The 72,089-nt window shown below is 33.7% G+C and overlaps 3 protein-coding genes across 6 annotated transcripts; 2 read left to right on the forward strand and 1 right to left on the reverse strand.

The window, feature by feature from the left end:
- The first annotated feature begins 23,261 nt into the window (after window positions 1–23,261).
- Window positions 23,262–25,100, forward strand: LOC120076583 (transcription factor MYB36-like). Of its 2 annotated transcripts, none has more exons than XM_039030455.2 (3): window positions 23,262–23,667; window positions 23,815–23,944; window positions 24,586–25,100. In XM_039030455.2, the coding sequence occupies exons 1-3, from the start codon at window positions 23,562–23,564 to the stop codon at window positions 24,950–24,952; spliced, it is 603 nt and encodes a 200-aa protein (XP_038886383.1). In that variant the 5' UTR covers window positions 23,262–23,561; the 3' UTR covers window positions 24,953–25,100. The 2 variants fall into 2 exon arrangements, with proteins under 2 accessions (XP_038886383.1, XP_038886382.1); XM_039030454.2 differs by having other exon boundaries at window positions 23,264–23,697.
- A 3,343-nt stretch (window positions 25,101–28,443) lies between these two features.
- LOC120076775 (ENTH/VHS family protein) lies at window positions 28,444–39,433 on the forward strand. 2 transcript variants are annotated; one of them, XM_039030682.2, is made up of 12 exons: window positions 28,444–28,904; window positions 29,069–29,125; window positions 29,290–29,341; window positions 30,047–30,126; window positions 30,226–30,304; window positions 30,405–30,488; window positions 30,584–30,729; window positions 31,489–31,722; window positions 32,226–32,404; window positions 33,557–33,738; window positions 37,428–38,025; window positions 38,793–39,433. In XM_039030682.2, the coding sequence occupies exons 2-12, from the start codon at window positions 29,085–29,087 to the stop codon at window positions 39,002–39,004; spliced, it is 1,887 nt and encodes a 628-aa protein (XP_038886610.1). In that variant the 5' UTR covers window positions 28,444–28,904; window positions 29,069–29,084; the 3' UTR covers window positions 39,005–39,433. The 2 variants fall into 2 exon arrangements, with proteins under 2 accessions (XP_038886610.1, XP_038886608.1); XM_039030680.2 differs by having other exon boundaries at window positions 28,595–28,904; window positions 33,554–33,738.
- Window positions 39,434–40,266: 833 nt separating this feature from the next.
- LOC120076776 (3'-5' exonuclease domain-containing protein / K homology domain-containing protein / KH domain-containing protein) lies at window positions 40,267–45,624 on the reverse strand. Of its 2 annotated transcripts, none has more exons than XM_039030683.2 (10): window positions 45,464–45,624; window positions 44,610–44,785; window positions 44,076–44,207; window positions 43,935–43,985; window positions 43,317–43,413; window positions 42,259–42,305; window positions 41,669–41,885; window positions 41,030–41,159; window positions 40,884–40,926; window positions 40,267–40,563 (listed from the first exon to the last, which is right to left on the reverse strand). In XM_039030683.2, the coding sequence occupies exons 1-10, from the start codon at window positions 45,516–45,518 to the stop codon at window positions 40,489–40,491; spliced, it is 1,023 nt and encodes a 340-aa protein (XP_038886611.1). In that variant the 5' UTR covers window positions 45,519–45,624; the 3' UTR covers window positions 40,267–40,488. The 2 variants fall into 2 exon arrangements, with proteins under 2 accessions (XP_038886611.1, XP_038886612.1); XM_039030684.2 differs by lacking the exon at window positions 45,464–45,624 and adding an exon at window positions 45,130–45,400.
- Window positions 45,625–72,089: the final 26,465 nt, after the last annotated feature.

The raw sequence follows: 72,089 nt of genomic DNA on the forward strand, positions 1-72,089 counted from the left end.
AAAAGACACGGTTGTGGAAGAAGTCGAAGAAGGGGAAGAGAAGCTCGAGCTAAAGAATGTAGAAGTCATGGAGAGAGCTGAACTTGCGTTGAAATCGATAATCGGGTTTTCTGCAAAAGAAACCATGAAGTTGAAGGGTGAGATAAGGGGAAAGGAGGTGCTGGTGCTAATTGACTTGGGAGCAACACACAGTTTCATTCATCAGGATATTGTGAGGGAACTTGAGCTTCCTTTAAAACACTAGACAAAGTTTGGTGTGGTGATAGGCAATGGAACAAAAATTGAAGGGAAGAGTGTCTAAACTACAAGAGCTAGTGGTGAGGGCGGATTTTTTGGCTATGAAGCTGAGGCAGATGAATGGTGTATTGGGGATGCCTTGGTTATGTATTGTACCATGGGTTACATGTGTATCAATTGGCCTTCTTTAACCATGACATTCTGGTCAGGGGACTCACACATAATCTTACGAGGGGATCCCTCTCTCACGAAGGAAGAAGTATCATTCAAGGCTCTCAGCAAATAGTAGGAGGAAGATGATTTGGACCTCTTAGTGGAATTTCAACATCTGAAAATAGAGAAAGACGGGATGGAAAAGTAAGGGGGAGAGGTTGGGGCACCACCTAAATTACCAGTAATGATCTCAACACTCTTAGAACAGAACGAAGACATGTTTGAAATGCCAGCTACGTTACCTCCCAAAAGGGTAGTAGACCACCGAATTACCATCAAGGAAGGTTAGAATCCCATAAACGTTCAACCATACAAGTATGGCCACACGCAAAAAGAAGAGATCGAAAATCTTTTGAGTGAAATGATGCAGGCCTGATTCATACGCCCTAGTAGAAGCCCTTATTCCAACCCGATGTTATTAGACAAGAAGAAGGGCGAGGGATGGCACTTTTGTGTCGATTACAGAAAATTAAATCAGGTAATCATTGTAGATAAGTTCCCGAACCTGTTATTGAAGAACTTCTTGATGAACTACATGGGGCTGCGGTATTATCCAAACTCGACCTCAAGTGAGGATATCACCAAATCAGAATGAGGGAGAGTGACATTGAAAAGATGACTTTTGGCACGCACGAGGGGCATTATGAATTCCTGGTAATACCATTTGATCTCACCAACGCACCTGCTACCTTCCAATCACTTATGAATAAGGTTTTTCGTCCTTTCCTTTGTCGATTCATTCTTGTATTTTTTGACGACATACTTGTGTACAACCATGATATTTCCACCCATGAAATGCACTTGGGAGTAGTATTCAACATCCTGAGAGACAACAAGCTGTATGGGAACCAAAAGAAATGTGTTTTCTGTCAAGAAAAGATACAATACTTGGGGCATTAGATTTCCCAACAAGGAGTAAAGGTGGATGGAGAGAAGATCCAAGCCATGTTAAACTGGCCACAACCAACAAATGTGACTGAATTGCGTGTTTTCTTGAACTCACTGGATACTATAGGAGGTTTATGAAGGGGTATAGTGGAATGATAGATTCACTCATGAAATTACTACAGAAGAATGGGTTCAATTGGGATGAAGAGGCAACCAGAGCTTTTGAAGAATTAAAACGAAAAATGATGTCCTACCTGTGTTAGCTTTGTCGGACTTCTCTAAACCTTTCGTTAATGAAATCAACGCATCAAGAATCGACTTAGGGGCCATGTTATCACAAAATGATAAACCCATTGCATATTTAAGACAAAAATTATCCCTCCGAGCACAGGCCAAGCCGATTTATGAAAGGGAACTGATGGCAGTGGTGTTTGGTCATTCAAAAGTGGAGGCATTACCTCTTGGGAGGAAAATTTATAGTCATATTTGACCAAAAAAGCCCTGAAGTTATTGATCGAGTAGCATGAAGTGCAACCTTAGTTTCGAAGATGGCTGACCAAGCTCCTTAGGTATGACTTTGAAATTCTCTACCAACCCGAGCTGCAGACGCCCTATCTCATGTACCTTCAACAGTAGAAATTCACGTTTTGTCAGCCCCGGCAGTGGTAGACATGGACCTAATTATCAAGGAAGTTGAAAGCGATGAGGAACTTCAACAGATCATTGCCAAGTTAAGGGAGGATCCAGAAGCAAAACCCAATTACCAGTGGAAGAATAATAGATTGATGTACAAAGGGAGGTTGATCATTCCTCGCAAGTCAGCCTTGATACCAGCTTTATTACACACTTTTTAAGATTCTTTGTTGAGGGGCCATTCTGGATTTTTGAGAATGTATAAAAAAATGAATGGAGAGCTTTATTGGCCACGAATGAAGGCTGATATACAAAGGTATGTGGAAGGATGTGAAATTTTTCAATGGAACAAATCAGAGTCCTTGTCACTGGCTGGGCTGCTTCAACCACTCCCCATTCTAGATCTGATAATTGAAGAATGGACCATGGACTTCATAGAAGGGTTGCCAAGAGTAGGGGGTTATGACACCATATTGGTGATTGTTGATTGTCTAAGTAAATATGGGCATTTCGTTCCTCTTAAACACTCATTCTCAACTAAACAAGTGGCAGAGGCTTTTGTCCAAGAGGTGGTCAAACACCATGGCATACCCAAGTCCATTATGACTGATCGAGACATTATTTTCTTAAGTAATTTCGGAAGAGAGATGTTCACTACCATGGGAACTTAACTAAGAAGAAGTACCGCATTCCATCCTCAAACGATGGTCAAACTAAGAGAGTCAACCGATGCCTTGAGACCTATTTGAGATGCTTTTGCAACGAACAACCAACTCCTTAGAATAAATGGTAGCATGGGAAGAACTTTGGTACAATACAACATTTCATGTCTCAATTTGGACCACACCTTTCCAGGCAGTTTATGGTAGGCCTTCCCCACCCCTAATCTGTTATGGGGATAAAAAAACATTGAACGACACCATGGAACAACAGCTGAAAGAAAGGGATTTGGCATTGATCGCCCTTAAAGAGAACTTGCTAGTAGCTCAAAACCGGATGAAGAAAAACGTTGATTTACACCGAAGAGAGTTGCAATTTGAAGTCGGGGATGAAGTTTTCCTTAAACTTGGGCCCTATCGTCAAAGATTCCTAGCAGAAAAAGAAGTGAGAAGTTATCTCCTATGTTCTATGGACCTTACCAAATAACCGAGAAGATGAGGAGGTAGCCTATTGATTGGACTTGCCACCAGAAGCTTCTATCCACAATGTGTTTCATGTATCTCAATTCAATAAAAAGCTCGGACAAGCACAACGGGTGTAACATTTTCCTCCTATACTATCTAAAGACTTCGAACTACAAGTTAAGCCTGAATTGGTGTTAGGAATGCGTTGGAATGGTGAGTTAGCCATTCAAGAGTGGTTGGTTAAATGGAAGAACATACTAGAGAGTGAGGCTACTTGGGAATCAGCCCCTGCCATGAGACAACAATTCCCAATGTTTCACCTTGAGGACAAGGTGCACTTCGAAAGGGGCAGTATTGTTAAACCCCTAATAATTTACACTTACAAAAGGAGGGGCAAAAAAGGGAATATACAAAAGGAATTTGTTACAAATGGAGCTGGAGGAAAGAAACCGTTTTTAGAGTATTTATTGGGAGATGAATTCGGTTAAGAAAAGGGACCACTCTCAGCAGATAAATAGGGCAATCTGAGGCCAAGGGATGATATGAAAATTCTGTGAAGATAAGTAAGAGCTGAGGAGCTTTTATGAAGAGTATTCCCAGCTCCTCGAATTTCTGTTGGGCCTCACTTCTATTTGTTCTTGTTATGATGTTTGCTGATGATTAATAGTGTTGTTTTTTGTGTAGAAATCCTTCTAAGTAATGAAATATCATTGAGCCAGTGTTCTTCTATGTTCTCTCTGTTTTCTTTTCTTTCTATTTGTTCTTTCTTTGGTGTTAATTCATGAACAGGGAAGGGATCAATCTAAGATCTTAACACTACTAAGGAACAGCTGAATATGGCTAATATAGAGAAGTAGGAGTAGTCAAATCCCATATGTCTGATGATTATTAGGCACTCCATTCCGAAGTCTTTTCGAGGCTCTATCATGGAAAGTGAAAATTCCAATAAGTTCCTTGCTCAAGTTGAGAAATATCTTACTTGAAAAAAAGAGGAAATAAATAGTCTTTTGACTTCTTTAACTTCCATGAGGTATGAGGGCAATGGGAACATAAGAGAGTACATTATGGAAATGTCCAATCTCACAGGTAAATTAAAGACACTTGATATCGAGGTAAATGAAAATTTATCATAAATCTTGTACTTATCTCTCTTCCTGCACAATTCACCCAATTTAAGATAAGATATAATACTCAAAAGGATAAATGCAGTATTAATAAGTTTATCTCACAATGTGTGTAAGAAGAAGATAGAATTAAGAGAAAAAGGACAGAAAATGCTCATATAGCAACTGGCTTATTTGACAAAAAGAAAAGAAAATCTATAGATGTTGTACAAGGGACATCTTAGCATAATAAAAACAAGAAACAAGCTACTGAAGATCCTTGTTTTTCTGCAAAAAGGAAGGACATTGGCGTGTAAAAAAGGTTAAATTTCTTACTTTGGTTTCTTCTGAAGTTAATTTAGCTATTGTACCTACAAATACTTGGTGGGTAGATTTTGGTGCTATTACTCACATAAGTATATCTATGCAGGGTTGCCTGTGGAGCTGGCCACCAAGTGATACTGAAGAATTCAACTATGTGGGCGATGACAAAACAATTCCAAGTGAAGCTATTGGGAACTTTGGATTATGTTGGTTGTTATTTGGATTTGAATGGGGCTTTTGTTGTACCACCATTTAGATGAAATTTAGTTTCTATGTCCAGTTTGGACAAATTTGATTTTTCTTGTGCTTCAGTTTTTTTCAAGATTCCAAGCTTATTAATACCGGTTCTTTAATTGATAATCTATATATGCTCGACTCTTTTGCTTCATTTAATAAGATCATGATATCTAATTCATGTGGTAAAAAGCGTAAATTAAATGAGAATTCCGCTATGTTATGGCACAAGCATTTAGGTCACATTTCTAAATATTCTTGATTCTAACTTTGACGTTTATATGGAATATATTAAGGAAAAACATAAAAACATAAGAAAAATAGGTGCCAACAGATGTGTCTTAGAACATATAATAGACATTTGTGGTCCATTCCCTACGGCTTCTTGGAATGGACAACAATATTTATTATAGTTTATAAACGAATATTCAAGATATGGGTACTTATATTTAATTCATGAGAAGTCTCAATATTTGGACGTTTTCAAGTCTTTCAAAGCTGAAGTTGAACTTCAACTTGGAAAGAAAATTAAGGTTATTAAACTGATCGCGGTGGTGAATACTATGATGGATATGATGGATTAGGTAAGCAACGTCCAGGGTCCTTGGCCAAATACCTAGAGGAATGTGGAATCGTTATGCAAAATACTATGCCGAGCAAACCTAGCATGAATGGTTTAGCAGAAAGGCGAAATAAAATACTTAAGGATATGGTAAGAAGTATGATTAGTCATTCTTCTTTACCAGACTCCCTCTGGGGTGAGCAATAAATACTGCAGCATATATCCTTAATAGGGTACCTAGTAAAGCAATAGTTAAAACCCCATATGAGTTGTGGATAGGAAAGAAGCCTAGTATTAGGCATCTTCACAACCGGGGTTGTCCAGCCAAGGCTAGGTCTTATAGGCCCAACGAAAGAAAATTGGACAAAAAAATTATTAGTTGCTATTTTATTGGGTATTCTAAGCGCTCTCGAGGTTTCAAGCTTTATAATCCCACTTCTAGATCATTCATTGTTTGAGATGGGAAATGCTAAATTTCTTGAGGATGTTGAGTTTAGGGGAATATAACATAAGGAAAGTTGTCTTTGAAGAGGAATTAGTTTTTTCTCCTAATGTGGTTATAAATGATGTTCATACTCCAATTTTTGACTTCACTATTGAACCAATTATAGAACAAGACAATATTGAAGTCCCCGTTGTTGAATTTGAAGTTCAAACTCGACAACTTCAAGAAGTGTCACTAAGAAGATCCATTAGAGAAAGAAGAAGTGTAATTCTATATGATTATACTTTATTTATTTAGGAACACCAGGATGATGTGGGCATAATGGAAGGCGGCCCAATCAACTTTCAACAGGTTCTATAAAGTTCTAATGCTCAAAAGTGGATAAATGCTATGGAAGAGGAAATAAAATCCATGAAAGACAATGATGTTTAGAAACTTATCGAATTGCCATCAGGAGTGAAACCCATGGGTTGTAAATGGATATTTAAAACAAAAAAGGATTTGTATGCCAATATCAAAAGATATAAGGCTCGTCTTGTTGCAAACAGTTTTACTCAAAAAAAGGCATTGATTAGAAAGAGACTTTCTCTTTGGTTTCATTGAAAGACTCTTTTCGGGTAATCATGGTAATGGTAACTCACTTTGATTTAGAGCTACACTAGATGGATGTAAAAACTACTTTTTATCAATGGGAACTTGATGAGATGATTTATATGGTGCAACCAGAAAACTTTGTGTCTGGTAATTCAAAGTCTATGGTATGCAAATTGAAGAAATCCATCTATGGCCTCAAGCAAGTCTCTCGTCAATAGTATCACAAATTTTATGAAATGATTACCTCTTGATTTTAAGGTAAATATAGTGGAAGATTGTGTATATCACAATTTCAATGGGAGTAAATCTATCTTTCTAGTGTTATTTGTCGATGGCATATTTATAGCAAGTAATGATGTAGATTTATTGCATGACACTAAGAGGTTTCTCAAAGCGAATTTTGAGATGAAAGATCTTGGTGATGCTCCTTTATATTAGGAATTGAAATACTGCAAAATCGTTCTCAATGTATTTTGAGATTGTCACAAAAGAACTACATCGAAAAGATTTTGAGTAAATTTGGTATGAAAGATTGTGCACTAGGAGATATCCCGATCGCTAAAGGTGATAAATTTTATTTATGTCAATGCCCCAAGACTGTACTCAAGACTAAGGAGATGCAGAAGATTCCCTATGCATCGACTGTTGGAAGTCTAATGTACGCTCAAGTACGTACGTGTTTAGATATTGCGTTCATAGCAGAAGTGTTAGACATATATTTAAGCAACCTAGAGATGGATCATTGGAAAGCAACCAAACGAGTTATGAGGTATTTATAGAGAACAAAAGTTCATATACTCACTTATCGGAGATATAAAGTTTTGGAGATCATTGGGTATTTTAATTCTGATTATGTTGGATGCCAAGATACTTTATGATCCACTTCAGGTGATATCTTCATGTTGGTTGGATGAGCTGTATCTTGAAGAAGTGTTAAACAAACATTTATGGCTTCTTCTACCATGGTTGTAGAGTTTATAGCATGTTATGAGGCATCAAATCATGGAATATGGTTACAAAATTTTGTCACTAGGCTGTGGATAGTGGTTGGCATAGAAAGACCACAAAAATTATTTCGTGACAATAAATCAGCAGTGATGCATTCCACGACAACAAAAGCAATACGAAGTCAAAACATGTAGACGTGAAGTTTTTGGTTGTTAAAGAAAGAGTTCAAAATGGTCAAATTTCAATAGAACACATAGGAACAAACTCTATGGTCGCAAATCTATTGATTAAAGACTTATCACCTAAAGTTTTTCATGAACATGTTACTCGCATGGGTGTTAGTCACTTTTCTGATTCCATGGTTTAATGGAACTTTGTTATTAAGGATGTTCTTTGACCTTATTTTGTTTATTTTCTATATAGAATAAAGTTGATGGTTTATGTTTTATTATTTGAACTTGTTTATCATACATGCAGTTTAGCAAATGTGATTTAGCCTAAAGTTTTTAAGAATTATCTCACTAAGGAATTTGGACCAATTAGAAACAGGCATAATCTAGATCCCTTTGCATGTACTTTCCATATTATCCATCCATATTTGATCTATGTCATTGAATGTATTGGAATTGGTGATCAAGGAAGGTTTAGTTACAAGGGTAGTGACGAAAGCTGCCTTGATTCCGTGCTAATACAGGAGATGGACTAGATTGAATTAAAGGAAAATTCTATTATTGAAATAATATGTTCATGCGCACTTAAGGTTCAAGTGATTTAATTATATTAGGTATACAGATATGGCCCAACTAGAGATTGTTAGACATATTTAAATAATAGTACGTTTAATTAAAGTATGAGCTATGTATGTGGATTAATAATTTATCTGATTATTTTATTAGATTGGGTTATATTATGTGATCTAATTAATTAAGGCCCTAGATTCCTAATTGAGTATGGACTTAATGGGTAGAAGCTCATTCCTAGTTAATTAGGGTTTAATGGGATCCCTAATTGAATTAGTATATAAAGAGATCTTAGGGCTATGGTCCCCAATATACCAAAACAACAAGCAATCAGTTTTTCTTAAATCCCATCTAGAGAGAGATCCACGGACATTCAAAGTTTTGGTTGAGGAATATCATAGTTATCTATCATCATCTTGAAGTTATCATTAGTTTCTCAATGGAATCCGGTATGTTATTGATTCTTGACAATTTCACATGAATGATCATAGGGTTTATCTATTAAATATAGATATAAAGTAATTATGCTAACAGAAAGAAGAATTGTGGGCTGCACCTAATCATTACTTAAAAGAAAATCTCGTTACGAGGGGAAGGATAGAGAACGTCTCCGTACTCGCCCTGGTTTGCCTTTCTTTTCTTTTTCTTTTTTTTCTTTTTTCTTTTTTTTTTTTTAGTTTTTTCTAGTTATTATTGTTATGTTGTCATTATATAAATATTGTATTTAAATTTCACGTTTTATCGTTTAATAATCAAAATTATGAATATGTTATTATTATTATATAAATATTATATTTAAATTGTGTATAAAAAGTATTATATTTAAAATTTAAATTATATATACTTGAATAATTTTGTTTGGAGGAAATATACAAGAATAATGGTAATTATTTTATTCTATTAGAAAATCTAAGTAATTTTTTTGTAAAAAAATAAATAAATAAAATTGTTCATCTTTAGAAAACATAGATATTTCTAATTGTGCAGAGAATTGGTATCAGATACGATAGGTGATTTGAAGTATCTGATTTTTTCTTTTTTTTTTTTAAATTTTAGATATGCGTATCTGCTTCCAGATACATAAAGGAAATATTGAAGGGGATACGCTTGGTCATTTTTTTTTTTTTCAAATTTCAGCCCAACTCATAACCCAATTTATTTAAAAGTCCACCTAAATCTAGCAATCTAAAACAAAATAGATTAAAATGATAAAACAATAAAGAACAAAAACATAAAAAGCTAAAAAGAAAAAATATTTCTTGAAATGTAACTTAATCATCATTCTTCTCTTCTCTTCTCTATCACTATCTAAATCATGATTCACACCCACTTCATTCTCAACTTCAATTCTTCAATATTCATCTTCTACTTCTTTCCTACCATCTGCTCTAGTTGCTCAACCACCGCTCGAACGTTGTTAGAATTTTTTTTCAAGTTTTCATTTTCTTCTTGAATATACTTTAATCTAACTTAAAATAAGTATTATAACAATTAATTGAGCGCTATCATATATAACGTATCTTCAACGTATCCATCTCTTAGTTTTTTAGAAATTGATATATCATCATATCATATCGTATTCGTATCCGTGTCTATGTTTCTTAGGTTGAATTAATTATATAAAAAAATAATGAAAATTTTTAACTATTTAATTATTATTTTCTTATTTTTAATAGTAGCTATTTATGTTAATTGTTCATATATATATATATATTAAAATTTTTAACTATTTAATACACTTTCACTCAACTAAATCTATTTTTTTAATTAAAAAATAAGTTATAGATCCATATTCTCATATTATTCTATTTTTTCATAGTTTTTGTTGTTTGGATAACTAATAACAAAAAAAGAGGGACCGTAGAACTTTGAGAGAGAAAAAAATAGGATTGTTTTTTAATTTGTGAGTTTATTTTTTTATTCCTAGTTTATTTTTTAATATTTTTTTTATATTTAATGCCAAACATACCATTTTAATGTTAATTATTTTTTAACGGTCGTTGAATTCAATAATATTTATATATTGATGTTAGGATTTTTTTTTTCTATAGTTTAATGTTTTTATTTATCTTATGCTAGATCTTCCATGTCAATGTTTTCTTTTGCATTTAGATGATATTAGATTTTATTAATATTAGAGTTTTTAACGTTTAGGTTTTTCTTAAAAAATAGTTTAGTATTAGAATTGTTTTTCATTACAATATTAGTTATTTGAGTGATTTTTTTTATTGTATTTTAGATAATATTAGAGTTTGTTAGTATTAGAATTTTTAAGGTTTAGGGTTCTTTTGGAAAAAAGTTTAGTATTAAGAGTTTTCTTTGCATTAGATTGTGTTAGTACAAAATTTTCGTAGCAGTTTTATTTACCGTTTTTTAATACAAAAACAAGAATCCTTGTTTTTGTTTTTTTTTTTTTTTTTAATTTCTTTTTAAACAATCGATTTTTTAGTATTATTTTTTAATTTAAAAAATTTAATGCTTTTGTTTGTTTTTAATGAAAAGGTACCAATACAATATTATTGTAATTTGAGTGTTCTTTGCATTTTTGTTTACAGTTTTTTTAATAAAAAAGAAGAATCCTTGTTTTTATTTTTTTTTTAATAATCGATTTTTAATATTATTTTTTAATTTAAAAAGTTTAGTGTTTTTGCTTGTTTTGAATGAAAAGGTACTAATTTGAGTGAATTCTTTATATTTTTTTTATATTATTCGATTTTTTGATAATTAAGTTTGATGTTTATAGTTTTTTAATATAGAAAGTTTAGTATTTTTGTTTGTGATTTAAAATAAAATTATTCATTTGAATGAATTTTTTATATATATCTTATAATATTTGATTTTTTTAATATTTAAGTTTGATGTTGAAAGATTTTTTATTACAAAAAGTTTAGTATTAGAGTTTGTTTAATAGTACAATATATTTATAATTTTAGTTTTCTTTGTATTTTATGTTTATAATTTTTTAATACAAAACCTTTAGTATTTTTTTTTTTTTAAAATAATATTAGATTTTTTAAATTATTTTTTGAATAAAAAAATTAATAAGTGATTTTTATATATATATATATATATATATATATATATTTTTATAATTTTAGTTTTCTTTGTATTTTATGTTTATAATTTTTTTATACAAAACCTTTAGTATTTTTGTTTTTTTAAAATAATATTAGATTTTTTAAATTATTTTTTGAATAAAAAAATTAATAAGTGATTCTTTGATATATATATATATATATATATTGTTTGTTTGTTTGTATTTGTATTTAAGTTTGATAATTGTTTAAATAATTAATAATGTATTGTTTGTATCTTTTTTAAAGAAAATGACAGAAAAATGTTTGGAATTTATGTTATTTACAAATGATCATATGATTAATGGTGTTGATGGAGTTGAATATGACCAACCACCATTTGGAGGTTTTAGCAGAAATATGACAAGTAGAATTGTTTTGAACAATTTATTGAAATGGTAGAGATGTTACTTGGGGTAGATATAAGAGCAAACCAGTTAAAAGTGGTATATGAACATCCTATTCTAACACCATCAGATCATAAACAAGCAATGAACTTGATGTTTTTAATCGCGATGTTACTCCCGAATTTAGTGCATTTATATGTTAATGTGAGTAGGTTAGGGTTTGATATAAACGAATGTACAACCTTTTAGTTAGTTTGAAGAATTTATTCAATATATTGACCCTGATCCTGAATCAGTTCTAAATTCTCTCAAATATCTCCTAAATCAATTATCTTAGTATCTCAATTCTAAATCTCCCAATTATCAAATAAATCCAATTAATTTCAAATTTCTTATGAACTCCAATTAAATCCAAGAAAAATTTAAATCCACAATTAACTTCAAATTAACAAATTATCTTCTCCCAAATATTCAAATTTGGCTCCAATGATCAAATTAACGCCCAAATAATTAAAGATAAATTTAATGATAAATATTTGAAAATTAGGGATGTTACAACAACAACTATATATATATATATATATATATATATAAAGTCAATACATTAAAGAATTATGTTTATCGTGACAGATGTCAATTCCAAATTTGTAAGTTTAATAAATCCATTAAGTGTTGAGATTGGTGTTCTCCCGGTAGTCTTGTAGTTTGTAAACATTTTGTACATATTGTTATTAATAAAATAAATGTTATTTTATTTGCATGTACTCAAATCCAATAAACTAAGATCTGTGGTTATTTCATGTAACTTAAGCATGTATGTGAGACATACAAGTGAATCATGCCTTTAATAACCTAAATGGTTTGTAGTATAAGGATAAAGGAGGGATACTTTATCCTTGTGACACTGCGGATACAACCTGCTTTGTAGATGTTACAAGTGTTGTAAAGTGCTACAAATGGTCTGATCCTGACCATTCATGTGGAGACATGCGAGCGAGGATGTCCTATATAAAGAGTTTGTATAAGACCGAACCATGAGATGATTAATCTGTTTATATAACGCCATTGATAATTGAGACTTACATTTCACTAAAATAACCAAAGGTGACATGACCTTAATCCTGAGTGAGTTTGGAACTCCTGCTTATGAAGGCGGTTCTTTGATTAGTCTGGGTAAGAGTGGCCAGATTGCCAACTCAACAAGCCTACCTTTTTGGGGATTAGTCTGATTGGGGAGCTGGGGACTCAGCTACACAAGACGAAATTTACTCCTTCCCCGAAACAGGGGTAAGTAGATAAATTGCTCCCTTGGGCTGATTCCGAGTCTTGAACATAGTGATCACACTCTCTCTTTGGAAAAGAGGACTCGGTCATAGTATGACTATGACTTATTGTTCATTAGAGAAATCAGTGGTACTTAAGGAGTTAGATGTAACTACAGGGGAAAGCAGTAAATTGGCCCAGCTATACTTACGAGCGATTTGTGAAGGGTTATTACATTGTTGATTGGTCATATGGACATAGAAATATATCTGTAGTGTGAAAAGTGCAGCTGTCGATCTTTAATGAAGTGACCAACAATTAACAAATGGTGGATCTTGTGACTAAAGAGTTTAGTCAGTTGTTCACGTACTATTGAAGCTTTAAGCTACAGGTCCATGAGGTCCCCTTGGTAAATCAATGGATTCAAGTTGAGAATAAGATTTTGGATTGATTTGAAGTATTCAAATTAACAAGAGGAAATTCAATTATATGTGATATAATTGATATGATGTATTAGATACATTAATGGAGAATTAATATAAATATGATTTATATTAAATACCATAAAATAGAAAAAGAACTATGGTTTATATGTTTCATAGGATAAAATATTAAAACTATAGGTTATAAATATACTATGATAAGTTGGTTATCATATTTATTTATAATATATTAATTATACGATAATTAATTCTTTTTCTCTAATAACCAATTTGAGTGGGAGGTTATTGGAAGTTTTATGGTAACCGTGAGATAAAAAGAAAAATTATTTTCTAAAATTGTTGGTTGATTCATTTGGGAAAATCTCACGAAAAAGGCTATAAAGTAAAAAGTTTTTTTACTTAGTGATAACGTTGATAGCATACACGATTGAGCTAGGTATGGATGGATGATGAAAAATCTATTAGAGTACATCAATGGAGTCCCCAAAGGAGCTCGAATGTTGCTGATAAATGCCCTCACTCAAATAACACATCTTATAAATACGCAAACTATTTTGAAAAAAAGAAGAAAAGAAATAAAAGTTTCTTTGAAGTGTCGAGATAAATATATTTTTAATACTAAGTTAGTAAATACTCGACTATGCACATGATAAAGACTTGAAATGTGCTGCAATATCTAATAAACACAAAGTACATTCATATGATTGATATAAAGGTATGTTTTATATGAAAATCTGACGTCTCAACCTCAATGCTAAAAGAGGAAATGTTCGAATACTCACGCTAAATAGGTCTGGGAGATACTATTCATGTAACAAGTGGCAAGCATTTGGCATCCCATGCTCGCATTTTATGGCGGTTTGCTCATGATTTCACATGAACTACGAAGATTTCATTGAGAACTATTATAAACTGTCAACATACGTTGCATGCTACTCTCCTCAATTTCAACCTGTACCGCATGAAGTTTACTAGATCACACATTCTAATATGCTTATCTTACATGTCGATCTTGAAGGATCTCATATCGAAGAATTCCATAAGCGCGTTCGGATCGCTCCGATCTCACCGTGACCGAAATACACATTATACATTCAAAACATACAGTTATGCAAATAAATCTTAATTATCGACATGCTTTGAACAAGAAAATGAAAAGGGAAAGAGTACCATACCAGTTGAAGACAATCTCAATCTTCGGGACTCACAGCAGCGGAAAACCTCCACGCGATCTACCAACGCCCAGCGGAAGGGTCGATTACAGTAACATGAACAACCACGAACACGAACGCCGAGGGGATGACACCACCAGTAAAGAGTCTCGGGTATTGTCGGAGTGAGAACCCAAAGTGTGGTCTTTGGTGAATTTGGTAGAGGAAGGAGGAAACACGAATCGTGTAGGCGATAAGCAAGTGGGAGGGAAAAAGACGCTATCGCATAGCAGAATGCTTATCATTTAGGAGAAGCTACACGATCGTGTAGGATTTACTAAACGATCGTTTAGGAAATGGTATACGATCGTTTAACAAAATCGGCACACTACACGATCATTCAGATAACGATTTTTTAGGCGCGAGGTAGATGATCGTTTAGGCGGAGAAGAGCTATCACATAGGCTCTCGATTCTCTTAAGTGATTGTTGCTACCTCTTTTTCTCTTCGGGCGTTCTATCAAAATGAAAATTATTTTCATTTTAATTCATCGGTTACAATAACCGACACTGCCCCACTAACCCATGTCCAAACGTGAATTTTGATTAATTATCATATAATTAACCAACTAATTAATTAATAAATATAATCATATTATATTTTTATCCTATAATTTGATATCACATATCTACTATAGTATTTTCTCCTTTACTTGATATAAATCATATTTATATCTAATTTTCTCCAAAATAATGTATCTCATACATTTAGCCAATTATATCATATATAATTAACCAGTCCAATTATATCATATATAATCAAACTTCCTCTTGTCAATTTGAACATTTCAAATCAACCCAAACACTGGTTCTCGACTTTATCCAAGCTACCTAGGGGACCTAATGGACCTGTGGCTCAAAGCTCCAATGGTCCGTGAATAGCTGACTAAACTCTTTAGCCACGAGATCCACCATCAGTTAACTACCAGGCATTCCCCTAAAGACCAACAGCTGAACTCTTCTTACCACAGACATATTTATGTGTCCATCGGATATAACCAATCATGAGTACGATGACCCTTCATAGATGCTCCTAAGTACAGTTGGGCCAAATTACTGTTTTGTCCCTATAGTTACATCTCATTCCTTAAGTACCACTGATTCCTCTAATGAACAATACAACATAATCCAACTATGTGTGAACATCTTTCGGGCCAAGAAAAGGTGTGTGGTGCTACATCGTTCAAGCCTCGGAATCAGCCCTTAAGAGAGCTATTTATCTACTTACTCTTGCCTTAGGGAAGGAGTGAATTCCATCTTGTGTAGCCGAGTTTCCAGCTCCCAAATCAGACGAATCCCCAAAATAGTAGGTTTGAATCGACGAGCTGATCACTCGCACCCATACAAATCAAAGGACTGCCCTCAATGGCAGAAGTTCCCAACTCACTCGGGATTGAAGTCATGTTACCTATGGTCATCCTAGTGAAGTGAAGTCTCTGTCATGAACGGTGTTATATAACGAGATGTTAGCACTTCGTGGTCAGGTCTTATACAAACTCTTTATATAGGATACCCCCACTCGCATGTCCCCAACATGAATGATCAGGATCAAACCATCTGTGACAAGTCACAACACTTGTGACCATTTCACAAAGCGGGCCACATCCGTAGCGTTACTAGGATAAGGTTTCTCTCATATATCCATATACTATAGACCATTTTGGTTATCACTGAAGACATGATCCACTTGTATGTCACCACATACATGCTTGAGTCACATACAGATAACCAGGGATTTTATGTTTATTGGTTTGTATTGTGGTAAAGTAAATAAAACAAGTATTTGAGCAAAAATACAAGATGTGAAGTAAATATCATATATTAACAACACAAGCGATGGTACAAACTGTTTACAAACTACAGGACACGAGACTTTAGGGCATTAACACCAACAGATCCATCATTGTTGACGAAACCTAGTAGACCAAAGAGTTCACAATACCACAATTAATTGGACAAAACCAGGTGCTCAAGTACGATGTGAATGTAATCAGTTAGGTCACAAGTAGGATGGTATTCTTGGGTGGAGTGTGTTTGGCATAGTTGTATAGAGAGTTATGCAAAGCAATAAAACTTGACATTCGTGAAATTATTGGGCCAGATACTTCTGCAATTATGGACTTGGAACAATTTCCAACAATGGCTCCATAGCTTCGACATGTCAATGATCATCAATTAGAGGGATGAGCCTACGATTCTCGGTATATTATTTTAATTTAATTTAAAAAATATTTTTATATGACTAATATAGTTAATTTAAAATCTAAAATATTAATTTAATAATATAGGTGAAGAGAGCAATTTTGTGTAACTAGATCAATTACACACGTAGTAAGTCAATATAAGTACATGTTTGATCCAGTTCAACCTGAACAGATACATGAATACTGAACCCAATTGAATTTTTTATACATATTTTTTATATACTTGTCTTTAATATTTTTAATATAATATGTTATGTTTCAGATTATTTAGGAGATGTCATGGACACTTTGCCCAATTTTTGTATAAACGTTCAAGACATATGACAGGCGATAAGTCCTCTTATATATTTTCATATTGATGAGTGGCATTTTCCTGATAGGGTGATCAGACAATTTGGTTTCCAACAGAATGTCCCATCAGAGTGCAATATTGAACCCCTACTGCATGACATCGACCTGAAAACTGCATACTGGTTTGAAAAAGTTGCACATTTGGTAATGTGATGTCACTATCGTAGAAAGTTTATTGCAATGGTGGTTTCAATTAGGCAATTCGATAGGGATGCAACTCAAGATTATATCAATTGGTATAATAATATTACAAGGGTCTATATTACTCGTCTGGGAGCAACTGTGAGTCATCTGGTATATAATTAACTATTGTCGTATTATTTTTAATTTAAATTTATTTTAAATATTGTCTAATTATTTTATAATTTATAGAGATCGAGTAATAGTAGCCTTCGTGATGTTGTAAATAATCCAAACTAGGTCCTTATTATATGCAGTAATAACAAAAGCTACATGGAGAAGATACATTATATATACGATATACCTATTGCACCTCCACTAGTTCCTAAGCATAGGGGACGTGCTCGAGTAGAAGAAGAGGAGTTCGATGAGATTGACCAAAATGTGGATGGATTGCCTTTTATGACACAAACGCAAAGTAAGATTGGCTATGCTAGTCTGATGATGATGATGTCAGCCTTTAGTTTAGGATGTTATGATTTAGAAATCGTTTAATCGTTTTCATACATGCATGGACATGGGCACGACTGTAGAGAGCATAACAAATATTTATATTATGAAGCGTCTGCAGAGGTACCAAAGCCACCAAAGGATCAAGAGGAACCAAAGAAACCTAAAGTTTAAAGTCGATGACAACAACCAGCTCGAAATCCACGACATTAGCCTTGCGGGACACATTGATTTTTTTTTGTTCCTTTTAAATGAATGAAAAAAATATTAAATTATTGCATTGTTATGGAAATTTTAATTTATATTTAATTATTTTTCAATTACTAACAATAGTCGTAATATGGAAAAAGAAAAAGATTGAAAATTTGTTATTTCTATGATGTTTTTTAAAGCTAGAATAATTAAGGATGAAACAACCGTAAATTTTTCTTATTATTAAGAATACAAGAATAAATTTTTCATAAAGTACATTTTTCTTACTAAAAAAAGGAAATGAAAAGGAAGAGTATAAAAATATACTAAAAAGATAAATACTTTTTTTCAATTAAAAAAAGTAAGGAAAAAATATATAAAAAAGATGGTCGAATATTGAACATTCGATCATGGTTGAAAATAGAAAAAAAAAACTTGAACGAATGTTCAGCACTCGATCAACTAAAAAAATTACACCACCTCAATCAAATCATCAAAACTACAATATTTTTCTTATTTATTTTCAAAACTACAACATTTCACTAAATTTATAATATTTTTTCAAAATTTTCGATCTCATCTTTTAATTTTATAATATTTTAAAATAAAAATATATTATTTCCAGAGTTAATATTAATTATAAAAAGATTTTATTTTTGAAATATCACTAATTATATTATCTCCAATCATTAAATTGTATTTCTTTCCTTATTAACTTCATTCTCGAATTTTAAATTTGTCTTTGTTCTTTATTAATTTTGATTGGTATTCGTTTAGTGCATAATATTTTAAATTAATATTTCTTTCATTTTAGTAGATTTTGTTTTTTTTTTTATATATCTTTAATTAAAAATTGATCAACCCCTTTATTAAATATACTGGTAATATATTGAAAAATATAATCATACATTAAATATATCATGGTTTCTTTTGGTGTGTTTACAAATATTCTGAAAAATGTGAATATACATTGCATACATTATTCCATATATATCATTTTCAGAAAATGATATATATACCCTTATGTTCTACAAATTATATATCCTTACTAATTATATATCATTATATTCTTGTATTGTTCATGCACTTATCAAATATACCCAATTTAATATATATAGTTCATTTTTAGAAAATTCAAATATATAATACTGTATATATGAAATATACCTTATTTTCTTATTTGAAACTTCTTGTGATTCTTGCTTTCATTGATGAGGGCTATACTTTTTTGAATTTTTAGAGAAAATTTTCTTATTTGTATAGGTTTTAAAAAGAAAATAGTTTAAAGAAGTTCATAACTGCAAGATACTTTTCTTACCTATTTTTTTGTATTAATATTATTATATATATTTAAAAAAGAAACTGAATGATAAGGAAGTGCTGAAAAGGTAAATTAGACCGGACTTGAGAGTAAAATAATAACCAATAAGACTATTCATGTAAAAAATAGAAAAATTTAGACAATTATATAATTGGACTTATTTATTTAAACTATATACGTAGAAAGTATTTTAGATTAAGACGTCTTATGTGGGGAATGAGCAGTGGTTTTTGGGACATTTCAAGTAGGTTAGAAAAAATAATGAGGAGAATGGAGTATTTGGTTAACTCTAAATTTTGCTAAGCTAACTCTTTGCAACATTTATTGGTAGAATAGATAAACATTCTCGAGGGTATCAAACTCTAAATAAGAAAAATATATCCCTTCCACAATGTGTTTCATGGGAGTTCAAGAGGATTATATGATCAAGAATACCTAAATTTATATGTAGGCTAGTTGCAAAATGGGTAAAACAAGTTACTAGTATTAGATTCATAGTTAAAATCTTTTCGTTTTATAAAAATGGTAAAAAAAAAAAAAAAAAAAAAAAAAAGTCTATCACACGATTTAAAATATGAAATGTAAAAAATGTACGGATACACCTGATACACTTGATATAACTGATACACCTATACATATTTTATACCCCTTGATATCTCTTGATATACTACTGATGTATATTTGATACATTATTGATGTACATTTGATACACTATCGATGCCTGATAGTGAGATGATGTACTTAAATTTTATAATGTTTGTTGATTGATAACTATTGGGGTACTTGGAATTTTAATATGTTAATAGTTGATGTATTTGCAACTATAATACTAGATAGTTAGGCAACCATCTTGATGATATACTATTATTATACATTAATAATATATTGAAAATTTATATTAATGCATATTGACATATTGTTGATATACCAATGATATACTTGGAAATGAATAAAGCTCATAATAGCAAAACACGATATAAAAATTAAGTCCATAGCCCAACAATTACAAGGTTGCATAAATGAAAAATTATCTCAATTGAATGAGGCCACAATTGATGTCCTTTTTCTTAGTACAATAATAGTAGAGATGTGGGATCGAACCACTCACTTCCAAAATACAAAATCATGTTAATTATCGTTGACCTAAACTCATTTTAACTTATTGATGGATGTTCAATAAATTACTAATGTACTCTAAAATTTAAAAATAAAAAATCGATAGGTTAGAAAATCAAAGAAGAACAAAGATTGAAAAACTAAAACTTACTTGTGAAAAAAATAGATGTATCGAAGAAAAAACAGTAAAGAATTCACTATTATAAGTTTATATATATAGAATAATAGGAAAAAATGGTTCAAAATAATGAAATACAATTTAATAATACTTTTGCTGTATTAAAAAAATGGGGAAAAAGTGCCAACAAATTTGAAAAAGAGCCTATCACGCTACCTAAAGAGGGGAAGTGGAGTGTTGTATAATGTTTGTCGCTTTTTTAAAACGAAGAAGAGAATCTGAAGCCATATTTAGATAAAAATTCGATGTATTTTTGCCATAAACGCAAAATTTAAAAGTTAGAGCCATGGTTACAAATATACTAATATATTTTGCTAACCCAATGTAATTTCCCATAATATAATTCATTATTTTAATATATTCATGCACAGAGTTTTAAAACAAATGCAGTTATTCAAATATTTTTGTAGACATTTTTAAAAATGATTTATTCAGAAAACAGTCATGATAATAATTATAAAAAAACGTCAAGTACCTACACTTCCAAATATTGTTAGAGGGATCCAAAATTTTAATTATCTAGATTTTTAGAGATTACTGTTTAAACAGGTCAAAATCACAGTTTATAAAGAACTTATTTAGAGTAATTTTTAAATTGTTGAAATCACTTCTGTCATGTTCAAATCACTTTCATATATACATTAATTTTAATTATTTAAAATTAATTTAATGCTTGATTTTATACTATCAAACATGATTTTCATAAAATAAATATTGTTTATAAATAAGTCAAAATCACAAAGGTATATTTGAAAGACATGTTCGGAAGTGATTTTAAGACCATTTTAAAATCGCTCCCAAACTTATCCCAAATAATTTGTTCTCTAAAATGGCCCAAAAAATTCAATAAAATTAATAGGAAAAAAAAAAAAGTTGATTGCATATGCGAAAGGTAGCTCCCAGTCCCTTGCATAAATGGAAAAAAATCTCCGTCTCTATAGAGGTTAAAGATTAGTTTAGTCCGTGAACTTTCATAAAAATACCAATTTAATCCTAAAACTTCAATGGATAATGTCTTTGAAGAATATTTGGGATAAAACTATCCTAAAACTACAATAACCACCTCTTCATACATTTATTTCAAAACCCTAAATTAGTTATAGTTAACACTATTTTCAAAATCTTCATTTGCTATCGTATTTACCATTTGCTACGGTGTTTACTATTTTATTTCCTTCTCAAACTAAAAATAGTTTACACCTCAAACACATACAATTATAACTCAAATTAAAATAATCCATATCCCAAATATAAACTATTATAACCCAACTACGATAATTAAGTCCATGTCCTAGACGCGGTTGAAACTTTATTAATACTAAAGTTGGAACTCTTATACCCCACCAGGCCACCTCACACACATTGAGCAACCTTACACCCATGTGTACCTACTAGAACTTATCAGCTGAAAGAGCTCATTAAAACTGTATTATAGCCTAGTAATTTAAGTCCCTCTAGCCCTCCATTATTTAAATTTCAAAAAGGAAAAAGAAAAAGAAAAAGAAAATCCTTCCAACTTTAGGTAAAATATTTTAGAAAATAAGGAAAGATTCATGAAGAGTTATCCCATTATGGGAAGTGGTGTGACCAATATAGCAAAAGCATAGCATGTGAAATGTTCTGAAAACAAATGAGTATGGTTTTTGTTATCATTTCCTTATAAAGTAAAGTGCAGATGATTTAGCAAATATTCTGTGATATAAGAGATCAGATCATTGCATCAGCACATAAAATTTAATTACCCATTTCCATAATTTGAACAAAAAACATTGAACTTTACCCATTTTCCTCAAAGGAATATATCATTATAGAGTGGACCCATTTTCATCTCCTATTTCTATTTCACATAATTATTCATACACTTAATTGTAACTTGTAAGAAATACTTTCTTTCTTGCTTTCTCCCTTCTGCTTCTGACACAAAGTAGAGAGTCAAAAACTATATGATAAAAAAAAAAAAAAAATTGAAATAGCTTAGCGGTAATTGATATGTATTTTTTCCCTTAAAATTAAAGATTTGGATTCCTATACACCTAACTTGTTCTACCTGAAAGAAAGTTTATTAATAAAAAGAGCTAAATTCTTGCCCGTTTCAAGTTTGAATGGTGATCTTTATGAGTATATTTGTGTCGAATTTTGTTGTTATTGAACGGTTATAACAAAATAATTAGTTTGAAAGATTAATCCAAAGCCCATTCAAATTGAGGAGACATCTCGACAACTGTTATGTATCGTTAGGAATGTCTTTAATACTCAATATCCCTAATAAGGCATCAAGAGTACTATTCGTCCCGACACCTTTGACTAGGTGTTAGGAGTACTATTCATCCTGACGTCGTATGTCTGCATTGGGAGTATTCCACTCTCCTGATATTGTGTATTTATCGATGTGTTTTGTGATATTTATCGACGATTCTTGACATTGGGATATCATGTTTTTCTTGTAGTGTGAATAAGGAGCCAAGTAGAAGGCAAAGGAAAAATTGGAGACAAAGAGAATGTAGATGACAAAAGGTCATAGTCCCAAGGAGAACATCATTAAAGCAATATCTTGATGCTATCACTATTCAACACATCAAACTTGCAAACAAGGTCTTAATGCTATATAGTTAATGTCACTAGACATAACAGATCCCCACTGAATGCCCTTCAATACTGAAAACACACACATCTTAGATTCCATCTGTAGTGTCAAGACACTGTACGTCCATTTGCATGATATGCACTCAAAACTAGAAAATTATTCGAGGCAACCACCACAAATGTGATTGTTTCATAATAACTATTCTAAAACAAAAATTTCACCTCACATAACTTAATAACCACAAATATATATAAATTCAACCACAAACATATATAAATTCAAAATACTTTTAACGTATCTCTCCTAAACATACAACGTAAAACTGTCGACCACAGATAATAATCTCCTCTGATAAATTATTCTCAAACAATATCCTTTCTTTCTAGGGGTGTAAACAGAAAAGGTATCTTCTATATTAATTAACAAACAATCAATAACCTTGGAAGAAAGGGAAACATACAAAGTCAAGCTAGATTCTACTTAGCTCTCACAATCGTAGCCAAAATCAGAAGGGATTTTGCAGTACTTGAGCTAGTTTTAGAACTAAGCATTAGCTGCAAAACTCTTCCCCATAGTTCATTAGTGTGAAGGAAGCAAAGAGCCATGGGAAGAGCTCCATGTTGTGAGAAAGGGAAGGTGAAGAAAGGGCCTTGGTCTCCTGATGAGGATACCATTCTTAAAAGATATGTGGAAACTCATGGCGTTGCTGGTACTTGGATTGCTCTGCCCACTAAAGCTGGTTTAATTTCTTGCTTTTTTCTCTTCACTTTCATAAGAACTAACACCAATTTTTTGTTTGATTTCTCTCTTGTTTGTTTGTTTCTTTCTGTAATACAATATATTGAAAAAATTGCAGGGCTAAAGAGATGTGGCAAGAGTTGCAGGTTAAGGTGGCTAAACTATCTTAGACCCAATATTAAGCATGGTGAATTTACAGAGGAGGAAGACAATGTCATCTTTAATCTCTATAATCAATATGGAAGCAGGTAAGTTTTGTTCTTTTTTCAAACCAGGATCAATCTTAAACAAGGATTCAGATTTGAACCTAACAAAGCTTACACAAATTAGAAATTTGAATCTAGATTATTTCTTAGTTTCTGTAAGATATCTATGAGTAATATAATTAAGGTCAGCTCGTTCGAAACTATTTATTTATTGAAAATTATACTTGTTTGCTGATATTTTTTTACTATAGTCTTCATCTTCCTCAAATTTCTCGAAAGAAAAATAAATTTAAAAAAATTAAGGTATTGTTTGGATAATCGTATGAATATTTAGTTTTTGAAAATGAAACTTATAAATACTACTTTCACCTAATTTCTGTTATTTTGTTATTTACTTTTATCAATATTTTAAGTTTTACTTTTAAAATTTGAATAAGAATTAATAGATTGTTTAGGAAAGGAGGTGAAGGAACAAACATAAATTTCATATAAACAGTAAATTAAAAAGAAAATTGTTACGAAGTGGCACTTAAAATCCCCACAAAGCAAAGAAACTTATAAGTAAGAAATAATATTTATAAACTTAATTTTCAAGAACCAAAAATAAAAAGTCGAACCAGGTATTAGTATTACTTTTTTAAATTTTGAGATAATAATTTGTTAACCGTTGTGTTGTTGGTCAGATGGTCTACCATAGCCTCTCAACTGCCTGGTAGAACAGACAACGATGTGAAAAACCATTGGAATACTAAACTGAAGAAGAAGAAGCTATTCCTTGCAGGCCAAACCAAGCTCCAAACCCATACTCATCTTCACTCAAAATCCTCACTGCTACATGTTCTAGAAACAGACTTCACTGAAATTATTAATCACCCACCAATCTCATTTGCTGGTTTAGACGACTCGGTCGATCAGTTCGAGATTCCTCCCGTTATCGGTTCAAGCTTATTCGAACCTGGCGTCACTGTTGATGGTAGAGATAAATGGGGTTTAATGGAACACGGGGGCTATGACTTCCCACCAGACATGATCTTCAGCATGTTGTTTTAAGAAGAAAAATGGTGAATTGGAAAGATGTTATTTGCTAGACTATTGATAATATATAATACAACATGAAGTTGGTACGTAACAACTATTGGATGTGAATTCTAAAATTTATATGCTTTCTTAATAAACAAATTCGATGTACTTTTACACTTTTTCTCTCCTACATCTTTTGTCTAGTCAAACCATTTCTGAAACTTATTGCACAATCCAAAAATGTGCTGCATAAATCTAGACCTTTCAAAAAGGTAAATCAAATGGCCTTCTTCTATAATTGTATTGAACTTGCCAACAGACATACATGCAATCTACATATGCATTATATTGTACATCAAGGGCCAAATTGAATTCTTTGTCTTACTACAGGCACATTCTTCCTAATGAATTTGTTTCTTTTTAGGAAAGATCACAATAGAAAAATAAGCCTCTTCAACACAAAGAGACTAGATAAAAACTTCCCAATTGGATTGAATGATGGACAAATTCTAGTTACTTAAATGCACCACCAATAACCTATAAATTGAATATTATTACAAAAGGAATCAAAAGAAGCTGGCACCCTGACCCAACCAAAACGAGCTGAAAATTTAGTTTTTACTGAAGCATGAATTTGATTTGAAATGATTAAGATCTCGAAATTTTTGGTTTGGCCCTATTTTAAAGTTCATAGAAAGTTGATTAAAGTAAACAAGATCTTCAAACAACCGTTAGTTTCTGTCGAGCCATAAATTCCAAAGCAGCATCCACCAACCAGTCTTCAATTTTGTTTGGTAAGCAAGGAAAAATTTATAGAGGGAGTTGTTTGTGCAAGCTGCATAAAAGCAGACCCAAGTAATAGATAATGACAGTTGAGAAAAATCTCCTACTTCTACAGCAACAATGAGTAGAATTTGAAAGAAAATAACATAATAAAAAAATAGCTTTACAATAGACGTATGTTTTAACCATTTCAAAGAATATTAGTTTCATATATTTGTTTTCTATAACATCTTTTCAGTCTTTTTCCATCGATATAGAGATTTTTTTTTCTTTTAAAAAATCATGTTTCTAGTGTGTTGGCGTTACCTGAAAGTTTGCTTGGCCGAACTTACCATCAACATAGTGTATCAAAAAAATTTTAATTTGAAATTTTAAAATGAGAAGTTGTATTAAAAAGGCCGAGAACTTTTATAAAATATAGTATTTATATATTAAAAAAAAATCAAGTTATACTCCTAAATTTTGGAAGTTTATCATTAAAACCCCAAATTAATAACGGTATTGATTTAAATCATAACTAATTTAGATTATATACTAGAATTTTGTTTTAAACTATTAGTTCAAAACTTTAAAGAACTTTCTCAACAAAAAACTGTAAATTAAAAAAATGAAAAAAAAATCAACTACATGAAAATTTGAGAGCATTTAATTTTAATCTACTTCTCATCCTCCATTTTTCTCTAGTGTTTTTAGTGTTGGGTTGTATGTCTCAAAACTCGCAGTTTGTAATGTTAAACATATTCTATTATCAATAAAGATGTTATTGAAGTTTATTCAATAAAATTGTTATTGAATATGTGAATTGCATTTATAAAAACTAAATCTAATAAACTAAAGATCTATGACTATTATTTGAATACATAAGCTTAGACATAAGAGTGAATCAAGTTAAGTAAATAGTCAAAACGGTCTATAGTATACGAATAAGGCTGAGTACCTTATTTTGGTAACACTATCGGATGTGGCCCATTCTGTAGTTGTTACAATTTGTTGTAAAGTGCTACAAATGAAGTGATCCTGATTTGTTCATATATTGACATGAGAAGCGGGGCATTCTATGCAATGAGTTTGCATAAGATCAAACCAAGAATTAAGTCACTCTTACTTTATAACGCTGTTTAAGAATGACTATTTCAAAGCGATGACGTAGGTAACTTGACCTTAATCCTGAGCTAACTATGAACGTTGTTTAAGACTAACTATAATGCTGTTTATACGGGACTATCCTTAGATTTGCATGAGTGAGGGTTGACTTAACAACATCGACTCAATAAGCCTCCCATTTCAGGGGTAAGACTGGGTAGATAGCTGGGGACATAGAGTGTAAGACGAAATTTACTTTTAGCTTCTTTTAGGGATAATAGAAAGGTTGTTCCTTTAAGTGCTGACTTTGGGTCTTGAATAAGGAGCTCCACCCTCTCATTGGCCCGAGGGGGACTCGGTTTAGTGATTGGATCACAAACCAATTGTTCCTTAGAGGATCGGTGGGACTTAAGGTGCAAGATGTAATCTCGAGGGTAAAACAACTTTTGACCCAACCGCTATTACAAACAACCTGTGAAGGGTTAACTTACTAATCATGGTTATATCGAGTGGACATAATATATCTACAGTGACGGAAATGCAACTACTGGGCTTTAGTGAAGTGATCCGGTAGTTAACGAATGGTGACTAATTAGGTTAAAGAGTTTAGCTGGTTAATCGCGGATCATTGGAGCTCATGATCTATAAGTCCATGAGATCCCCTTACAAGCTCATATCAGACTAAACCTTAGAACAATGTGACGAACGAATTTGAAGTGTTCAAATTTGGGTTTTGGAGCAAAGTGGTAAATATATGCTATATATTTAACCTAATGTTTAATTGTGAATTAAATATAAAGAGAGAGAAAATAAAAGATATTTAAATAATATTTAAATATCAAAGTTATGAATATTGATTCATATTGATTGAGATTAGTGTTGGATTTAATATTAAATTAAATTAATTATTTTTTAAAATTGATTATTTGAGTTACTTTTGAAATTAAATGGAATTGGTAAAAAATGCAATAAAAGTCAGATTGTTGACTTAAATTTGTTGACTTTGAACTTTGAGAGTCAAACTTTAACCAAGTTAGTAGAAATGTCCAACATTTGTGAGTGAAAAATGTCAACTTTTGCATGGCTAAATGTCTTCATTTGAAGACACTTGTCCAACTAAATCCCACTTTGAGTTAGTGGATTTTTTAGTGTCAAATTCTCATCAAACTCAAAGTTGCATGTTTTGCATGCAATAGTCTTTAAAAGATAGTGTTTAATGAACTTTAAGAACTCTTGGCCATAGTAGAATTTGATGAGGTTATGTGATAATCTCATAACAATTTTCTCTCTAAGACTTAACCTTTTCCTCTCCAAATTAGTCACTCACTGGATTCAACCATCTTGTTCTAAGGCCGGAGAATAGTCGGGAAGACTATTGTGGTGGTCTATGAACCGTTCGTGAGGAGATTAGAGCTCAGTTAGAGAAGACTAGAGACTACAAAGATTGTATTTCTACTTTGCCTTTTATACTTGTTTTAATTGCACAACACGCTTATCCTTTGTAATTAACCTAATTACTTTAAATACGTTTTCCTTTCGTTGCGCATGTGTTCATTCCATCATTTAGAAACAAAATATTTGACATTTTTTTCCTAATGTGGTGGGATATTAGTAAGATAATGTTATTTAAGTGTTTTTTTTAGCTAATTTTAACTAATAATGTGAAAGTAGTTATAAATCCCTCACATCTCTTTTTTTATTATTATAAGTGCGGAAAGATGGATTGAATCTCCGATTTTTAGGAAATAGCTTTTTAGGACGAAATCACTTATAAATAATCTAGATTTTTAAAATCTATGTTATTTTATATTAATAAATTCAAACCTTTTAACATGGGTAGGATAAATTTTATGGTAACAAAAATTATTGAAAAGCAAAGCCAGGTCTGAATGGTTCTCAAAATTAACAGATCGTCAACTTATAAACCTTGGAACATTTTCAATTAATTTTCAATTAAAATTAAACAATCAAATTCCACTACCAAAATTGCTTCGTTGTCTCGTCTGTTCTTCCGGCTTTTATCTCCACCATCTCAGATACAAAGAAAGTTGAAATTTCTTCACCGCCACCCGATTTCCTTCTTTACCACGATCTGAAGTTTCCCTGTTACTCAAAGGTATATCAGTTCCTCTCTGTTTTTCTTTTTTTCTTCAGAATCGATTCGTTTTGCCTGTATCAGCTGTTCAATTTTTTTTGCTGTTTTTTCTCCCGATCCGTTGCGTAGATCTTTCTCCAATTGCTCACATTATCTGGTTTTAATTCTGCAATATTGTTTGATAGATTTCGCAGATCTGACATGGATTTCATGAAGGTTTTCGACCAAACTGTCCGTGAAATGTGAGGCTCGAACAAGTTAATCTTTGTCAATTTGGTTATCTAATCTTTCTCTTTTCTACGTTATGTGTATAGGTTTCTAGATAGAAGATGACCTTCTGTTAGCTTTAACTTGGATTTTTGGTGTGATTTTCATTTTCATTTTATCTATTTACGTGTTGTTGCAGAAAGAGGGAGGTGAATTTGAAGGTCCTGAAGGTTCCCGAAATGGAACAGAAGGTTTGAACAATGCATTTGCTTTTCGATGATATGTTGATTTAAATGTCTTCCTCGTTATTGTTATGGATTCTATCTGCCGTGTCTTTAATAGATCTAAGAAACTCTCAACACATTTGTTCAATTATCAATGTCCCGCCCCAGCCTTCTCAGGAGGATAGTTTGCATACTCTACGACTTTACATGGTGTCCTATGCTATTTTCCTTCTTGCTTCTGTTCTACCTCCACTCCATAAAGTTGAAATATGATAATTCAGTCAGACATTATGGAAGTTGAATTTAATGCTAAATATTTAAAGAAGCATATATTATTGTTTAAAAACTGTCCCACGACTACCTGTTAATTTCCAGCATCATTTGGGTGGTTTTCGGGGAATATTGATGTTGCTTAGTATTGTAGCATTCAACTCCCTCAATGGCGGTTAGCATTTGCTAGGCGTGTGGTATATGTGAATTTTTATCCTCAATTTCTGTTCTCAATTCCTTCAAATCCATAGAGCAATCACTTTCGTTTGAGCTTCAAGTGCCATTTAGGTGGATTTTCAATTGGTTGGTCATGTTCCAGATGACTGTCAGGGACTTGCTTTTTCATATACAATGAATTAAGTTTCAGAGAAGACCCACTTCTAATGAAGTATTTAGAATTCTTTTGTTGGAGGATAGGAATTCTCAATGTAGTTTCATTACTGGTTGTCATCACTGCTACAGGTGCTGGATGCAACAGATGATGAACCATGGGGTCCTCATGGATCTGCACTAGCAGAAATAGCGCAAGCTACAAAGAAATTGTAAAGTTACTCTTTTCAAATTCCATCTCATCCCATATTGTTCTTTTCTTTTTCAATCAAGCACTTGTTTTGGTTTGGTGATTGATTTTGATTTTCCAGTTCTGAAACTCAGATGGTTATGAATGTTCTCTGGACAAGATTGAGTGAAACTGGTAAGAATTGGCGTCTTGTCTATAAGGTAAAATTTCATTGTTTTCAGTTGAATACGTTCTTATTTTCTGACAAATAATACTTTATGTCCCACTCTTGCTTATGAGTGGCACTGTCAACTTCTTCAGGCTTTGGCTGTTATAGAGTATTTGGTGGCGCATGGATCTGAACGTGCAGTGGATGACATTATCGAACATACTTTCCAGATATCTGTAAGAATGTTTTAACGATTTGTTCTAAGATCCAGTCCAACACTTTAGAGACTCTTAGTCTTATTCTATTTTGTGTTTTGTATTATGTTGGATAGTCACTCTCGAGTTTTGAATATGTTGAGCCAAGTGGAAAGGACATGGGCATAAATGTCCGGAAGAAGGCTGAAAACATTGTGGCCCTGTTGAATGATAAAGATAAAATACAAGAAGTGAGAAATAAAGCAGCTTCAAATCGTGAAAAGTAAGTGAACATTTTAGGAATCTGATTCATTTTTCTTTTCCTAGTTTGGCTACATACGAACAGACGTCAAAAATTGATCCTTGGTTAAAATATTAAAAAGGGGTGGGTTAAAACCTTTACTGACTGTTTAGTAAATAAATGACTTTAACAATAACATTCAGTAACACTACAACATTAGACTATATCAATTTGCTCTGGGCTTTAATCTGGGAGCCAGAGTTAAGGTAATTTGCTGCAAGATCAATTATATTAAATATGTTGGAGATGCGTGCATTAACTCAATGAAGAAAAGTGTAGCCATGATCTTTGACTTTCATCAATATTTTGTGAGGACTGAATTTCGTATGTTTTAAGCTTGTTTATGTGTTGCAGGAAATCTTTCCTCCCTTGAACCAACCATCACTAAAACCATAATCTCTCATCTCTTTTCGTTAGCATCTTGTGCTTATTTGGCGTTGGACTTTGTCGAGTTGTCTATGAGTCTCTTACTTTCTGAGAAATACATTTTACTCTCTCCATATAATTACTTTCCTTTACACTAACATTAGTGGATGTAGGCAATTGAACAAAATCTACAGGAAGTTTAGGAGCTCTATATATACCACTTTGAAGGGATACTCATTAATAGACTGGTTTTTCATGTTGCTATATGTAAATTCAGCTTGTTTCAATACCAACCATTTGGGTTGTTATATTGGAGCTCAGTCACCATACATGAATTGATTTTTCAGAATAACTAGTGTACTGTCCATTCTTTAGGTACTTTGGACTTTCATCTACTGGAATTACTTACAAGTCAGGTTCAGCATCGTGTGGCAGCAGTAGTTATTATAGCAGTGATAGTTACCAAGGTCAGAGTACCTTTAGAAGCGATAGATTTCGTGATAGGAGCAGTGACAGGGATTCATTTACAAAGGAAAAAGATGGCCAGGATGACTTTAAAAAGTCAGATTGGGCTAAACAGGAAGGCAAGGGTCTTACACAGAACAGCAGGTATGTACTTGTTGAATATTTACCTTTTACTTGATTCTATTGGCTGAATATGATGTTTAATTCAGCCAATAGGTTGTTGTGGGGGGTTGTCCCTGCCTGTGACCTTAGTTTGTTCTTTCTCTGATAGAATATATTGTTGTTTCTTAAAGAAAATGATGTTAGATTCTTGGACTTGGAGAAGGTTCTCCAAACAAAAAACACCTGTTTCTTTGAGGCAGAGTCCTTTGGTTGAGTTTTGTTTGGACTCTGGTCTCTGTATATTAAATTATTAATATATTGAAGAATTATATTATTGAAGAAATGTCAGTGGCTAACGTTTTTAAAATGAGAAGTTGATCGGAAGTTATTGCATCTATGGTTGGAGTTATTAAATTCTGGAGAAGTTATGTGAAGTTTCATATGTTGATTGGTCTTTAATTATTGACGTCTCATGTACACAGACAGACATTGCTCTATAGTCTTTTATGTTGCCTTGCTTCCTAATAGGGAGAATTCTTTTTCAGCAAGGATCAAGGTAAAACATCATTTAGTACATCAAAGCCATCAAAAAAGTCAAATGACTCTGCAAATAAGACTGCCTCCTTCAGTGCTAGTACCCCTACAAATAATTCTGACGAAGATTTTGATGATTTTGATCCTCGTGGGACTTCCACCACCACCACCACAAGTGTTTTGAATGTTGGTATGTATGTGCTTGTTTTGTTGCAATAATATAATTGGTGAATTGATGTTGAACGGGGCTTATTTTTGTAGCTTAAATGCTAGTGGACATTTGCCAGGGATGGACATTATATACCATCTGCAAATAGGACCATAATGAGAAATCTTTTCTACTCATTTTGCTTGGTTTTTTAAAATAATTCAATTGTCCCAATTATTTCTCTTAAGTTTTCTGTAACCATTTCCTCCAATATGTTTATAGATTGCCATTGTTTTGTTATTAAATGAATAAAAACAATTTTTACCTTTTTATACACATAACTTAATGTATGCTGCCCGTTTCTCTTCACAATCCAAATACAAATTACATTAATCCATATTTCCAACTCAATCTTCACGAACCAAAACTTCATTTAAACCATGGGAAAAGCATGCCCTTACTCTAGCTTCTACATACTGTCTATTGTCTTTATGTTCTTACTTCTTAAAGAGTAAGAGATCCCAATACAGGACAAATATGTGGTAAATTGACAATATATCAAGGGTGGAATCGGAGATGTTTTGATATAATACACATTTGTGCTTGTAGTTAGGGAGCATTGTGAAATTGTTTATCTTGATAATGGAATATAATCCACATGCGCTGTTTTGATTCTTAAATTATGCACGAGTTTTATTTATTTAACTAAATTTTGATCCGTAAAAATTCTCAGAGGTTTCTCTTGCATTGTCGATATATTTCTGTTAATCCGAAATCTATTGTATCAAACTATTTCTCTTGGTTTTGACTATCAACTAAAATTTTTCTAATAAGCTGATAACAAGCGTAGTCTAGTTGAAGACTCTAACAAGATGCTAGGGTAAATACTAATATCATCATTGTATCACTTGGTGGATGTTTCCTTAGATGAGTAAAAACACGTCTTCCTTATTAATTTCATGTAAGGGAAGATCCTGAAATAGAGAGTTGGAGGGGTAAAGTAAACTGTACCAGTAATAAATGATAAATTCTAAAAGAGAAAGCTTGTGGTATTCAATCAAAATTACCCTTTGTAGAAAAATAAAATATTGTCGATGATTAACTTAGACAATCTTAAACCGTAAAAAAACTAAAACTAGAAAAACAGATGAATAAGGGAATTCTCTCATTCTGAGTTAAACCTTTTGACAGAAGCTGCTGCACCAAGCCCCAATGGGGTGGACCTTTTTGGAGACAGTTTACTTGGAGATCTCATGGACGCCCCAACTCTTGTTCCTCCTGGAAAGCTGGACAGCAGTTCTCCTGAGGTTGATCTGTTTGCAGATGCTACTTTTGTATCAGCTTCAGCACAAGTGGAAAAGGCTTCCTCGTTAAAGGTTCAAGATAATTTAGGATTTTTTGTAATGCCATTAAATTCCACAATGAATACATCCTTCCATAGATGAGGAGAAGAAACACATTATTTTGGTTACTGCAACCACTTTCTTGCACTTAGCTAAGTTAAAGATTTGCCTTCCATTCCAAGGATAGTATTGCATTTAGCTCAAAAGAAATCATGGCTCTTGTTCTATGCACTTGCATTTCTTGGTAATCTTTGGGAAATTCTCACGTATGTGATTGAAATCTAATCTTTCAGTAATTGTCATCTTTGCCAAACTAGACTTTGTTTAAGTTGTCTTCATATGTATTTCTTTAGGAATAATTAAGGTCTCGCTTGATAATGACTTTATTTTATTTTTTGTACTTCAAAGTTGTGTTTGTTTTCTTACTGTTGTTTAACCGTGGTTTTCATCTTTCTTAATGAAAGAATTGAATTTTTAGCCCAATTCCATGCTTTTTTTAGAAAAAAGTTTTGGAAAACTATTTTTTCTCTCTCCAATTTCGGCCAAAGGTAACATGGTAGCCAAGAAGAAAAATAGGGAAATTACTAAGTGTATAAGGGCTTTGGAGACGAAAGTTGAGGCAGAGGGAACTATTGTAGTTGAAGGCCATGATGATTCCTCATGAGAGTGCTCTCACTGAATATTAGAGGGCTGGGAGCTCCCTCCAAAAGAGCTCTTGTGAAGGAGTTGTTCATTTTTGCAAAATGCATAATATAAAAAAACGAGGGATGTTGTGATTCTTCAAGAGACTAAGTTAAAAAAGCTTGATTGGAAGCATATTAAGTCAATTTGGAGTTCGAGGCATATAGGACCCCTTGGATGCAGTAAGGACGGTTGGAGGGATTTTAATTATGTGGAACTTGTCTAGTATCAAGGTTATAGATTCTGTCATGGGGTCTTTCTCGTTATCCATTCTCTTGATTTTCAAACATGTTTTTAGAGGCTGGCTGACAACTTGACAGGGGTTCTTGGGCCATCTACTCCGGAGGGTTGGGATGATTTTTTGCAAGAGCTGGCTGATATGCATGGTTTGTGCATGATTGTTAATGTGTAGGTGGGGGTTTCAATGTTGTTAGAAGAGTTGATGAAAAGCTGGGGGGGGGGAGGGAGAATTACTAGCAGTATGCGGCAGTTTAACAGTCTAATAGAGGAGCTAACTTTGATTGATATCCCGATGAAGAATGGGGTCTTCACATGGTCAGACATTAGAGGTGCTCCTCCAGCAACCCAGTATTGACAGGTTTCTTGCTTTACAGTGTTGGGTTGATAGTCTTAAAGTAGTTGAGCTGAACACATTTTCATGAACCACTTCCAAGTTCCAACCACATTCCCCTTCAACTGAACCTTGACAATCACAAATGGGTCCCTCTCCTTTTCGTTTTGAAAGTATTTGGTTGGATCACTCTCAATTTATGTCTGAGATGGTTAACCCGATGAGCGTTCAAAGTTGGCCAGGATTTTCTTTTATGGAAAAATTAAAGGGTGTGAACCAGATTTTTTTGATATGGATCACAAACGGGTTTGGAAAGGTGGAGGATTCCAAAAGGCAGTTGCAAACCAAGAGGGATGAAATAGATGGCTTAGAGATAGGATGGATGAAGCCCAGAATGTTCAAAGAAACCGTTTGAGGGCAGGGTACATGGAAGCTATTTTTAAGGAGCATAAAAACGTTGGCCCAAAAATGCAAGGCGCAGCGGCTTGTGGAAGGTGATAAAAATTCTCATTTCTTTCACAGATTGGTGGCGGCTAGGAAATGCAAGATTTTTATCTGTGTCTTGGAAACAGTGGATGGTAACTTACTAACCGATGGAAACAATATAGAAACTGAGTTAATTGATTATTTCACAAAGCTTTATGGTGATTCAGGTGATAAAAATTCTCATTTCTTTAACAGATTGGTGGCAGCTAGGAAATGCAAGATTTTTATCTGTGTCTTGGAAAAGGTGGATGGTAACTTACTAACCGATGGAAACCATATAGAAATTGAGTTAATTGATTATTTCACAAAGCTTTATGGTGATTCTAAAGTCACAGATATTTTATTGAAGACTCGAATAGGGAGAGGTTGGATAGTCAGTGGGCTGTGTGGCTTGCAAGACCTTTTGAGGAGGATGAGATCCAAAAGGCAGTTAGTGGTCTTGGAAGTTTGGAATATTTTGAAGAATGATCTAGTTGCGGTATTCCAAGATTTTTATCAAAACACTATCATCAATCAGCACACCAACGAGACCCATATTTGCTTGATTCCTATGAAGATCAATGCCTTGATAGTTGGAGAATTCAGACTGTTCATCTACCTCTCTATTATGATAAATGGTAGACTGCAGGGCAAAATCTGTGCAAAGAGGGCTTTGAGGCAAGGGGAACCCCCCCTCCTCTCCCCTTCCCTATTTTCAATTCTTAAAGTGCCTAAGGAAGTTGTGGATGAGATGGACAGGCTGGCCAAAAACTTCTTCTGGATTGAAGGAAGTCGCCATGAGTATAGTTGTTTGGTCAATTGGGGGGAAACCTCCCTTTCCTTGCTCTATGGTGGCCTTGATTTGGGACTTTTCAACAGAGAAATAGCACCCTGCTGCTTAAATGGCTATGGAGATTTAGCAGATAGAAGGTGCATTGTAGAGAAGAGTTATCTCTAGTATTATGGTAAAGATCTGAATGGGTCGAAGACACTTGATCCTAGAGGTAAAGTGAGAGGCAAGCCATGGTGTGATATTGCAGGGGAGTAACAACTTTCGGTTTCACGAGTCTAAAGCCAACCAAAGGATTAAAATTTGGTTTTGGAAAGATAGATGGGTGGGGGGACAGTTCTTGAGATGGAGTTTCCTGTCCATCTCGTAGAAACAAAAAGCTTCCATTGCCGACTTCTGGAATTTGGGGACAAATGATTGGGATCTTAGCCAATTGGGAGGCAGGGGGGTGGATCGGGCTGATTGAAACCCTTGATGTAAGGTTGAGTGAAGGCAAGGGCAGAGTAGCTTGGTCTCTGGAGGTTGGGGGGGTAATTTTCCACCATGTCTGCTTTTTTGAGATTGATGGAAACGGCGCCTAAAATTAAATCCCCACTCATCAATGCTATTTGGAAGTTCAAATGCCCCAAGAAAGTGAAGATTTTTTTTGTGGTCTATAGCTCATAAAGACAAGCAGCAGATGCTTCAAAGAAGATGTAAAAATTGGGTTCTCTTGCCTACAGCAGCTTGCTATCTTTGTCTCAGGAATGTTGAGAATCTAGACCACCACCTGTTTCCTTCATGCCCCTTCACTGCCAAGGGGTGGTCTGCTCTTATGAATATCTTAGATGCTAGTGGCGGCTTGCCGAGAACTTGATGAGTAGCTGTTACTTTTTCAGCCTGGAATATGTCCAAGAAGGATCTATTTTGTATAATTACACGGAAAAGGCTCTGTCAGTTTTGATTAGTGTGCTCTAATAGTAGTTAGTTTTATTTTTATCCATCAACAGCCATTTTGGTGTTCTAAAAGTGATTTAGTCGTTTTACTTCTATTCATTATTTAGTTGAAAAGGGATTGATTCATGAAAGTTAATTAAAAGCCAAGTCGATAAGTGTTATCTCATAAAAAATACTATTCATGAAAGTGACTGGAGTACATAAGTTCCTCTTTCTGATCATTGATTTTCTTTTTCCTTTTTTTTTTTCCTTAAAAGAAGCTTCTTGCCCTCTTTACAGACTACTGAGGTTGATTTGTTTGCTTCGCGACCTGCTTCAGTTTCTGCAACGGTCGACTTTTTTGCCTCTCCTGAGCCAGTTGTACAAACAGGAACCAACTTTGCTAGCACAGTAAGAGACAGTAAAGCTTCAGAACCTGCTTCAGTTTCTACAACAATCGACCTTTTTGCCTCTTCTGAGCCAGTTGTGCAAACAGAAACTAACTTTCCGAATGTGGCAAGAGACTTTAAACAGAAACCAGCTTCACAACCTGCTTCAGTTTCTACACCAGTTGACTTATTTGCCTCTTCTGAGCCAGTTGTACAAACAGAAACCAATTTTGCTGGCACAGCAAGAGACAGTAAAGTTGTGGACCCATTTGCTGCTCTTCCACTTAACTCTTTTGATGGATCAGATCTTTTCGGTGCACCGTCTTCGCACTCTGAACCAGTGTCATCAGCACCTTCCCAGAATCCTGTTGGTGTCCCATCTAATAATTTAGATGGAAAATCTATCAACAGTTCAACAGCTCCATCCAAGAAGAATACTTTCCAGGTCAAATCTGGGATTTGGGCAGATTCACTTAGTCGAGGATTGATTGATCTTAATATCTCTGCTCGTAAGTCTATCTTAACTGTCACAATCCTTTTCACTGACCTTTCTTTTCATTGCCTTCGTTTTTCCTTTCTTCTTGAACTAATTGAGACATTTCATAGACAATATTCCGGAATGGAATGTACCATCTTCAGAATTTTATGTTTATTTTCTTCTAAGATGGATCTCTGGAATAGAAGTTTGCTAAATGGGTGGGGGCTGAATTAACATATTATGTTGTGGTAAAAGCAAGTTTAGATTATAAGTTTAGTCCTTGAACTCTCAAGTTTGTGTTAAATAAGTTCTTGTACTATAAGAGGTTCATAACAAGTCTATAAACTTTCAAGTTTGTGTCTTTCTAATAGGTATGTAGACTTTAAAACGTGGCTAATGAGTCTTTTAGTCTTTGATTATGTGTCAATAAGTCTCTAAACCTTTGATTTTATATCCTTTAGGTTCTTGACCTATTCTCAATGCTTTTGAAAATTCATGAACTTATGTTAATTTTAAAACATGTTGCATATGTTATGGACTTCGTAAACACAAAATTTTAAGTTCGATATATTTGACATCTTTGAAGTGTATGAACCTATTAGTCATGAAATTGAATGAAAGTTTGAGGGCTAACTTGTAATTTAACCCAACACAATATCTTTTTATTTATTCTTAAAATATTACATCCTTTTCATCACTTCATTACTTCACATGAGAAATTGTTGAGATCTTTTAAGGCACTTTTGGGTTGTTTTAATATAGCTCCCTTAATACAAAAGTTGCTTGCTCGCATTGCAGCCAAGAAGGTTTCCCTTGTAGATGTTGGTGTCGTGGGGGGATTGAGCGATTTCTCAGATGAGAGGGAGAAAGGACCAGTGCCTACTTATCACATGGGGCAAGCAATGGGTGCAGGATCCGGTCTTGGTAGGACGGGATCGCAGGCGCTTGGAGAAGATTTCTTTTCACAACTTTCTGGTCAACAGTACCAATTTGGTGGTTTCCAGAAGTAAATTTGTTCTTTCAGCCCTGCCTCTTTTTCTTCCTGTTGATCTGCAAAGAGTGTGTGGGAAAACCTTGAGCTTTTTGGTGTGAGTAGCTTTTGCATATACGCCACATATTATTTGAATCGAGGAAATGCCTACTTGAATCGAGGAAATGCCTTGAATAATGTAAAATGGTTGCTGCGTTTCTTGTGGTTCTATATTTTACTGAGTTGCTGTGAATGAAGGAATGATACTTCTTTTCATTGGACATGTTGCGAAAGCAAGACAAAGCATTTTATATTTTTTTAAAAAAAAAAATTGGAAAGGGGGAATCGCAATATCCTATCTATAAATGATTCTGATGTTTATATAGATGGTTTAAATATATGTAGTTGTGACCTTCGAATGTCTAATTACATGTTCACTAGAATATGTACATTTCTGTTCAAGAGTCAATTAGTTCTTTCTGAATGGGTTGCATCATTTTATTATCGTCTGATTCTTTACCTCATTGCTGGGAAATAAATGTTTTTTATGACAATTGTTTAGAAATAAGAACCAATGTCACCTTCCACATCTAAAATGAAATTCTCTTTTGAATGCCTTAGCGAACAAATCTTTTACTCGAGAACATCTCAATGTCGTGTCTCAAAAGCACGAGCATGGTGGTAAATGATCAAATGCTTATTATTATTATTTTTCTTATTCTCCAATAATACAGGAAAAGAAGAAAACAAAAAAAAGCTTTACTCAAGTCCTTCCCGTCTCTGTACATTAAATCTCATCTTCAAAATATTGATGGGAAAGTACGTTCAAATGACCAAAATATTAGTCATATTTTCACCCTCAAGGCTCCAACTCACATGTTGGACTTAAAAAAGGTTAAAATAGCATTTTAGTTTCTAAAATAGTTAAATTTCCTCATTAATAATTTGGTTGGTTAAAGAGTTCATTACTCGCTTAGATAAAACAAACGGTTTAAATATCACTAATGATAAGGGAACTTGAAACTCTAGACAACTATAAAAATGAAAACGAATCAAGTAGGACAATTTTATATAGTATAATACGAGTATAGTTTTTTAAAAAAAAGTATAATAATTGATTGATAAAAAAAATTGGCTCAAGTGAATCAATGATTTACTGCTATTAATTTTGAATTCATTTATATAAATTTATTTCTTTGTTGTTTACTTATATTTATATGCATCATTTTTTGATTTGATTGTACTTTTCATATAAAATTTGGTTGCTAAAAGCTAGTGTACCTACATACAGACACGACCGAGTTAGTAGTATGTAAAGTAATCCCTTCCATTTGGGAAATAGTAATAGTAGCTGAAACCCTCATTTTGCACCCCCCCACACCCCCTCCCCCATCCTCCATTCGTGCAAATACACAAACACGAAAGTGTTTCAATATTGAGGATTTTGAGTTCATTTTCATCACAACATAGTTTTCATTTTCTCTCTTTTTTATTTTTTTTATTTTTTTTTATTTTTAATTTCAATCATATTTCAAGCATCCTTCCTCTTAGCATAGCTTCTGCCTTCCTCACCTGCCTCACCGATCCGATAATGAATACCTGCATAACAACAATTTTACTATCTTACTGACACAGAACGACTTTCAATATACATCAACATTCAACAGAACAACTTTCAATATACATCAACATTCAACAGCCTTTTGGCTGATACTCGAAACATCGATGCGAGGAGTGAGCCCCTTTTGTTTGTTTCTGGGCTTTATAATGAAGAACTCGAAAAGAGTCGTTGAGTTTTAGTCTAGGGTGTGGGATTCAAAGCAAATGGAGAAGGAACTTCCCAGGAAAGTTTAAAGAATAGCATCAAATTTTAGGCTTTACAGTGGTTTGTTTTAAAGTGAATGAGAAGAGAGACTAACCTTGTCCGGTGGGCCCTTAGCACCGCCAATGAGAATTTCCGCACTGCATTTAAAGAATCCAAGGTGAGAAACAAGAACAGATATGATACTTTTTTAGCCTAAAGGATATAAATGAAGTTTAAAGGATGTTGGCGATAAAGAATTACTTGCAAGATTCCTTTATTGACAAAATTGAGGCTCCCTTCCTACCAATTACGCGTCCCATCATTCCATGGGGAACATCTAATACTGAAAGAATTTCTTCGTCAGGAGCATTGCCCTCTACTACAAGGTTATCTGAAAAAAACATGTTAGACCATGAAACAAAAAGCTTTATACGCATTAAATGAAAATTAGTCTTTTTCTCTTTTTCTTTAAAGATCTGAAATGAGACGTAGGCTAAGAACCCCGAAAGATAAAAACCCCAAACCATATGTGCAAATAATAATTAAACAGATAATAAACCATTTATAAATTTTAACATATTTGATGTTCAGAAGATTCCAACAGTACTTGGATAACTGGATGTAACAAGGTGAGCCAACAATTCCCACATTGCTAAAGGGCTTTTTAAATTTTGAACCCAATATCAATGGTGAAATCATAACATAAAAGAAGCCAACAATAATGAAACACAACAAAGCGTTCAATTTGGTATTATTCTCATTATATTTAAGTTTTGAACCCAATATCAATGTTGAAAAGTTTGCAATTATAGTTTAATCAGCTTAACATATAGACCGTTCAATTTGGCATTATGCTCACTATATGGACTACACATCATAAGGTGTGTTCTTAAAGAAAACCTGGAACAGAAGGGAGAGGAGGCCAGTCAGCATATTCATTATCACTGATGCAAAAACACCGACAGTACAAAGCACCACGCACTGCAAGGTACCACAGTGATTGATGATTCAATTTCTCCATCATCTTGTGATAGATGTAAAGCAGAAAGCGTACATCGTCAGCAGCTGCACGGACCATCAATTCAGACAATGGTCTATAGGTCCAAAACTTGGGGTCCTGTAAAATATAATTTAGAATTTCGGTTTTATGCAAAGATAAACTTGTGGAACAATTATACTATACCTGCATATTAATATTATGATAAGATAGCATTTTACATCTTATCATATTTATGGTCATAATTATACTATACCTGCATATAATAATCTTAGTTTCCACGTAATTTTTGTTGACTAAAAAGACTTGAAATGTCTCTGCATTATATTTATACTTGTGCTACTCCAAAATAAGGATATTACATTTAGGAATCAAGCACGTCTGACCTACAAAGCACCCCATCACGAAAAACGGTGCTTAATATGTAGAACCACAGAAATTCTTGCTTAGATACAATATTCTCCACAGCAATACAAACTATGGCAAAACTAACCTTTCTAAGTAGGAGGCGGACCTCTTCCTTCTCCACATATGATACACCTACATTTAAGCGTGAGGATTACATAGTGGTTAGACATAGAAAAAGAATGGAAGCATTAGCAGCAAAACGAATTGAGTTTTAAAATAATAGACAAATGCATTTCATATAACAGAAACTTATCAATTTCACCAAGATCATAAGAACTTGACATGGATTCTACATTGTTCCTTTCAGAAAATTCTGATAATTCAATTAGCAGGCCAAACAATTTATATCCTACAAACAAACAGTAAAGAAAAAATGAAATACACGAGGAGAGGAACTTAATGTTCACTTTACTCCTAATAAAAAATTGATGGGAGATGAGGCAAAAAGACTTCCCAATTTCGTAGAAAAAGAATAACATCAAATACAAACTACATTTATTTGAGGTAGTGGTACGGACTACAAAGAGCCAAAAACACTTCCAACTCACTAGAACTGTATTCAAATTTGTTCCTATCCTTCTATTCAGAAAAATGGCTTTTTCCTTTTTCACCAGAAAAATATAGCTCACGGCACTTCCAAATCTACACAACACCTACAATTTGAACTATAAAGTCTGCAATGCCCACAAGCAACTCTAACATGCTGAAGAAAGATCAAGAAACTTCATCATATTGATGAACAAAGGATGGAATGAATGCGAAGGATATCTATCATCTGACAATAACATATCTTTGAGGTTGTAAATTTGCAATTTGCAAATGTTGATTCCCATTTTCCTATTCTGCCATGTCTATAAATATGGCAGTCTTCTGTATCTTTTAGCATAAAATAAATCTTTAAGGTATTCATTTCACTTGTGTGCATCACTATCCCCCAACCATGCAGCTCATAGTAGGAAGTACGGAGTTGTCTTAAGATAAAAATGGCAAGCAATAAATAAGTGCTTTCTTCAAAGTTTAATAAGCAATTGTCAGTTAATACTTTTGAGTGAGTACAGGTGATTTTATTCAAGAAATTAAAAAATGCATACATTGCCATGATAAAAAATGGAGAATATCTAGGTACTGGGATTAATATAATACCACAATAACGTGAATCTGCAAGAAGACTAACAAAGGAGATATAGTTATCTGGTGTCTTTGTCCGTCCCTCTTGCTCCTCTAAAAGTGAATATGCAATCTGAATCAAGTAATACAATTGAAAATTAAAGCAGGAAGGTCCAAATAACTCAGCCTTCCTCCATATTGCAGCTTTCATACAAACATTTAGCCCCAAAGTAATTACAACGTAGCTCAAACTTAAAATAAATTGTTTAGATCACTTTTTTAAATAAAAAAAGCAAACTTTTTATTAGCATTTGAAAAGTCACAAGATAACCACTCTCTCTCTCTCTCTCTCTCTGTCTCTTCTTTTTGAAGAAATGCATACTTTCAACATCAAGAGAACTTCAAGGAACCTAGATTAGAAACAATGGCACAATGGTCTGTGGATTAGTAGGATCCATTCTCCTGATACGATGATAATTTCAATTTCAAACAAATGAAACAGAGAAGAAGAAAAGTAGAAAAACATTCTTATGTTTTAGTAGCATTAAATTGGCACGCTAAGTGGCTAACCACTCTAAATCAGATAAAATATAATGCATGATAAAATTGTGTAAACAAGAGAAGAGTGTCAGGCTTCTCACAATTGATAATCACCTGTGTATCAATAACGTTGTTCAACTTGATACCAAACTGAAAGTACAATGCCTACAGTGAAAAAAAACAGAGTAAATATTAGCTAAAATGTGTCGTGTCACTTTGAGGCAATCTGTAGTGGAAACAAAGTTCAAAAGAGACCTCGCTATCTCGTTTGCAATCATGAATAACTTTTGTGACATATTTGGACTCAAGGGCAGGCTTACAGACTTTCACAAGTTCCTCTCCTCCCTGAACAGCATCAACCAAATATACAGCATCTGGAAATGCAATCTGCCAAGAAATGAACACAGATGAAAAGATAAAGTCAACTAATTTGATCACTGTTTTCTAGTAGAGCAGAGACTGAAAATTCTTGAATGCCCAAGCATTTGACAGTAGTCAACCCCTGTAATTTAAAGGATGTGTTACTACAGCTACAAGTGGGAGACTATCCAGGTGCGTTCATTTAATTGCAAAGCTATAATATTAGTCATTCTCTTGCAAGGCCGCAGCTTGGACCACGAATTGAGTCAATTGACAATATCACCAGATGATTGAGAAAAATGAAATTATAAGGTAAACCACTGACTCCCTCAGTTAGGAAGGTTAACTAACACACACGCCTCTGCCCTGAAATTTCATGCTCTCCACGAGGATGGTAAAACTGTGATTTGTTCTTAACATTTTATTTACCTGCATGACACAGAGGTTTCCATGGCGACACAGGTCAACACCTTCACAATCAAAGCCAACTACCAGAGGCTTTTCAGGTGATGGTTCAACAAACTCGTTAGGCAGTTGAGATACATGAGTAACGATATGTATAGGAACCAAGGTTGCGTTGGTTTCAGGATCAGTCTGATTTTCACCTGGCAGCCACAGGAAATGGAACTCGTTGGAAGATGATAAAAAATCTTCAAGCGAAATGAACATATGAAGGCAGGAGTTGAGGAACGAAGGGTCATTAAGCTCTACAGTTCAATTTCATATTAAACAGCGCGCAAAGTACCAACCATAGAAAAGATCCCATCGTCTCAAATTTAAAATGAACATAATAACTAAAATTCTCGATGGAACAGGCGCGGGCAAAGCAGTCAAGAAACCATACAAGGCAAAAACAATCACAACAACCAAAACCTATCCGGAAGAACTGAAACTAAAACGAAGTGACATAAAATGGCGAAAGAACAATGGAAATAGATAAAAGACTGGCCATATACTAAGAGCGACATGTCTTTCGAAATTTCGAAACAAATTCTTCTACTCTAGCCGTGGATAATTGCATCATTGTGATTCTCTTGCATCAAGAATCAGTTTCCAACATGAGTCAAGCTTATTCCACGATTCTTCATTGGCCAAACAAATAGCAATTAAAGCTTCGATAAGAGAGAAAACAATGTCCTACGGTACGAAGAATCGCACGTCAATCCACAGGCCACAACTTGATTAACAGGAAGGAAGATAGATCAAAACAATATCAAATTGATCATGAATGAAAATGGAAGTCCAATCCGAAAGAACGCATGAAAGGGGAAATAGAGAGTGACCTGAGTCCGAAGGCAGAGGAATACACGTCTGGTGAGAAGGAGGAGTGTTCGCCATTTGAGCGAATCATTCGATTTTCTCTCGGAACTTATTGCTTTTAATTACTTCGAATCTAAATTTGGTAATTAATATTTATCAATTTTGCATCTTTAGGGTAACAAACAAATTCAATGTAATGGTTTGTACTTAAGTCCGAAGATAATTCTAACTCATGTTTGAAAATTTAACTAATCATGAGATTTTGCATGGTAAAAAGTTAAAATTTTGGTTGAATTAAAACTAAAACAAAAGTTTAAACAAAATGGATGTTCAACTATTCTCTTGTTGGTATTGTTTTTTCTTTTTAATTAAGAGTCTTTGAACATGGAAAGATTCCATCCATTCAAATCAGACGCATTCTGATCTTTCTTATTTGCTTTGCCACAAGGATTTAGAGACCATTGTGCACCTATTTTGGAAATATGAAGTGGGAGAAGGATGATGTAAGCATGTGACAAATATGATGCTAGTAGAACTATATGGTTTTCTAGGGTGGTATTATTTTGGTCACGGTTCAAGCAAATTCGATCAAGGAGGTTCTCTTCTGGTTAATCCTATGAATCGGTAATCGGAGGTCATTAAACATCTGTCTTTGCAGAATCAAACCATTTTGTGTGGGCAAATAGGTTAAAACACTCAGATGGAGCTATTAGTGAGGTTTCAATATGGTCTCAATGGGTTCATCTGACAACAAATATATCGATTGGGCTTATCTTACAACATGACTTAGTTAGGGGTGGAGTCTGTTTTGAGGAACCTTTTTTTCCTACCGGCTCCTTCAACTTGTTGAATGATACTTTATTTCAATTGATTAAGTTTGAGTTGTTTTTACCGTCTAAAAAAATATAAATTTTCCTTCGGCATTTAATTCAAAATTTTCTTTTAAAAAATGTATTCTAATGAATAATCATCTAAAAATATGAAATTAAAAAAAAAAAAAAAAAAACAAAAACAAAAGCTATGAATCCTACCTAATGTGAAGAAAGAGAATTCTAGTACTACAACAATATGAAACTTTTTACTAACTTCATTCCTTGTTTGCTACAAATTTAAGAATTGTGTGAATCCATTAAATAAAAATAATATATATTATCTAAGACATGTCAAACATTAGATATGAGTATGTACTACAGTAGTGCTAATATTTTTCTCATCTCATGAAAGGAAGAAGTGATCATCTCGTCAAGGGTGAGCTGCTTGATTTCCTTCCCATTTGGTAAAGGAAATCGGCAATTACCTGAAGGAACTCTTATTCAAGAGTACCTACGAGCGGAAATGGATCTTTCTAATTCATTATGACAAAATTACTGCATATACATTCAAACATACTTTCATAATGCTAAAGGGAACAAGAAATCATACCAGATGAAGATTTCTCGAGTCTGAAGCCCAACCGTCTACCTCGAACAGCCACCACTCGAACAGAAGGAATCGGAGAAGAAAACACCACTTAGAGCCCTCAGTATTCTTGGAGTGAGAATCCAAAGTGTGGGCTTTGTTCGGATTTGGTAGAGGGAAGGAGGAAGAGCGTTCGTACACAACGATCAAGCAAGTGGGAGATGTGGTCGTCTATCACATAGACAATATGCTTGATCGTTTAGGTAAAGTGTACGATCATGTAGTAAAAGTAAGAGATCGTGTAGGAAATGATAACCGATTGTCTATACGATCGTGTAGGAAAAGGGTGAATGATCGTGTAGGAAAAACTAAGCGATCGTCTATACGATCGTTTAGTAAATACCGGGAGCTAAATGATCGCTCATAAAAAGGTAAATGATCGTTTAGATAATAGCGCGCGACGGTGTAATTGGTATGCGATCGCTTAGCAATATCGTATATGTAAACGATCGTGCAGTCTTATCGTATAAGCACTGATTTTCTAAACGATGACACTATCTTTTTCACAATACCTGCGCACACCGAGATCAACATATTGTCTGCTATTTATAATGCACTCATCTGTTATTTTAAACGAAGAGGCACCTTCCCATTTCCTTTATAACCGTCCAATTAATGTGATCTTATCACATTCATAACTTATAAATTAATATCAAATATTAATTATAATATTTTTTCTTCTACTAGATATAAATCATATTTATATCCAATTTCCTCCAAATTAATGTATCTCATACATAAAGTTAATTATATCATATTTAATTAACTCGTTCAATTATATTATATATAATTAAACTCCCTCTTGTCAATTTGAATATTTCAAATTGACCCAAAAACTGACTCTCAACTTTTATCCAAGCTACCAAGGGGGACCTTATGGACCTATGGCTCGAAGCTCCAACGGTACGTGAATAGCTGACTAAACTCTTTAGTCACGACATCCACCATCTGTTAATTGCTAGACATTCCACTAAAGACCGACAGTTGAACTTTTCTTGCCATAGATATATTTCTATGTCCATTGGATATAACCAATCATCAGTACGATGACCCTTCACAGATGCTCATAATTACAGCAGGCCAATTTACCGTTTTACCTCTATAATTACATCTTCCTCCTTAAGTACCATTGATCCTTCTAATGAACAATACAACATAGTACTACTATGTGTGAACACCTCTCGGCCTATGAGAAGGTGCGTGGCACTACATCGTTCAAGCTCTGGAATCAACCCTTAAAGAAGCTATCTATCTACTTACCCCTGTCTTGGGGAAGGAGTGAATTCCATCTTGTGTAGCTGAGTTCCCAGCTCCCAAATCAGACGAATCCCCAAAATGGTAGGTTTGAGTCGGCGTTCTGGCCACTCTCACCCATGCAAATCAAAGAACCCCCCTCAATGGCAGGATTTCCCAACTTATTCAGGATTGAGGTCATGTTACCTATAGTCATCCTAGTGAAGTTAAGTCTTAGTTATGAACGGTGTTATATAACGAGACGTTAACACTTCATGGCCAGGTCTTATACAAACTCTTTGTATAGGACGCCCCCGCTCGCATAACTACAGACCATTTTGGTTATTAATTAAGACATGCTCCACTTGTATGTCACCACATACATGCTTGAGTCACATACAGATAACCAGGGATTTTATGTTTATTGGTTTGTGGTAAAATCTAAATGTGTAAAATCAAGTAGTGAAGTAAATATCATTTATATTATACATCTCAAGTGTTCGTACAAAGTTTTTTACAAACTACTGGACACGAGACTTTAGGGCACAAACCCCAACAATCTCCCACTTGTCCTAAATCGAAGTGAGGAGTACAAGTAAACAGACACAAAACAATAAACTAGGGCATAAAAACCCAGTGCAACAAAATCTCCCACTTACCCTAGTCTAGCCGCGGGCGGTCCCGTAGACCATGCTATGAAGGTGACCCTCAAACACTGTAGCCGTGAGAGCCTTCATAAACAAATCAGCAACGTTTTTCTCCGAGGCGATCTTCGTGACGATTACATCACCTCGATGCATTATCATGCGGATCGACTTTAACATGGCAACATGTGAGAAAGTCTGATCCCATACCGAGTTGAAATACATCGACTCCATCTCGAGATTCATGGTTTTGACCCATTCATCCCGATCAACATCCTCCATTGCCTTTTTATAGGACAACAGATCCTCAACGTCGCCATCTGTCACCATAGCTAGGATTTCCGTGAAACCCAGATAGCGATCAGGCGGGTTCGTAACCCTCCCACTACATCGAGGTTCCCTCAACTCTTGAGATGGAATCGACCTACCAGATGAACTATCACCAACAATTCTGTTTGATGAATCAGGTTCTTCAACAACTCTTGTTGAAGTTTTAGTAATTTCTTTGGAAAGTTCACTTAATATGACTTTACTACGTGGACTGTGTTCCCTGGTATGATCCTCCTCCAGGAAAGTAGCATTTGTGGAAACAAACACCTTATTTTCGGATGGATCATAAAAGTAACTTCCTCGTGTACCTTTGGGGTAGCCTACAAAGAGGCACAACTTTGATCGTGATTCCAACTTCTTGGGATTTGCATTAAGCACATATGCTGGGCAACCCCATATGCAAAAGTGATGAAAACTAGCTTTACACCCGTTCCATAACTCCAGAGGTGTTCTTGCAACACTCTTAGAAGGAACACAATTGAGAAATTCGTTGGCATTTAGATTGAATTACGGCAGTTTTAAACATCTCTATGTTATGGAGGGAACTTACGGCTAAAGGTCTTGGCACATAAAAGTTTTTTCCATTTTAGCTGTACAAATTGCAACACCATCCTTACGAATAAATGCTTTATTCAATTTAAAAGAAATGGTGTAATTGTATTGTAACATACACTTTACAGAAATAAGGTTCCTTTATAGTTCAGGAACTACAAAGACATCTAAGAAACCTATTTTGTAAAGTAAACTGATGTCTCCCACTGCCACAGTTGAAATGACGTACCCGATATCTACTCGCAACGTCATCTCACCAGCCTCCAATTGTCGCCAGGATCTAATCCCCTTTTACTACCTTAGCCTTAGCCTTGGCAGCCTTCTTTTCCTCTAGATAACGAGGACAATTCTTCTTCCAGTGTTCGTCCTGGTTACAGTGGAAACATTTTCCTTTTCCAACCAGCGGTGGACGCTTCTTCTGGGCGACAGGTGGCAGGTTAGCAGGTGCATTCCTTTTCCCTTTACCACCCTTCTTCTTCTTCCCCTTTCCAGAGTTAGAAGTTGAAGGTGCAGACTTTGTTCCTGAGGTCGAACCTCAATAGAACCTTTTATAGGATGAGACAACATTTGCCTCACCTCCCCTTTTCTCCTTTTTTTTAGTAAGGATTGGTAAGTCTACAACTCGTTGAGGAGAGTGGTAAGGGAGTATTCCACTTTGTTAAGAATCGCATTGCTGACAAAGTGGAGGAAGTTCTTCGGCAATGAATGCAGGATAATGCTAACCTGACTACCTTCATCGATTTTAGACTCATTCATCTCTGCCACGTTAAAGTGGACCATCATATTCAGCACGTGTTCACGAACAGAGGTGCCTTCCTCCATTTTGGAGCTGAAGATGTGTTTTAGAGCTTCATGCTTGAGCTATCTAGATGACTGTCCAAACATTCCTCACATGGACTCCATGATCTCATGTGCTGAGACCATAGACTCGTATTTCTTGGCCAACACGTCACTAAGATTGGCCAGAATATAGGCTCGGGCCTTCTCGTTTGCCCGTGTCTAACGCTCGTACGCCGCCCAAACATTTCGAGTAGCATCCTGAGGTGGAATAGGAGGACATTCCTCCGTTAGGAAAAATTTGAGATCCTCAATGATGAGTATCATTGTGAGCATATGTTTCCAACTTGAATAGTTTTGGCCATTCAGTTTTTCGACGCTAAGCAAATTGATAGTGGCTGATGCTATTAAAAAAATCGTTGCTGAAGAAAAAAACGAATAACCTTTTATAAGACTTTACAAAAACCACTTTTTAATTAACCAATTAATTTTTAACAAAACAGATTCCAAGTACCCTAAGTGAAAAGACTTCTATTTTGCAATGATGCCTCAGTGAGGCAGGACAAACATCACCGGTAGGGTGATCGGATGGCTCTTCACTGTGATGAGACAATCTTAACCATTAGGTAGAACCAACTCTTGAAACTAAACTTAATAGCTCCCCCATTTTTTCGGTCCAGAATAGTTAACCCTTAACAATTTTGCATAAGTGTAACCCCTCGTTTTCGGCCCCAGAGTCTCGCCCTAATGTGCTTACCGTAGGGTAAAGACAGATTAGGACAAGAGACTAAGTAACCTTATCCTCTTACAGAAGACCAAATAAAGAAACGTGCAAGACAATCATCCTATAGGGGGATACACCCAGGGTGCCACGAGGCGATGCGCAGAAACTTTATTCAATCCAATGAGGGAGACCAAAGGATATGCTGTCGCACTTCTCGCTCCCACTTACTATGAACACTCTCTCCATCCACCTTGATATTGACCTACCCAAACACCATCCATTGGGGGGACACGCCAAAGATGCCTCGAGGCCGAGGGTAGATCTCACGGTGTGGACTATAAAGGAGAAACGTGAGAGGTGAAAATGAAGCATCAAATGCCCCAAGAACCTCCCACTGAATATTCTACCTAGGGGTTTATTAACCTAGACAATCCGACTACTGATTATGATCTAAGTCATTTATAAAGTTTGCTAAAAAACAACTTTTGTCTTTGAAATAAAAAAATCCAAGTAGTCACATTAAACTCTTTAATGGACTGATCTTAGTTTGCATGCATCAAATCTATCTAAATTACCTTTCCAGGTAGGTTCACAGGTAGGGGTGTTCCGTTGTCGTCATCTTAAATACCCCAGCTTAGACAGAATCCGCCTTCGACAAAAGGTCTACTATATATAGACTTGCTACATATGGATATTTTACTAATTATTTTAGTTCTAATTTCATTTTATAACCATTTATAAAATAAACAACTAAAACACTCATCCCACATAACGAAGTATTTATAATGCTTATAAATATAATGTAAAAAAGATAAATAAAGCATACATAAATATAACCCTTATATTATATGATGCATGAGCATGCTTCTCTAAATTATCACACTTATAATAAAGAAAATATGCATGACTTAAGGTGGGATTTATCTATATGTGCATACCATATGACATATTAAAAACCTACATCGCATGTAAAAAATGAAGGATTTATGGATCGGGATGAGCCTTTACAAAACCAGAATGAAATAACCCTATCTATTACATTTTTCATCGAGCAAACTGGTTCACAGGCGAACCGGGTCTTGAACTGCCAAGAGGACTCCATCGTGTAGTAAATGCCGTAGGTAGACGATCGTCTAAAGCGAACTAGACGATAGAAGCATAATTAAACGATCGCGTAGACAACAATGAGGCAGCGAAGCCTGATCGTCTATGCGATCGCGTAGCGCGACAACAGGTAAATGATTTACCTTGCATTACTAAGCGATCGTTTAGTCATTTACTAAGTGATGAAGCTTGCTGACTTAAACGATCGTCTAGTGTGCGCGTGCGTTAAACAATATGCGAGCATCTCATCGTCTAACCGATGTGTGCAATCAGGTAAACGATTTACCTTGCGTTATTAAGCGATCGTTTAGTCAGTTACTAAGCAATGAAGCTTGCAGACCAAAACGATCGTCTATGTGATCACTTAACGTGGCGTCAGGTAAACGATTTACCTTGCGTTACTAAGCAAACATTTAGTCAATTACTAAGCGATGAAGCTTGCTGAGAAAAACAATCGTCTATGCGATCACTTAACGCGACATTAGGTAAACGATTTACCTTGCATTACTAAGCAATCGTTTAGTCAGTTACTAAGCGATGAAGCTTGCTGACTAGAACGATCGTCTATGTGATCACTTAATGCGACGTTAGGTAAACGATTTACCTTGCGTTACTAAACGATCGTTTAGTCAGTTACTAAGCGATGAAGCTTGCTGACCTAAACGATTGACCAGGCGTGTGCATTAAGCGATATACGAGCATCACCTCGACTACACGACCTGATACTCAGTGATCGCGTAACCGATTTTCAACACGATGCGATCAACCCTTGATTGCTTACCCGATCGTTTACATAATGCGATCATCAGCAATTGCGTACCCCATCAACTGCACGATGTGATCAACACTTGATCGCATATCCCATCGTTTAACTGATGCGATCAACAGCGATCGCGTACTCCATTGACTGCACGATGCGATCAACACTTGTTCGCATTCCCCATCGTCTGCACGATATGATCCAACACTTGATCGCATACCTTCCTCGAAGAACCACAACGCTTGCTCTGATTTTCTTCGTGAACAATTCCAAACTCATACAGACTTTGAATACAGACTCGATAACGATTATTAATGCCCAAAACCGTAGGTGACTTTACAAACAACTGCAAATGTAAAAGAATTAAAACAAACCGAGACTAACATCCACGAAAACATCCACAACAATTTAATGATTAAACAGTGTAGAAATGCACCCATCAAGAATGTATTTGCAATTTTTTTGCAGCAATGAATTGGAATATTAGAAAACCGGGTGCTCTGATACCAATTGAAGGAACTCTTATTCAAGAGTACCTACGAGCGGAAGCGGATCTTTCCAATTCATTGTGACAGAATTACCACATATACATTCAAACATACTTTCATAATGCTAAAGGGATCAAGAAATCATACCAGATGAAGATTTCTCGAGTCTGAAGCCCAACCGTCTATCTCGAACAGTCACCACTCGAACAGAAGGAATTGGAGAAGACAACACCACTTAGAGCCCTCAGTATTCTTGGAGTAAGAATCCAAAGTGTGGGCTTTGTTCGAATTTAGTAGAGGGAAGGAGGAAGAGCGATCGTACACAACGATCAAGCAAGTGGGAGATGCGGTCGTCTATCGCATAGACAATATGCTTGATCGTTTAGGTAAAGTGTACGATCGTGTAGTAAAAGTAAGCGATCGTCTAAACGATCGTGTAGGAAAAGGTAAACGATCGTCTATACGATCGTGTAGGAAAAGGTAAACGATCGTCTATACGATCGTGTAGGAAAAGGGTGAGTGATCGTCCAAAACGATCGCGTAGGAAAAACTAAGCGATCGTCTATATGATCATTTAGTAAATACCGGGAAAACGATCACTTAGTAAAAAGGTAAACGATCGTTTAGATAATAGCGCGCGACGGTGTAATTGGTATGCGATTGCTTAGCAATATCGTATATGTAAGCGATCGTGCAGTCCTATCGTATAGGCACTGATTTTCTAAACGATGATACTATCTTTTTCACAATACCCACACACACTGAGATCAACATATCGTTTGCTATTTATAATGCACTCATCCGTTATTTTAAACGAAGAGGTGCCTTTCCATTTCCTTTATGACCGTCCAATTAATGTGATTTTATCACATTCATAATTTATAAATTAATATAAAAAATTAATTATAATATTTTTTTCTCTACTAGATATAAATCATATTTATGTCCAATTTCCTCCAAATTAATGTATCTCATACATAAATTTAATTATATCATATTTAATTAACTCGTTCAATTATATCATATATAATCGAACTCCCCCTTGTCAATTTGAACATTTCAAATTGACCCAAAAACCGACTCTCAACTTGTATCCAAGCTACCAAGGGGACCTTATAAACCTATGGCTCGAAGTTCCAACGGTATGTAAATAGCTGACTAAACTCTTTAATCACGATATCCACCATCCGTTAACTGCTAGCCATTCCACTAAAGACCGACAGTTGAACTCTTCTTGCCATAGATATATTTCTATGTCCATTGATATAACCAATTATTAATACGATGACCCTTTACAGATGCTCGTAATTACAGCAGACCAATTTACCGTTTTGCCCCTATAATTACATCTTCCTTCTTAAGTACCATTGATCCCTCTAATGAACAATACAACATAGTCCTTTTATGTGTGAACACCTCTCGGGCCATGAGAAGGTGCATGGTGCCACATTGTTCAAACCCTAGAATCAACCCTTAAGGGAGCTATCTATCTACTTACCCATGCCTCAGGGAAGGAGTGAATTCCATCTTGTGTAGCTGAGTTCCCAGCTCCCAAATCAGACAAATCCCCAAAATGGTAGGTTTGAGTTTGCGTTCTGGCCACTCGCACCCATACAAATCAAAGGACCGCCTTTAATGGCAGGAGTTCCCAACTCACTCAGGATTGAGGTCATGTTACCTATAATCATCCTAGTGAAGTGAAATCTCAGTTATGAATGGTGTTATATAACGAGACGTTAACACTTCGTGGTCAGGTCTTATACAAACTCTTTGTATAGGATGCCCCCGCTCGTTTGTATAGGACGCCCTCGCTCGCATGTCCTTTACACAAATGATCATGATCAGATCATCTGTAACAAGTCACAATACTTGTGACCATTCCACAAAGCGGGCCGCATCCGTAGCGTTACTAGGATAAGATTTTCCTCCTATATCCATATACTATAGACCATTTTGGTTATCACTCAAGACATAATCCACTTGTATGTCACCATATACATGCTTGAGTCACAGACAAATAACCAAGGATTTTATGTTTATTGGTTTGTGGTGAAATCTAAATGTGCAAAGTCAAGCAGTAAAGTAAATATCATTTATATTATACATCACAAGTGTTCGTACAAAGTTGTTTACAAACTACTGGACATGAGACTTTAGGGCACAAACCCCAACACTACCAGCCTCTAAAAATTGGTTAAGAAACTATTATTGACGTTGCCAACGTCATAATCACGAATATATCCAAATTTTTTGGTACAAATAAAGTATCTCTTCATTTTTCAAAATAAGTTTTTGTAGTTCTATGTAGGAGTGTTTAAATGACCATACGATTCAAATGATCTGGACTACTCAATCCAATCTATAAAAGTTTGATTGGGTTATTTTTGTTTTTTTTGATGAATTTGGTTTAATTTAGGGGTTTTGACATAAAAGGCGGGTTATATTATATTAATGTCTTACATCTCGTTTGCTCGTCGGATTTGGTCAAAAGCCGCCTATACCAATCTGCTGCACCAAGACCGAGGAGAACCTTTTTTTTTTTTTTTAAATCCTAAATATATATGTTATAACCTCAAGCATTCCTTTATTTGATATATGTGAATTATATACTGTGGTATATACCGTTGTTTATTTGATATATACTATGATTTATATTGAATATTAAGTCTATATGTGATTTATATATTGTGGGATAACTGATAAAAAAAATCGATTAGACAATATATATTCTTAATTTTGTATATTGTAATATCTATTAACTTAATTTTGTATATGTTCCAAGGTATATTGACAATATATCAAGGTATTTGTAAGAATATAAAGATTAATTGAGAGTTTTTTATTTAAATTTTATGTATTGTGATATATCAAATTTTGTTGTGTTGGGAAATCTGATTAATTAAATGGATATATACACTGTAAATGAAATTTATGATATATATTGCGATTCAAGTCGAACATTAAGCCAATATTATTTATATATTATGGTATATTTCATATATTTGATTATATGGTGATTTATGTAAAAAATTGAATCAATCTCTAATTTATTCAATGTGGTATATTTCATATACTGTTTAGAATATTTTCAAATACCTAATAAAAATATTCTAAGATATATTTTAAATAACCATGAATTTGTAAAAAAAAAAAAAAAAAAAAAAAAGTGAAACCAACGAAATATAGAAAATAAAATTTCAGTAAATGCATTTTCTCTCACAATTAGATTAAATAAAAGGAAAAATCTCAACGAATAAATGCATTTTCTCTCTCAATTTGAAAAATATGAAAAAAATCTTATTAAATGTATCTTCTCTCTCCATAATAAATGCAATTTCTTTTTCAATCATTAAGAAAGTTTTGAAAATAGGTAAATATATATAAAAATCAAGAATAAAAAAAATAAAAAAAATAAATTTGTCCAAAAATAATATTAAAAGTCTTTCTCGAAAAAATCAAATTCAAAGACATTTTTGAAATACGTGACCCAAAGAGGATATTTTATGTAAAAAAAAACCTTTAATTTATTATGGGTCTTGATTTGAATAATTTTTTTTGTTGATCCAGCCCAACTCGAATTATTTCTTTTATGATTGATGATTTGTGAATTTTTAATGTTTCTCCTTTAGGAATGTTTGCTTTTGTTTAAAGTTTGTGATAGATATTATAGCTATTTGGTATTTATCATTTAAATTTTATGAAATTTTAGTTATTAGATATGTGTTGTAGATAAATTTAAGTATTTTAAACTAAAGAAAAAAACAATAATCTACAAACTCAATCCAATCTAACTCGAATTTTAAAAGTTGGATTGAAGATCTTATACGGATTGTTAACTTGGCCAACTCGAATTTTCGAGCTGGTCCAAAAAAACTATACAATCCAATCCAACTCATGTACCCGAACTTCTTTTATTATCTTTTCTAACTTTCTTGTTTTCTCTTTAACTCCTCTTTTTCCCTTTTGCTTTCACCCAAACATTTATTATTCTTCTTCCCATCCTCTCACCGTTGACCATATATTAGACTGAAAACATAGAACATTGACCAATCCACAAATTAAGTATTAAAAATCGAAGTCGCCCAATCTTTTTCCTTCCCCGCCTAACCTCTTTAAATATTAATGGTAGTCTTAATATATGAAGTCGTACTTTATAGAGTATTCAAAACACAAAATGAAGTTTAAATTTTACCATGAGGAACATTATAAAAAGTCAATTTAGATTAAGAAAATAAAATAAAGTTTTAAGTTTTAAAAACTAAAAGTTATGTTTATATTTCACAAGACAACTAACTGATTGAGATGTTAAGTTGAGATATGATGTTTGGAGTTTATATGTTTGTGTTTAGAGTGTAAAGTTATTTTGTCTGAATTTATATGTTTGTGTTTGGAGTACGGACAATTCATATATTCAGGATATTTGGTGTAGGTTTTTGAACTATAAGACTCCGTTTGATAACTATTGGGTTATTGGTTTTTTGTTTTTGAAAATTAAGCATATAGACAAAACTTCACCTCCAAAATTTTTCATTTGTTATCTACTTTTTACCAACCGTTTAAAAAATCAAACCAAAATTTGAAAACTAAAGAAAGTAGCTTTTGAAAACTTGTTTTTGTTTTTGGAATTTGGCTAAGCATTCAACTATTGCACTTAGGAAAGATGCAAATAATTGTAATAAAATGGAGAAGAAATAGGCTTAATTTTCAAAAATTAAAAACAGAAAACGAAATAGTTACCAAACGAGACCTAAATAATCTGTTTTTATGATTACTATTTTTATTTTGAAAATTTGAAATTCAATAATTCTATCCATCTTTGTTTGAATAAAATATGGATTGCAATTTTTTCTTTTCTTTTTTAAAGTTTTTATTCTTTCTTTTATTATTATTATTTTTTTTTGTAATGAACAACAATTAACCCACTACATTTCTTGCAGGAATATGGTTAAATAAAATAAGAAATAAAAAAATTTTAATCCTAATTTTTCTCCATGAATTTCGTCATCATCATCTTATTCGTCTTTCTGTTGTTGCTCTGTATTTTTCCTCTATCATGATTTTTTTTAATTAAATCTCCTCCATCATCTTAGCAACCAATAGAATGTCACTGCATTTCTTCAACAATTCAACTTTCAATTCCTCCAAATTTGGAGGATCATCAGAGAACAAAACTTCATTTTCCAGTAATTTTTGTGATAAAGCGTTCTAAGAAAAAAAATCTTCATTTTATGATTTTTTTTTGTTATTTGTTACATTTTTTTTACTAGATATATAATTTTCCAAATATTCTTAATATTAATTCGATATGTGAATTTAATTAAATAAAAATATATCTTACAATTTTCTACATATAAATACAACTTGATCCAGTCAAAATTCACATTTACTGAATTTGGCATACAATTTCCTATCACATAATGTTTGTAATACAATCCTGAGGTGTTGAACATGTTTCTCCTTACTCTCAGAGTATACCAGTATATCATCAATGAACACAATCACAAACTGGTCAAGGTATGGATGGAACACTCAATTCGTGAGATCCATGAATTCCGTTGGGGCATTGGTTAATCTAAATGACATCACTAGAAACTCATAGTGTCCATATCTTATCTTGAAAGTTGTCTTTGGAACATCTGACTCCTTAATCTTCAGCTGATGATACCCTGATCGTAAGTCAATCTTAGAGAACATCGAAGCATCCTTAAGCTGATTAAACAAGTCATCAATACGGGATAACATATATTTGTTACGTATTGTTACTTTGTTTAGCTGCCGTACATAATTGTAGTGTATCGTCTTTCTTCTTCACGAACGACATTGGTGCACCCCAAAAGGATACACTAGGTTGAATGTATTAGGATGCATGCCCTAAAGCCTCATAATTATATATTATTTGAAATAATGGTTGATTATTTTATATATGCAATAATTCATTAAAGAAATATTTAAGGTTATTTTATGTAACTTAAACATGTATGTGGTTGACATATAGGTGGATCATGTTTAAGTAATAACCTAAATGGTCTATAGTAAATGGATAAAGTTGGGTGTCTTATCTTGGTGATACTACGGATATGACCCACTTTGTAATTATTACAATAGTTGTAAAGTGTTACAAACGATTTGATTCTAATCGTTCATGTAGAGATGTGCAAAGTGGGGTATCCTATATAAAGAGTTTGTATAAGATCGGACCATAAAATGATTAGTCTCTCTTTACTACACCGTTGATTGAAGAGATTAACATTTCATAAGATGACCATAGGTGACTCGACCTTAATCTTGAGTGAGTTGTGAACTTCTGTCTATGAGGGCGACCTTTGATCTGTATGGGTGAGAGTGACAAAATTCACCGACTCAATAAGCCTACCATTTTAGGGATTTGTTCGAGTAGGGAGTTGGGAACACAGCTACATAAGATGGAATTCGCTCATTCTCGTCTTTAGGGTAAGTAGATGAATTATTCCATTAATAGTTGATTCCTGGTCTTGAATAATGTGGCATCTGTTGGGATTGGTGTCCTAATTCTCCCGGAGTCTTGTTGTTTGTAATTATACACATTGTTTTATGAATAAAATAACTGTTATTTCATTCTAGCATTTACTCATATCCAATAAACAAAGCTCCATAGTTATCTTATGTAAACTTAAGCATGTATGTGAGATATACAAGTGAATCATGCCTTAAGTGATAACCTAGATAGGTCTGTAGTATAAGGATTAAGGTGGGATACCCGATCCTTGTGACACTACATATACGACCCGCTTTGTAGAGATTTGCAAGCGTTGTAAACTACTACAGATGGTAGATCCTGACCATTCATGTGGAGACATGTGAACGGGGGTGTCCTATACAAAGAATTTGTATAAGACCGGACCACGAGATGACTAGACTCTTTATATAATGTCGTTGATACTGGAGACTTACATGTCACCTAAACAACCATAGGTGACACGACCCTAATCTTAAGTGTTTTGGGAACTTCTGCCTTTGAGGGCGGTCATTTGATTAGTATGGTTGAGAATGGTCAGATTGCCAACTCAACATGCCTACCTTTTTGGGGAATTGTCTGATCTGGGAGCTGGGAACTCACTTACACAAGATGGAATTCACTTCTTCCCCAAAGTAGGGGTAAGTAGAGAGATTGCTCCCTTTAGGGCTGATTTTGGGGCTTGAACATAGTGGCCACAACTTCTCTTTGGAAGAGAGAACTCAGTCATAGAAGGACTATGACTTATGTTCATTAGAGGATTCAGTGGTACTTAAGGAGTTAGATGTAACTACAGGGGCATAACGGTTATTGGCCGAGTTGTACTTACGAGTGATATGTGAAGTGTTGTCGCACTGTTGATTGGTTAAGATGGACACATAATATATCTATGGTAAGGAGAGTTCAGTTGTCGGTCTTTAGTGGAGTGCCTGTTAACAGATGGTGGATCTAGTGACTAAAGAGTTTAGTCAGTTATTCATGTACGCTGGAGCTTCAAGCTACAAGTTCATAAGGTCCCCTTGGTAGCTCAATGGATTCAAGTTGAGGATCAGTTCTTGGTGTTGATTTGAAATATTCAAATTGACAAGAGGTAATTTGATTATATATGATATGATCACTATGGTGTATGAGATACATCAAGTGGAGGATTAATGTAAATGAGATTTACATTAAGTGCCATGGAAAAGAAAAAGAGCTATGGTTTGTATGTTTCATGAGATGAAATATTAAAACTATAGGTTATAAATATAGTATGATAAGTTAGTTATCATTTATATTTATAATAATATTAATTATTGGATAATTATCACATTTTCTCTAATAACCAATTGAGTGAGAGGTTATTGGTGGTTTCATGGTAACCGTGAGATAAAAGGAAAAATATTTTTATAATTTTAGTAAGTTTTAAAAAGAAGTTGATTTGAGAATTCCATTCTCGAAAAATTCTCACGGAGAGTTGTCAAATAAATAAGATTTACTAAGCAACAGCTTGGAGTGAGCTAAACGATCGTGGAGTGTTCATAGGCGATAGACACTCAGCTAAGCGATGAGCTAAACGATCGCATAGCTTTTGCTAGACCATCACATAACTTTTCCTAAACGATCGGGCATCGACCTATACGATAGGTTTTTCCATCTCCCACTTGCTCAATCGTTTACACGATTGTGATTCCTCCGATTTTTTGCCTTAAACCAAGTTCACACAGAGCCCACCCTCTAGTTTCTCATACTAAGAATACCAAGGCAACCTTCTTGGTGGTGTCATACTCAACTCGACACTGTCAAGGTTCTGTGGAGGCCGTTCGTGGTGTTCGGGGTGTTTGTGACCTTGGCGATCGCTTAGTTCGAGTGCGCGGTGTTCGTGCAGTGTAGCGGTCGTGTTGGACGAGCGTTCATGTGTTGCTGTGTTGTTGTGATTGAGCGTTAGTGATCAAGGAATTTGAAGATGCGTCTACAAAAGTGTGTTGCTCTTGTCCTTGATCTTTTGTATAACATGCTGTAATTTTTGTATTTTGCATAACCGTATGTTTCTGTTCATGATTGTAATTGTAATGTTCATATATGATTGTAATTTGGAATGATCCTTCCACTGCTCATGGAAATCCTCGTGTTTGATTTCCTACAGCATCACCCTCTGACTGGCCCACGATGGATTAGTTTATAGTTGGACTATAAATTGTTTGTTCATTAGAGGAATTAGTGATACTTAAAGAGTTAGATATAACTATAGGAGTAAAAGGGTAATTTGACCCAATTGTAGTTACGAGCGATTCGTGAAGGGTCGACTTAATGTCGATTGGTTATATCTATAAACACATAAATATATCTACAGTGCAAAGAATGCAGTTGTGGGTCTCTAATGGAGTGATCTGCAGTTAATGAATGTTGATTAATTTAATTAAGTAGTTTAATTAATCAATCCCGTATCATTGGAGCTTCTAATATGTAGGTTTGTTAGGTCCCCTTGCTAGCCCACTAAGGATAAAAATAAGAATAAATTAGTTTTGAATTAATTTGAATTGTTCAAATTAAATAAGGAAATTAATTGTATAAGATACAATTAATAGTGTAATAGATACATTATAATATAAAGTTAATTTTGATTGAGATTCAAAATTATACTTTATTATGCGAAAGATAAATATTTGAATAAAATTCAAATATTAATTTATATGAATGAGATTCATATAAAACTATAAGTTAAAATTAATATGGATAGGATTCATATTAAATCTATAAGTTATATGAGAGAATAATGTATTTGAATAAGATTCAAATATAAATAAACTGTAGGTTAAATTTAATATGAATGAGACTCATATTAAAACCATAAGTTAAATTTGATATGGATGAGATTCATATTAAAATTATGATATATGAGAGGAAATACATTTGAATATAATTCAGTGACATTAATTAAATATTTGGATTAATTAATATAAATTAAATTAAATGTGATTTAATTTAATATTAAATTAAATGTTAATGTTAACTCCTGGCAGTTAGCAAAGGGAGTTAACAACTTCCCTCAAATGAGTGATACACATGATGTTGCTGTGATAATGATATACAGAGGAAGCGAGTTCTTCTGTAGATATCTTTCACTCATCTTCCTCTCAATTAAAAAAAAACAAATATATGTCTCCCTCTGTCAAATTGAGTTCTCTTACCAAAATCAAGGAGCCCACATATCTTTGATTCTTATTCTGAAGAGTAGAAAGGAAGCCCCAATAGTGGTGTCCGATAGTACGTTGAGTTCGAGGGAGAAGTTTTTGTAGAGGAGTTTGTGGTTGTTCGTGAGTTGTAGAGAGAAATTGCTTGAAGACAGTCTTCAAGGGTTAGTTCTTCTAATCTTTCTATCCTTTGTACAAAATGCTTTTCAGTTTTGTGTTTATCCTGTATATTGTATATTTCTCTGTTTCTCCTTGATTTCCTAAACAAATTTTGAAAGTACACGCGTTCAAGTGCTTCTTCTGAGGAATTCAATTCCTTCAGAATGTACCATTTATCAACCAATTCCTGCAATTGAGTTTTCAACTCTTTCAACTCATTTGGTGCCATTCTATAAGGAGCTTGAAAGATTGGTGCTGTCCTTGGAATTATGCCAATGGTAAACTTCACCTTCCTATCAGGTGGTAACCCTGATAACTCCTCAGGAAAGACATCTAGACACTCCCACACCATAGGTATTATTGGGGTTAGTGCTCTAAATCTTGTGGGTCTCGTACTTTGTAAATTTTGTACATAAATTATTTATTTAATAAAATAAAAGTTATTTTATTCGAAATTTAGTTTGCATTAACCTAATCCAATAAACTAAAATCCAAGGTTATTTTATGTAACGTAAGTATACATGTGGTTGACATACAGATAGATCATGTTTAAGTAGTAACCTAAATGACCTATAATATATGGATAAGGTTGGGTGCCTTATCAAAGTGACACTACGAATACGACCTACTTTATAATTATTACAATAGTTGTAAAGTATTACAAACGATGTGATCCTAATCGTTCATGTGGAGACATGTGAGTGGGGGTATTCGGTGTTAGGGTTGGTGTCCTAAATCTCTCTTCTATTCTCGTAGTTTGTAAACTCTATAAATGGATTGCTATTTATAAAATAATTGTTATTTTATGTGCATGTACTCAATCCAATAAATTAAGATTCTAGGTTATTTTATGTAATTTAAACATGTATGTAGAGACATATAGGTAGATCATGTTTAAATGATAATTTGAACGGTATGTAATAGATGGATAAGATTGGGTACCTTATCCTGGTGACACTACGGATACGACCTGCTTTATAGTTGTTACAAGTGTTATAAAGTACTACGAATGATTTGATCCTAATCATTCATGTGAAGACATGTGAGTAGGGGTATCCTATATAAAGAGTTTGTATGAGACCGGACCACGAAATGAATAGTCTCTCTTTATAACATCGTTGCTAGCAAAGATTTATATTTCACCAGGTGACCATAGGTGACTTGATTTGAATCTTGAGTGAGTTGTGAACTTCTGCCTATGAGGGTGGTCCTTTGATTTACATGGATGAGAGTGACCAGTTTCACCGACTCAATATGTCTATCATTTTGGGGATTCATCTAATTGGGGAGTTGGGAACACAATTACACAAGAAGGAATTCACTCATTCCCTATTGGTAGGATAAATAGATAAATTACTCCTTTAAGGATGGATTCCGGGGCTTGAATAATGATGTGCCTCACCCTCTCCTGATTAAAGAGGGGTTCGATTATAATTGGACTACAATTAATTGTTTATTAGAGGGATTAATGGTATTTATGACCAATTTGTTAAAAGGTCAACGAACTATTGATTGGTTATATCTAATGGACACAAAAATATATCTATAGTGCAAAGAGTGCAACTGTTGGTCTTTAGTGGAGTGACAGACAATTAATGGAGGTTGATTAGTTTAATTAAAGAGTTTAATTGATTAATCAAGTATCATTGGAGTCTCAGCCTATAGATCCATAAGATCCCTTCGTTGGCTTAATTGGGATTAATGAGAATCAAATTAATTTTGGATTAATTTGAAATGTTCAAATTAATTAAAGGGAATTAATTATATAAGATGTACCTAATATAAAGTATATGACACATTATATTATAAAGTTTTAGTAGGATAAATAAATATTTTAATATGATTCAAATATTAATTATATGAATAATGAATATTATTCATATAAAGGTTATAGGTTACAGTTAATGTGAATTCGATTCATATTAGTTCTATAGGTTTTGTGAGAGATTTATAGACCATAGGTTATATTATATGTGATATAATATAAACTATTAGTTATATGTTATATGTGATATAAATAAAATTGGTTTTATTAATTTTTTTATTTAAAATTTAAATTAATTTAAAAATTAAATAAAAGGGAGGAAGTTAATAACTTCCTCCCCTTTAATCTCTTATAACCTCTCAGTACGTAAGTGAGGACATTTTTTTTTACGTTTGGCAGAATATTACCTTTTTTCAAACTTTGTGTTTGAGTTTTTGAAGATCTCTCCCCCCCTTGGTGAAATTCTTTGAAAAAAGTTTGTAGAGAAACTATCACAAAAATTCTCTTCCTTTTCCAAAATTATTCCTATTTCGAGCCCACAACTTCCCATCGGTTCTCATCCTTGAGAATAATGAGGAAGGTCTCGTGGTAGTGTCTGGTTCTTGGTATTGTGGTGTTCTTGAGGATCGAGGGAAGGGTTCGAAAATCCGTTCGTGTTTGTGCGGTAGATTGGAGAGGAAATTCGTGAAGAAAATAATTATTCAAGGGTAAGTTTCGAAATCCCCTTTTTCTTCTTCAAAGCATGTTGTAGTCTTAATTTGATGTTTATTCTGAATTTTTTTCTTCATGTTCTCTGTTTTTTTGTGGTTTTCAAGATAGGATTTTAAAACGTACAACATTCACACGCTTCCATCTGGGATTCGATCCCTTCAATTGGTATTAGAGTCAATCGTACGATTTTAATTTTTCATTTGATTAAAAGATTAAAGTAAAGGTGGGGATTTTTGTTTTGCATTGTGAATGTATGAATGTGTTGAATGCCTCTGTATTTTTTTTTAATGAGGTTTGCAATTGGGCATTTTCGGGTCTTGGCACCTTAGGGTTTATTTTCTTTAATTTGATTAAAGATATGTAAGGGCCCATTTTTTTGGGCGTTTATTTTACTGTATCAAGTCTGTAAAGTCTGGGTCTCATGGTGGCAAGTGTTGTTGTTGATCAAGATGAAGAACGGAGGAAAACGGTGTCAGTTCGAAGCAGATCCACTACATTCTGTGATGTATCACCACGACGCTGTACCCTAACATTGTGGTGCTTCGACGCGAGGCAGACGAAACTCAGGTTTTGTAGCACCATGGCACTAGGGTATAGCGTCGCGACGCTCTAAGGTGGTAAGCGAGTGTGGTTTCTGTCCAGGTGGTCGCGAGTTCGAGCCTTGCTTCATTTTTTTGGGCAGTTTTCTCTTGTACTTTAGTATTTTTTTATTTAGATTAATAAAAAAAATAGTTGTATTAATTTAATTAATTTTTAGGGGTGTCAAAATTCAGTCCAATTTTATGTTTTTATTTAGTTTTTACATTTGATGTATGGTTAAATTAATTATACATCATAATATATGCCATATAGTATTATTTAAAATCCCACCTTAGGATAAACATTTCTCATGCATCATATTTAATATAAACATTATATTATATATTTGTATGAATATTTAGCATACTCATGTGTTTATTAATATAAGAGTTATATTATAAATGCATGTTTTGTATAGTTTCATTAATTTAATATAAGAGTTACATTATTAATGAAAAACATATCCATGCATCATTTATATAATTGTTATATGATATGAAAGCATGCATTAATAACATGTCCATGCATTATTTATATTGTAATTATTATAATATATAGTTTAGATATATGAATGGATGTTATTTATTTTTATTACTTTATGATATAATAGTTATGTATGTTGTAGTGAAAATGGAATGCATCAAGCATGACAACACTTTAGTAAAATTATAATTGTTTTAATTTTTTAAAGTATGTCATTAGATGCATGGAAATAAGTTTTAATTATTTCATTAAACCTTATAATAGTTATAAGTTAAATGAAATTATAATTAAAATCTATAATAAAGAGTTACATGCTAACATAAGTTAATTTTTTTTTTTTAAAAAAAATGGTTTAAAATTACTTTCACCATTAGACCTATGTTAACAATATTTCTAATATGATTAGAAATAGGCTAATCTTTTAATTCTATTTAATAGGATTAAAATGGATTGAATAAAAGATTAAATTTATAATATAATTATTTATAAGGGACCTTTGTCTAAGGAAGATTTTGTCTAAGGCTGAGGTTTTTAAGCTAATGGAAACGACATTCCCCTACCTGGGAATCGACCTGGAAGGTGAATTAGATAATTATGTTATAAGCATGCAATGAATGATTAAGGTTTATTAAAGTGTTTAATAAACAAGAATCATTATTGTTAAACTATCCAATGTAATAGTTACTTTGGGCAAAGTTAACAGTTACTTAATTAAATTAATTAACCGAATTTACCTAAGTAAGAAAACTAGGTTTTAAAATACTCAGTGGGAGGAAATGAATCTATATGATACGTCATTTTTTTCACACACATTCTCCCTTAATATTCACACCATGAGACTCATGCTTGGCCTTGAGACGCCCTGGGAGCGTCCCCCTTCGGATGGTGTTTGCATGTGTCAATATCAAGGTGAATGGAGAGAGTATTTATAGTAAGTAGGAGAGGGATATGTGTAACGTATCCTACGATCTCTTTCATTGATTTAGATCGTGAGACCTTCTTGCACGACCTCGAGGCGTCCCCCTTCGGGTGGTTTGTGCATTAGGGCAATATCAGGACAAACTCCATAAATGGAGAGGATCACTTTAGTTTTTGTTCCAATTGGTTTTTTCCCTTCGAATAGTTCATTAGGGCAAAACTCTAGGGTCTAAAATGAAGGGTTACACTTCCAAGAAATTGTTAAGCTAGTTAATGATTTCTCGACCAAATTAACAGTGACTAATTGTTATAGGAATAAGAAATATTCTGGTGTAATGGTTGGTTGAGAGTGTTCAGTGAAGGGGCGATTGACCATCCTTTCGGTGGCTTTTATCCTAAATTATTGAAACATCATTGCAAAATTAGATGTGGAATGGGGTCATTTAATTTTTGCTAAAATTGATTGGATGTTTTAGAGTTATGCTAAAATCTAATGTAGATCAATTTGTTTCATTTCAACTAAATGTCAATTTCTGTTTTTTTCATCATTTTCCTTTACTTGTTTGACCGAATTTAATTATACAACTTGGAAAGATTCAATTAAAGCTATTTTTGTGGCAAACGACCTTAACTTCGTCTTGACTGTGGAGTGTTCTCCAGTCTCAACCCTTGATACAACACGAAGTGTTTGTGATGCATATGAAAGGTGGGAGTTGACATTTTGGGGAGCATACTTAATGTCTTAGCCAAAAGGTTTGAGAACATGGTCATGCATTTAAGATCATGCAATCAACAAAGGAGATGTTTGAGTGAAAGTTCTCATAATTCGAGCAGAAAGGGTTGGTATCGACGAAACTAATAATATTAGCTCCCTAAACAAACTCCGGTCCATATTGAATTTCAAGGGACTAATAAAGAAGGAAAATGTTGCCAACTCTCGTAAAGTTAATCAAAGAGGTTCTTCCTCTGAGATAAAACTTGGAACTTATTGTAGGATTGTATCAACAACAGCGGAAGCACAATGAACATCTAAGCATTCAAATTCACTAATTTTGGCATAATATAAAGTATGCTTCTGCAGAACAATGGGTTTCAAGACATACATCTTGTAGAACTTCTTCAAAGCTTCTTCTTCAACTGCAATCTTCTCCATATCTTATTGTAGACCACCTCAAGATCTTCCCCACTATTTTCTTAGTGCTCTAGATTGAGTTGTGGGACTCAAAAATAAGCTTGAATCAAGAGATGAAGGAGAAAAGTTCACTGCAGCAACCTTGTTGAAGAACCATTCTTCAAACCGAATTTTCTCTCAAAATTTTGTAGATTGCATGCTCGATTTTCACTCCAATCTTCTCATTATATTGTAGATCAACATGCAAAGAGAAAAGTTGCATGAGTTATAGCTCATGCTTGAAGAAGACAAGGCAAATGGTTGCTTCATGTGTGAGCTACTTCAAAGATGGATAATGGAAAAAACCATTTTTCCATTTAAGTGTTTTAGTTTTCTTTTCCTTTTTCAATTTTATCTAAAAATCAAATTTTGATTTAAAAAATCTATTTGATTTTAAAAATGAAAAATTAATTAATTTCATAAATTAATTATTAAATAAAACTTAATTAATTTAATATCAAATATTAAATTAATTTTAACACATATCCATCTTTATATATTTAAATCATATTTAAATATATAAATTCTCCTATTCCGTTTAATTCTAAAATTAAACATAATTATATCTCATATAATTACTAATTCCCTTAATTCTAATTTGAACGTTTCAAATTAACTTATCACGCTATTCTAGAGCTAGTCTGTTACGAGCTAGTAGAGGGACCTCGCGGACCTACAGATCATGGGCTCCAACGATCCGAGATTAATTGGCTAAACTCATTAGACCAAATTAATCTCCATTCGTTAACTAATGGGTCACTCCACTAAAGCCCATAGTTGCACTCCCCTCACTGTAGATATATTATGTCCACATGATTTAACCATAATCAGCAAGTCGACCTTTCACAGGTTGTTCGTAATAACGGCTGGGTCAAATATCTGTTTTACCCCCGAGATTACATCTTATTCCTCAAGTCCCTACTGATCCTCTAATGAACAACTGGTTTGTGATCCAATCACTAAACCAAACTTTCTCAGCTCAATGAGAGGGTGGGGCCCCTTATTCAAGACCTCGATTCAGTACTTGAAAGAACAAGCTTTCTCCTATCCCTAAATCGGGTATGCGTGAACTCTGTCTTGCACCCTATGTCCTCAGCTATCTATCCGGTCTTACTCTTGAAATGGGAGTCTTATTGAGTCAGTGCTGTTGAGCCAACCCTCAACTATGCAAATCTAAGGGCAATCCCGAATAAACAGGAGTTCATAGTTAGCTCAGGATTAAGATCGATTTACCTAGGTCATCTAGGTGAAATAGTAAGTTTTAAACAATAAACATCGTTATAAAGTAAGAGTGACTTATTTCTTGGTCATAATCTTATGCAAACTCATTGCATAGGACGCCCCCACTCCTCATATCATAACATGTACGAATTAGGATCACATCGTATGTAGCACTTTACAACTCTTTATAACAACTACGGATTAGGCCGCATCCAATGGTGTTACCAGAATAAGGTACCCAACCTCATTCATGGACCATAGATCATTTTGACTATTTACTCGAACCCGATCCACTCTTATGTCTCCACATAAAGTTCGAGTTCTTATACAATAGTCATGGGTCTTAGTTTATTGGATTTAGACTTTCATACAATTTATGAGATCAATAACAAGTATATTGATAATAGAAAGTGTTTATCATTTTACAAATTGCGAGTTTTTAGGACATAAAACCCAACACTTATGATAAGGGGTATAAAGTTGATCCCACCACTCTCTAGAAAAGGAAGAAAACTAATGATGGTAAATTTTATTTACTTGTCTTAAAGACATGCTTAGTAGAGAATGATGATTTTGCTTGGATACTTAATTCAGGGGCTACTAATCACGTATGTTCTTCCTATCAGGGATTTAATTCCTGGAGATAGTTGGTAGCTAGAGAGATGACTCTTCGAGTCGGTACTGTTAAGGCCATTTCAGCCATTGTCGTAAGTAGGCTTACGTTATTTCTAGACAAGAAATGATATATGTTATTAGATGATGTATATGTTTCTAATATCAAGAGGAACTTATCTCTATTTCTTGTCTAATTGAACAAAAGTATTCTCTATCATTCTCTGAAAATAAAGTGTTTATTTTTAAGAATGAAATGGAGATAGGCTTTGGTTAATGGAATGTAACTTGTATGTACTAAGGCTGTTAGTTACAAAGGTTGTTCTAAATATTGAAATATTCATAATGACAATAACTACTAAAAGACTAAGAGTTTCTCCTAAAGAAAATGTCCACCTTTCTCATCAAGATTAGGTCATATTAATCTCAATATGATTGAAAAGATTGGTGAAAAGTGGACTTCTAAATGGTTTAGAAGAAAACTCTTTACCTGTATGTAAGTCATGCCTTGAAGGCTTGACAAAATGACCTTTTACTGGAAAAGGTTATAGAGCCAAAAAGACCTTGGAGTTTATATATTTAGACCTCTGTGGTCCGACGAATGTAAGAGCAAGAAGTGGGTATAAATATTTTAATAGAGTAAATATACATGCAGCAGAAGAAATCAAAATCAATAAGCACTCTAATTACACTTCATTTGATCTTAAAAATAATGCAAGAAAACATTTTCAAAAGAGGGTTTCAAGATGAACAATACCTTTGAAGTAACTCTTCAATTTCAGCTCCTCTTCACAAAATTGGCCTCCAAAATGAACAGTAGACTACCGCAAGGATCTTCTCTACTATCCTCTAACTTGGATTGAGAGATGAAATATCTGAATTAGCTCAATTAGGTGAAAGGAGTGAGGAGGGTTTGAGAGAGAGTAAATTTTTCAGAAAAATTATTGCATGAATGCCTTCAAATCTGAGATTGAGAATGCTTTTAAGCATTTGATTCATGCAGGCACTAAGAGAATAAGGTTGAATGACATTTCAATCAGTACTATCCTAGCGGGACATGTGTTGATTAATGGATTAATCCAACAAATGTTGGATTAATCTACTAACTTTTATTTTTCTTTTCTTTTCTTTTTTTCAAATTCAATTTTCCAATTTTAATTTTCACCAAAATTAAAAATAAATCCAATTTCAAATATGAATTTGAATTTCAAAAATGGAAACAAAATTATTTAAATAATCAGTTAAACAAATTTAATTAATTAATTAATTAATAATTTAATATCAAATATTAAAC

This window comes from Benincasa hispida, chromosome 4, assembly GCF_027475165.1.
Source record: "Benincasa hispida cultivar pf3 chromosome 4, pf3_genome.v1.1, whole genome shotgun sequence".
NCBI lineage: Eukaryota > Viridiplantae > Streptophyta > Magnoliopsida > Cucurbitales > Cucurbitaceae > Benincasa > Benincasa hispida.

Coding starts and splice junctions, on each gene's coding strand:
- LOC120076583 (XM_039030454.2), top strand. CDS start 23,562: ATGGGAAGAGCTCCATGTTGTGAGAAAGGGAAGGTGAAGAAAGGGCCT. Junction 23,698..23,814: donor TGCTCTGCCCACTAAAGCTG/GTTTAATTTCTT, acceptor AAAAAATTGCAG/GGCTAAAGAGATGTGGCAAG. Junction 23,945..24,585: donor TATAATCAATATGGAAGCAG/GTAAGTTTTGTT, acceptor GTTGTTGGTCAG/ATGGTCTACCATAGCCTCTC.
- LOC120076775 (XM_039030680.2), top strand. CDS start 29,085: ATGGATTTCATGAAGGTTTTCGACCAAACTGTCCGTGAAAT. Junction 30,489..30,583: donor AACATACTTTCCAGATATCT/GTAAGAATGTTT, acceptor TATGTTGGATAG/TCACTCTCGAGTTTTGAATA. Junction 30,730..31,488: donor GCAGCTTCAAATCGTGAAAA/GTAAGTGAACAT, acceptor TCCATTCTTTAG/GTACTTTGGACTTTCATCTA.
- LOC120076776 (XM_039030683.2), bottom strand. CDS start 45,518: ATGGCGAACACTCCTCCTTCTCACCAGACGTGTATTCCTCTGCCTTCG. Junction 44,786..45,463: donor TCCTCTGCCTTCGGACTCAG/GTCACTCTCTAT, acceptor TGTGGCTGCCAG/GTGAAAATCAGACTGATCCT. Junction 42,306..43,316: donor TGCAGATTCACGTTATTGTG/GTATTATATTAA, acceptor GCTTAAATGTAG/GTGTATCATATGTGGAGAAG.